The 71567-nt window shown below is 40.8% G+C and overlaps 4 protein-coding genes and 1 pseudogene across 4 annotated transcripts in view; 4 read left to right on the forward strand and 1 right to left on the reverse strand.

The window, feature by feature from the left end:
- Positions 1 to 26389: 26389 nt before the first annotated feature.
- Positions 26390 to 50100, reverse strand: LOC145486433 (putative ATP-dependent RNA helicase DDX46). Its single transcript, XM_081465103.1, has 40 exons — positions 49964 to 50100; positions 48287 to 48350; positions 47188 to 47664; positions 46297 to 46366; positions 45592 to 45648; positions 45227 to 45276; positions 44624 to 44783; positions 43581 to 43623; positions 42801 to 42850; positions 42129 to 42185; positions 41756 to 41851; positions 41282 to 41329; positions 40717 to 40791; positions 40450 to 40546; positions 40226 to 40346; positions 39340 to 39413; positions 38532 to 38633; positions 37955 to 38076; positions 37513 to 37591; positions 37035 to 37117; positions 35962 to 36075; positions 35578 to 35628; positions 35168 to 35234; positions 34673 to 34768; positions 33743 to 33807; positions 33462 to 33565; positions 33094 to 33156; positions 32479 to 32500; positions 32191 to 32268; positions 31859 to 31901; positions 31128 to 31189; positions 30692 to 30751; positions 30413 to 30509; positions 30119 to 30183; positions 29897 to 29962; positions 29332 to 29505; positions 28645 to 28714; positions 28293 to 28343; positions 27904 to 27977; positions 26390 to 27068 (listed from the first exon to the last, which is right to left on the reverse strand). The coding sequence occupies exons 2-40, from the start codon at positions 48301 to 48303 to the stop codon at positions 27021 to 27023; spliced, it is 3348 nt and encodes a 1115-aa protein (XP_081321229.1). The 5' UTR covers positions 48304 to 48350; positions 49964 to 50100; the 3' UTR covers positions 26390 to 27020.
- Positions 50101 to 50207: 107 nt separating this feature from the next.
- LOC145486456 (heme transporter HRG1-like) lies at positions 50208 to 54071 on the forward strand. The gene is made up of 2 exons (XM_081465130.1): positions 50208 to 50958; positions 52897 to 54071. Exons 1-2 carry the CDS (start codon positions 50622 to 50624, stop codon positions 53043 to 53045), a joined length of 486 nt encoding a protein of 161 aa, XP_081321256.1. The 5' UTR covers positions 50208 to 50621; the 3' UTR covers positions 53046 to 54071.
- Positions 54072 to 58261: 4190 nt separating this feature from the next.
- LOC145486455 (uncharacterized) lies at positions 58262 to 61914 on the forward strand. The gene is made up of 2 exons (XM_081465129.1): positions 58262 to 58952; positions 60057 to 61914. The coding sequence occupies exons 1-2, from the start codon at positions 58616 to 58618 to the stop codon at positions 60203 to 60205; spliced, it is 486 nt and encodes a 161-aa protein (XP_081321255.1). The 5' UTR covers positions 58262 to 58615; the 3' UTR covers positions 60206 to 61914.
- Positions 61915 to 62136: 222 nt separating this feature from the next.
- LOC145486954 (uncharacterized) lies at positions 62137 to 63942 on the forward strand (annotated as a pseudogene).
- A 4125-nt stretch (positions 63943 to 68067) lies between these two features.
- Positions 68068 to 71567, forward strand: part of LOC145486450 (juxtaposed with another zinc finger protein 1-like) — a 4193-nt gene continuing 693 nt past the window's right edge. Inside the window, exons 1-2 of the mRNA XM_081465124.1 lie at positions 68068 to 70638; positions 70745 to 71567. The exon at positions 70745 to 71567 is cut by the window's right edge and continues 693 nt beyond it. Coding sequence (XP_081321250.1) covers positions 68708 to 69385 — 678 coding nt within the window. The 5' untranslated portion in view covers positions 68068 to 68707 and the 3' untranslated portion in view covers positions 69386 to 70638; positions 70745 to 71567. The remainder of the gene's footprint in view (positions 70639 to 70744) is intronic.

Raw genomic sequence — 71567 nt, forward strand, 5'->3', positions numbered from 1 at the left:
GGGTTAAGTTGTAGTAAGTAAGTTGTAGCATGTTACCGTAACTTGCAACACGGTTGGTAATTTCAGCGAAACAGCACTTTTCAACATGAAATGCGACATTTTTGCGCCCTAACAATTGCAAGACAATGTTGTTCTCATCAGTTCCACTTAACTTACGTAAGTTATTACTACAAAGGCAAAAAGGCTGTTACCCTACCTACCTGTTACCCTGCCAAAGTTACAGAGCACTTCACTTTTTAACTCGTCCCATCTTTCGCTGCGCATCAGATGAACGGGAAGTTCGTGTGGTTTCCTCAAATTGTATCTGCCTTTAGACAATATCAGAGGCTGTCCTGAAATACTCGCCAAGCGCACGTGTTAGCCATAAATGAGAGTCGACTCCTTCGCGTTCTTCGCTGCACAAAAGGGAAACAAAATTGTGCTAGACCTGCTAATTCTGTACCATGATCGCTTTTTCCACTTTTTCTAACAAAATTAAGCCTTTTCGCGACCTGCTTTACAAAAGTTACATTTGATAGTCGATGCTCCACCTAGCACGATAACAATAAGCACTTAATGACTGGCCCAAGAGTTTTGGTTCCCCGAGACCCTCAAACATTGAGGGTCTCGGTGAGTATTGTATTAATTCTGCCTACCTTAAATCTTAGTTTTGAGAATTTGGTGATTGATCAAGGCAAATTGTACCCCTAGCTGACGAATTCCTTTATTATCAACACCTCCAGCCCACCAATGTAATGATATAACGAGAAATTAGATGTTGAACAATCTCGCTCTTACCAACAAAATTTCTTCCCAAGAATCAACATTGCACTGTGCAAGCGTTTTCTCTCGGATGAATCTGACAGGTATCTGGCTTAGGCGGCTTGAACAAACTGACGGTGATATCAGTAAGTGACCTGGGCACCATCTGCTCCTCTCTGTCCCCCAAGTATGAGGCAAGATCCGCCTTTATTCTGAGTCACAACCGGAGGGAAAGACTTCTGATGGGTGGGGTCCAGTACTGGAACACATCACAGAGGGCCTCATCACACGACAAGATGTCCTCGAGCTCGTATGTGGTCAGACCGTGAGAAGCTGGCAGAACACAACAAAAGCAAAAAAAATTGTGAACCTTCTGTTGATTAAACATTAGGTACGCCGTTTGAATGAAAGCTATAACGAGCGCGTTCATTGCCTTTTACAAAGTGGTTCCAACCTTTTAGTCTGTTTGCATATCCTGACGAAACAACGTCTCTCGTGTTTGGTATATTACATCAGTAATGAATGAAAAACTTTCTCTGTAATGAATATCAAGTTACAAACTAATCTTTTAACGCTGGCATACCTGAAGGTTAGGAATACGCTTGTACTCTTCATCAGGCAAAGTGGACACAATAAACTTCACATAAAGTGGAAGTTTATTGTGTCAACTTTGCCCAGTCAAGAGGGGACCGCTAGTCGAGAGAGTCGAGAAGGATCACTAAGGGTTGTTTCTTTGTAGCACTCGACAAAAACACGGGAAACTGATCAAACACACCGTTAATTGACTGAAAAAAGCAAAATGAAATCAACACAGTGTGAGAAACCTTTGCTTTTAATCTGTGCGTGCATTAGGGTTTAATTCAATGAAACCTGTCCGTGGGTAAATTGTTGGAAATGCGGCAAACAAAGCGCAAATGAGTTTGTATGAGAATTTCAGGGATTTCGATGTCAAACAACTTTAAATTTATAAAATATATTTCCCTTTTGTGTTATTTTAGAGATCAGGTAATTATGAACTCACATGTGGAACTCAAGCAGTCAACTTGTACACGTGTTTGATCTGCCACATGATTGATTTGAGCAATCGACGAATTATTGACCTTCTTGCTGTTGTACCAAGAAACTTTTAAAGGCTATAAAGGACACAAGTTAGCGCATTATTTTTGACAGTTTTTTTTAATTCTTGGAATTAATCCCAATGTAAATACTATTTCCATTAATTAGATTCTGTCTGCCCCGTCCGTCCTCCGGCCGTCTGTCTCTCGGTTAGTCCATCCGTCTGTCTGTCTCTCCGTCCGCCCGTCTGTCTGTCCGTCCGTCTGTCTGTCTGTCCGTCTGTTTGTCTGCCTGTCTTTTTGTCTGTCTGTCTTTCTGTATGTCTGTCCGTCTGTCTGTCTGTCCGTCTGTTTGTATGCCTGTCTTTTTATCTGTCTGTCTGTCTGTCCGTCTCTCCGTCCGTCTGTCTGTCTGTCCGTCTGTCTGTCCGTCCGTCTGTCTGTCTGTCTATCTGTCTGTGTCTGCTGTTCTTGGGCTTGCCAGTCAGTTAGCTGGTTGCTTTTATGTTGCTCTTTATGTGTCTACCTGTAAATCTCTCAAACAGTCAGCATATCACACTGTATGCCTATTTTTCCGGTTGTCTCACAGTATATCTGTCTGTCTTTCTGTTTGTCCGTCTGTCTGTCTGTCTGTCTGTTTGTCTCCATTTGTCTATCAGGAAATATCCAACCACGAGAGAACCAACCATTTATGCACACATACCAGAGACAATCACAACACTTTTTATCCATGCATTAACTTACTGCTTTGGCCGCCAGGGCAATAACACCTGTTTTGCCGCACCCAGACTTCCCATGGATCACCAGAGGATATTGACTTGGGCCTCTAACGTACTCTTCAATATCCTGAGAACAAAGAACAACATTTTGTTTCTTAAAGCCAAGCGTTTTCCTACCCGAAAAAAAAGCCGCAACCACTGACCCCCTTGAAAAAAACAATCGGAGACGTAAAAAAATATAATCCCTAAACATATTATATATGCCCATGGGGTTATATCGAGATTAAGCGCTTTCAAAGATGCAATTTATTCTAACAAGAGGCAGCCATTGTCAAGTTTGAAATGCTTCCTTTTCGTTATATAACAGTATTTTCAGAGTCAGCGTTGTTCAAGAGCTTTTTTCAATGCAATCCGCTTATACGAATGTAAAATGTTTCAGATGTAAAAATAAGCTCAATGCATATTTATGCAGAATGCAAATCCCACCATGAAAACACCAGGTCCCTTCAATGCATTGTTACTAAATCAGGCCAACAGCATTAAGTAACTTAAGTACGTCACTTGCAGTATTTACTCGATTAAAGGGCCACCTCCAGTTAAGCGCCGCATATGAGAGCAAAATTATTAGAGCGTTGCATGTCCTCGAATAAGCGCCGCATTCATTCACAACAATGCGGCGCTTAATTGCAACATATTGAGAGAGAATCGTTCGAGAAGTTCATCTTAAAAGACAAGTACGCTACAACTCAATCCAAACCAAGCTCGGAAATTTATTCTTCTGGATAACAATGTTTTTCAGTTTGAAGTGGCTATATTTTGTTGCAAACATTTAATGTTTCTCATCATTTACAAATGTTATGCATGAATTTCTTAAGTGTGCCATCCCTGAATGAAAACGCTAAAAACATAAAGCGTGTTCAATCGAGTAAACTAAGGTGCGCTTGTCCGCCAACTGGCCAGAACAACGATGTAATGTGTAAGTTTAAGTATATCAACATGCTAGCTGGTATCAAAGTACTGTGCACTTTTTTACGCAAGCTAATTTGAGCTGAGTACCTCGAGTGTTGGTTCTCTTCCGTAAACAACTTCAATTCTCTTCTTACAAAACAATGCATGCTGCAACAGTTCATCGTACAGAAAATTATCTGTTTCCGCCGTTTTATGCTCTGTAATGCTCTCTGTTGTCATATCCTTCAATTTGTTTTCAAAGTCCTCGTATTTGTGCATGCCAACACTTGGATCAATACCTAGAAATATAAATGTTCAAAAAAATTGACTTTAATCTCGCTCTTTCATTGAAGAATACGTGTTTTACTTGACAAGGTTTCCATTAGGAACTGATGGCATGAGGCAACCAGGAGTATTTCTACTTTCTCCTAGATGGGATGCCAGTCCATTACAAGGTTCCCTGAGCAATGACTTAGAGTAAAACCATACATTGAGAGTAAAACATTGGCCGTTTAATTTAGAGACCTAGGGCCCGTTTCTCGAAGGTCCCGAAAGGTTTTATCGCCCGGAAAGCTGTAACAACATCTCAAACCTTATGATTACAGAGCTGTTTTATTCACATATTCTTAAGAGAGGTTCTCTTAATACAAAAAGTTTCAGGCGTTTGCACCTGTTTTTAGATAGAGATTAGTTAAAAATGGCTTTGCGGGCCCGAAAAGTTTCCAGGACGTTCGAGAAACAGGCCCCAGGCCCGGGTTGTTCGAAAGGTGGATAAAGCTATCCACCGTGTAAACCACTATCCAGCAGATAGCGCGGTTTGTTTTGTTAACACTTATCCACTGGATAGCGATTTATCCGCTGATTAGCGTTATCCAGTCTTCGGACAACTGCGGCCTGCACGGTAAGCATTAAGTTACTGCACCTCGTTACTTAGGCCGCGTTCACACTACGCCGTAGAAATTTGAAAACGCATGCACAGCGTTATTTTTACGGATAGGCCTACCGTCCACACTAATCCGTCAAGAAACGGAGCTTTTCGGAAACGCGCCTCAAACCGGAGGAATTTGAAAATGCTGGCGTTTCAGCTTTTCGAAAACGATGGCGTCAAGATAATCATGTGATTTCCCTGACCGAAGTTTCCTTAGCCGGTGTACAGCTGATACCCCCCCTCTCCCCCCCCCCCCCGTCAAAATAATCGGAGAGAGAGACTCTCCCTCTCCCCGAATTTTTTCGAGGGGAAGGGGCGGCCGTACACGGGCTAAGTTTTCCTCAAACAAAAATCCAAAGTGGCCAGTGATTGTTGTGTTTTAATTAAATTCTTACGGCGTAGTGTGGACGGAAAACATTTCATGTGTTTTTCAGGGGAATAGATTTTCTACTGGTCAGGAATAAGTCTTCAAGATAACTATATCTCACCTCTAAATATCCAAGGGGTATCATAAGTGAGAATATTTTCTATGTGCATGACTTCCTCCATTTTCTTGGTTTTTTTTTTGTTTTTTTTCTTTACTTAAAAGTGAAAACGTAAAAGTGCTTGTGGATGAACATCAACTCTGTGACACAATAATCACGAAACTTTAAAACTCAAGATTTTTAGCGTGTGTGCTTGTGGCACCATCTCTAACGCCCCGTCGCATGTCCACGACCTGAAAACAGCCAGAATCAGTTATTAGGGGCAAATACTACATTATAACAGCCAGTATATTGGGTGAATATCACATAGATGGGAACTCAGTGACCTTCTCAGACAGTACTGTTGTAGGACTCTGCCTTGCCGCCACCTTGTTATAATGGTCACTTTTACTCACTCACCCCCATCCCCCCAAAATACATCGCCTGCTCGGTTGTTTCATTATTTTACGAAGTCTCTATTAAAAATAAAATTAAAATGCCTCCAACAATGACCACAATTTTATAGCGTTAAAGGTGGTTGTCAAAGAAAAAAGGCCGACATTAGGATATGCTTTCAATGCGGTTCCGAGCAAATTTGGTTAATGATATCCATGTTTATTATCAGAAGCATATATGTCTTTACGGGGTTCTCTGAAAAAGGAGAAAGACAACCCCATGTGTTCCGATGGTAAACTCAGAAGTGCAATTCAAATGTCTAAGAAAATATGTTGGTCAAAACATAGGAAACTAGGAATAAAATGAGACATTTGATGATATTGTTTGCTGTAAAAAATACTTTTTGTCTGCTCTTGGCAGTCAAAACAATAATAAAATGCTTGACATTTCTCAACTCGATGTCCAAAAAAAATTTGTGTTAAACGTGTACCATTAAAGCTCAATGCCTAGAACTTGGGAGGGTCTCACCTGTATCGGTTACCCGTTGGAATAAAATTAAACAAAAATCTCTTGTTGAGGAAGTATAAAATTACATGAACTTTATGCAACACCGCCACGGCTAGCAATAAAACATCTCTCTATTCCATGAGTATTTTAAGTTTTATCGACTTCTTTTAAAACCCCAAGAGAAGCTAGTTAATATAATGGAGTACTGTCTAAAATACTGCTATAGCTAGCTACTTATCACCACCCCTACCTGAAAAACGCACCCGTCATATCACGATGTGAATCCGTACTATCCTCGCGCTTGTGGTCGCCTGCTCCCCCTGGGACGTCTGTTCCCCCTGGGAGGTCTGGTCCCCCAGGGAGGTCTCGTCCGGATACTCATTAGGGGAGGTATTTCGCTGGGTGCGGGCACACCTCGTCCGTTGCCATTGTTCCCCAAAGGCCTGATGCCATTGTAGGGTGGCGGTGAGGTCTGAATGATCATGAGAGCGGGAATCGGTGTTGGTGGTGTTGTTTGAGGCGTTAGTTGTCTAACAGGAGGACCTCTATGTGTGGACGATGTGTTTCTGTGAGGTCGCGACGCACCAATATCCCTGGGCATGGGATATCTACGATGCGTCGGAAACCTCGGGCCAAACGTGTATTCGTTCCAAAATGGTGGGGGCGTGACCACAATACTCATTAGCGGCCTAATAGCAGCACTTCCAGATACACAAGTTGGCGCCGACGTTGTGGCTTCACATGCATAAGACCCTGAAGGTGGAATTGGATCGGAAGGCGGGGATTCCGTGATAGTCTTGACTACACAACTGCCTTCAACGTTGGTACCGCTGTCACAAATGGCATCAGCCAATGTGGTGGGAGTGATTTCAATAGTCGCACTGTCAGGTGCAACGTTGCATGATGCTGTTGACTGGCTTAGTTGAATAGGTGATGACGTTGGCGGTCTACTGTGACACTCCGAACGCCCTGAAGGGATTGCAGAGGATAGGCCTGGAATACAGGACCCCAAATCACTCACGGTTTTCACACTTGAATTGGACTGGGCGTCCAACGGTGACGCTGACGAAGAGTTTTCCTGTATTGCTGGGCTGTTCTGTTCGGCAGATGAAGGAGTAGCAGGCGATGTCTTTTCAGAAGATTGTAAGATAGCTGAATTGACAGGAGAAAGCAGAGTTAAATTGTCGGCAGATTGCGGAAGAGTCCTCTGGTCAATAGACGAGGAAGGTGTTGTCAGGTTAGCAGGTGTGTTGTTGCCCGATATGGTCTCACAGGCATAAGACCCTGAAGGTGGGCTTGGATCGGAAGGCGGGTATTCCGCGATAGTATTAACTACACAGCTGCCTTCAACGTTGGTACCGCTGTCACAAATGGCATCAGCCAATGTGGTGGGAGTGATTTCAATAGTCTCACTGCCAGGTGCAGCCTTGCATGATGTTGTTGACTGGCTTAGTTGAATAGGTGATGACGTTGGCGGTCTACTGTGACACTCCGAAGGCCCTGAAGGGATTGCAGAGGATGGACCTGGAATACAAGACCGCAAATCATTCGCGGTTTTCACACTTGAATTGGATTGGGCGTCCAACAGTGAAGCTGAGGAGGAGTTTTCCTGTCTGTCTGTGCTGTTCTGTTCGGCAGATGAAGAAGGTATAGGAGGCGATGTCTCTTCAGCAGATTGTAAGATAGATGAGTTTTCTGGAGAGAGCAGAGTTAAGTTGTCGGCGGATTGCGGAAGAGTCCTCTGGTCAATAGACGAGGAAGGTGTTGTCAGGTTGGCAGATGTGTTGTTGCCCGATATGGGCTCACATGCATAAGACCCTGAAGCTGGGCTTGGATCGGAAAGCGGGAATTCCGTTATAGTCTTAACTACACAGCTGCCTTCAACGTTGATACTGCTGTCACAAATGGCATCAGCCAATGTGGCGGGAGTGATATTAGTAGTCTCACTGTCAGGTGCAGCGTTGCATGACGTTGTTGACTGGCTTAGTTGAATAGGTGATGACGTTGGCGGTCTACTGTGACACTCCGAAGGCCCTGAAGGGATGGCAGACGATGGACCTGGAATACAGGACCGCAAATCATGCACGGTTTTCACACTTGAATTGGACTGGGCGTCCAACGGTGACGCTGACGAACAGGTTAAATGTCTGGCTGTGCTGTTCTGTTCGGCAGATGAAGAAGGAGTAGCAGGCGATGTCTTTTCAGCAGATTGCAAGATAGATGAATTTTCAGGAGAGAGCAGAGTTGACATGTCGGCAGACTGCGGAAAAGTCCTGTGATCAATAGACGAGGAAGGTGTTGTCAGGTTAGCAGGTGTGTTGTTGCCCAATATGTTTTCACAGGTGTAAGACCCTAAAGGTGGGGTTGGATCGGGAGGTGGGGATTCCGTGATAGTATTAACTACACAGCTGCCTTTAACGTTGGTACTGCTGTCACAAATGGCATTAGCCAAGGTTGTGGGAGTGATTTCAATAGTCGCAGTGTCTGGTGCAGCGTTGCATGATGCTGTTGCCTGGCTTAGTTGAACAGGCGGATATCCGGTGGGAAACATGGCGTCATTAGGTGATGACGTTGGCGGTCTACTGTGACACTCCGAAGGCCCTGAAGGGATGGCAGACGATGGACCTGGAATACAGGACCGCAAATCATTCACGGTTTTCACACTTGAATTGGACTGGGCGTCCAACGGTAACGCTGACGAACAGGTTTCCTGTCTGGCTGTGCTGTTCTGTTCGGCAGATGAAGAAGGAGTAGCAGGCGATGTCTTTTCAGCAGATTGCAAGATAGATGAATTTTCAGGAGAGAGCAGAGTTGACATGTCGGCAGATTGCGGAAAAGTCCTCTGATCAATAGACGAGGAAGGTGTTGTCAGGTTAGCAGGTGTGTTGTTGCCCAATATGTTTTCACAGGTGTAAGACCCTAAAGGTGGGGTTGAATCGGGAGGTGGGGATTCCGTGATAGTATTAACTACACAGCTGCCTTTAACGTTGGTACTGCTGTCACAAATGGCATTAGCCAAGGTTGTGGGAGTGATTTCAATAGTCGCAGTGTCTGGTGCAGCGTTGCATGATGCTGTTGCCTGGCTTAGTTGAACAGGCGGACATCCGGTGGGAAACATGGCGTCATTAGGTGATGACGTTGGCGGTCTACTGTGACACTCCGAAGGCCCTGAAGGGATGGCAGACGATGGACATGGAATACAGGACCGCAAATCATTCACGGTTTTCACACTTGAATTGGACTGGGCGTCCAACGGTGACGCTGACGAACAGGTTAAATGTCTGGCTGTGCTGTTCTGTTCGGCAGATGGAGAAGGAGTAGTAGGCGATGTCTTTTCAGCAGATTGCAAGATAGATGAATTTTCAGGAGAGAGCAGAGTTGACATGTCGGCAGATTGCGGAAAAGTCCTCTGATCAATAGACGAGGAAGGTGTTGTCAGGTTAGCAGGTGTGTTGTTGCCCAATATGTTTTCACAGGTGTAAGACCCTGAAGGTGGGGTTGGATCGGGAGGTGGGGATTCCGTGATAGTATTAACTACACAGCTGCCTTCAACGTTGGTACTGCTGTCACAAATGGCATTAGCCAAGGTTGTGGGAGTGATTTCAATAGTCGCAGTGTCTGGTGCAGCGTTGCATGATGCTGTTGCCTGGCTTACTTGAATAGGTGGACATCCGGTGGGAAACATGGCGTCATTAGGTGATGGCGTTGGCGGTCTACCTTGACACTTCGAAGGCCCTGAAGGGATGGCAGACGATGGACATGGAATACAGGACCGCAAATCATTCACGGTTTTCACACTTGAATTGGACTGGGCGTCCAACGGTGACGCTGACGAACAGGTTTCCTGTCTGGCTGTGCTGTTCTGTTCGGCAGATGGAGAAGGAGTAGTAGGCGATGTCTTTTCAGCGGATTGCAAGATAGATGAATTTTCAGGAGAGAGCAGAGTTGACATGTCGGCAGATTGCGGAAGAGTCCTCTGATCAATAGACGAGGAAGGTGTTGTCAGGTTAGCAGGTGTGTTGTTGCCCAATATGTTTTCACAGGTGTAAGACCCTGAAGGTGGGGTTGGATCGGGAGGTGGGGATTCCGTGATAGTATTAACTACACAGCTGCCTTCAACGTTGGTACTGCTGTCACAAATGGCATTAGCCAAGGTTGTGGGAGTGATTTCAATAGTCGCACTGTCAGGTGCAGCGTTGCATGATGTTGTTGTCTGGCTTAGTTGAATAGGTGGACATCCGGTGGGAAACATGGCGTTATTAGGCGATGGCGTTGGCGGTCTACCTTGACACTCCGAAGGACCTGAAGGGATTGCAGAAGATGGACCTGGAATATAGGACTGCAAATCATTCACGGTTTTCACACTTGAATTGGATTGGGGGTCCAACGGCAAGGCTGACAAAGAGTTCTCCTGTTTGGCTGTGTTATTCTGTTCGGCAGATGAAGGAGTTAACTTTTCCGGAGATTGCGGAAGAGTCATCTGGTCAATAGACGAGGAAATTGTTGTCAGGTTGGCAGGTGTGTTGTCACCAGATGACGAAATTGACGACGATTGTTTGCCAGTTGACAAAGAGCATTTCTGACAAATGAGAAATGACAGGCTTTGAATTAGTTTCCTTCATGCAGTGTCTGGTTGACAGAAGAGGAAGGAGGACATTTCTTTGGCGCGATAACAGAGTGAAGATTGGTTTGATCATTCCTCGGCAGATGAGGAAGGGGAAATGCCTGGTTGGCAGTTGGCGAACGGGAGATGCTCGTCATCTCGCTTTAGGGTATAAATCAAGTATTCTGGTCTCACTTAGGGTGTTATTGACGTAATGCCACTATTTTAGCTGTCAAAGTATCTCTTAGGGTGCACTTATTTCCGTTTTTGGCCTCGATTTCCGCCGGTCTTCCGAGTACCGAGTTCCAAACTAATAAAAGCTTATGGCATTTCGCTATCGTCAAGTGAATGGATAAACATGCAGTGGAATTAACGCACGTGCGAATTTTTGAAATGATTAGTGTTACTGATTTGATTTTAAGGTAATTCCACTGGAATAAAAGTGCACATAGATTTTTGTTTAAACTTTGTCCAATGATTATTTATCATATGAGAACTTTAATTGTAAAATAAAAAAGGGGGTGCCCATGCTCCTTAAGGAGCAGTGAGGCATTGAAAATGTCCCATTTTATCGTCATTTAATGCTTATTACAAGAACACATTCCAATTTAGTTACTGTAAACTCTCTGTGAGCCCAGACTCATGAAAACACGCCTCAAACTACAGTCAATACTTGTGTCGGACACAAATAAACTTTTTAAGTTTGATTTTGACAGACAGCTGAATCCTTTTTAAAATATTGGAACCAAATTGTTTGCCACGGCTATCAAACTGCAAAATAGAAAAGACTACAGTGCGGCTGCTATTTTCCTTATTTATTTTCAACAAGTTTCAACAATAGAAATCAGATCAGTCTTTTCATACGCAAAGCTAATGATTAGTTGATTAAAATGACTGGAAAACAATTTGGGGGGCGGGCCCGAGCTCGTTAGTGAGCTATGGCCATTTTTCAACTGACAGAATTCAATATCAAGGCAAATCCGCCATGTTTTCAATGTGCGCGTGCACGAACGCGCGCTAATGACGCCATAAATTATGCGCAGTAAGGATGCGCAATGCAATACTGGGGAATGACCTTAAATCTACTGTTCGGTTTTAGAATCTTTTTTATGTATTGGAAATCAGTCAAAACTTGCATTCAAGAGATCAGTTACTACTAATCAGCTGAAGGCTTGTTTTCGCAAGCAAGGGAGCCGGAATCGTAATCACAAGCACAGAGCAATGCGATCAAGTCAATGAAAATCAGGCCAGCGGAATCGAGAGCAGAATACCGATTTCACTTATGCCTCCGTCGCAAACTAGCTAGTGAGAACTACATTCCCGGAGCCGCGAGCAAAATCCGAAGAATTTAACCTATCACAATGATTGATTCCAGGCATTGTAGTTGGTTGGTTCTTGTACTCCTAAATGTAGTTTCATAGGATCATAAGCGACGGAGTCATAGGTAGCATGGCAAGAAAATAGAAAAGTTGTCCTGATTCTTCCGACTTCGATTCCGTCAAGTTTATATGAGTCCGTCGCTATTGAAAACTAGCCTTTGATGAGTAAAATCGATTTCTAGTTGACAAGCAACGTATATTAAACCAACCCTCTGCTTAAGTAATTTTTTCAATGTTCTTTAAATTTCCGCTTATCAGCCTTACATGTGAAATAATTTCTTTCCACAAGAAATTTCACTCATGTTTTTTACGCAAAAGCTTATCGTCGGTTGTAGCTTTGAATGGGTTCCGCGATAAAATTTGAAATCCGCTTTGGTTTTCCGGTCGGTCGCTTTCCTGTAAAATTTCCTTTCTCCATGTCTGTTCTGTACAGCTCTATTTCACACGGCAGGCTTCTTTAATCAAATAAGTTTAAAAAATTCCATTACATTACTTGTTTGTTTGCCGCTTTTCATGTTACGTCATTTACACGAGCGCTTGCTTCAGCTTATACTGAGCATACCTTGCATTCCAGATAAAAAAACTCTCCTATTTAAAAAAACAAAGCTAATTGAATACGAGCGACTTACCTTTACAGTTTTAAAGCTTCCTTTCTTCTTTTTTGATGACTTTGCGCTGTAAAAAAAAAACCGCACATTTGTCAAATTGGTTTGGTTTTGGTTCGTGGTTGATTTTTATGGTTCCAAGCGTGAGGCTTTATTTTCATGTATTTTGCCTAGTTTTCCTCTTTCGTTGCACGATTCACTTTTCTTACGTTCATTGCCATCTGATCGTCAGTTAGTGTCCTCTAGCATGATTAATTTAAAATTCGTTTAACTGAAGACTCGACAATCTTTCACCTTTCAGTATAAAAGTTTTCTTTCGTCACTCCTTGTATTTTAGCACACGAGCGAACCTCTGTTTTTATGGCTAGAGATCAAATTTTCAAAGTTTGACCTACCTTTGCCTTCCAGATACGCAGGTTGTCTGGCAGGCAGAAGACCCTAAAGGTGGGCTTGGATCGGAAGGCGGGGATTCCGTGATAGTATTCACTACACAGCTGCCTTCAACGTTGGTACCGCTGTCACAAATGGTATCAGCCAATGTGGTGGGAGTAATTTCAATAGTCGCAGTGTCTGGTGCAGCGTTGCATGATGTTGTGGACTGGCTTAGCTGAATAGGTGATGACGTTGGCGGTCTACTGTGACATTCCAAAGGCCCTGAAGGGATGACAGAGGATGGGCCTGGAATACAGGACCGCAAATCATTCACGGTTTTCACACTTGAATTGGACTGGGCGTCCAACGGTGACGCTGACGAAGAGTTTTCCTTTCTGCCTGTGCTGTTCTGTTCGACGGATGAAGATGGCGTTGCAGGAGAAGTCTTCTCAGCAGATCGTAAGATAGATGAATTTTCAGCAGATAGCAGAATTGAATCGTCGGGAGATTGCGGAAGAGTCCTTTGGTCAATAGACGAGGAAGGTGTTGTCAGGTTTTCAGGTGTGTTGTTACCAGATGACGAAATTGACGACGATTGTTTGGCAGTTGACAAAGAGCATTTCTGAGAAAAGCGGAGAAATGACAGGCTTAGAATTAGTTTCCTTCATGCGGCGTCTTGTTGACAGAAGAGGAAGGAGGATATTTCTTTGGCGCGATAACAGAGTAAAGATTGGTGTCATCATTCTTTGGCAGATGAGGAAGGGGAAATGCCTGGTTGGCAGCTGCGGAAGGGAGGATGCTCGTCATCTCGCTTTAGGGTATAAATCAAGGATTCTAGTCTCACTTAGGCGGGTGTTCATGAAGTAATGCCAGTATTTTAAGGTGTTAAAGTATCTATTAAGGCGCAGATATTGGTGGTTTTCAGTGTCACGCCATAAAAAATAGATTAAAATAAAATTCAAAACCGCTGAACAGATAAAGTCCAGAATCTGAGAAAAGAAAGAAGGTAAATATGCCAAGACTCTCGCCAAGATTCGGGTCACAACAATTTTTCTTATGCAAGATATGCGAAAAAACGTTTTACCTAAATTTACAGAGATTTGTATGGAGACGCCATGTTGGTGCCCATCCGGATGGGCACCAACATGGCGGCCGGAAACCAACAGAAACATCTGTCACTGAGTTTTGCTACAAAAGCGTGCATTTATCCCTCGAGGAACTCAAAAACATTAAAATAACACTTTTTCTTATACAAGAATTGTTCAGATAGCCAAATTCCCCGCAATAAGTCCCTTTTTTAACCAACATGACAGCTCTCTTCGCGTCATGTAAATGCCGCGTCACGCAAAAGCTTAGAAATTCAAGCGCAGTCTATCACAAAACCAAGAACCCGTTCGGAGCAAAACCTTCTATGAATATTAGTTTTCAGCTGCTCTTATACATCATTAAAGTAAAATCTCAGGAAGATCAATAGTTTTGTCGTTTGAATTTTAGTGAAGTCATGTGAAAACCGGCAATTTCCCTTTTCCGCCTAGATTTCCGCTGGTCTTCCGAGGTGGGTGCGAGTTCGAGTTCCAAACTAATAAAAGCTGCATTTCCCTATTGTTAAGTGAGTGGATAAACGTGCAGTGAAATTAACAGACGCGAAAATTTTTGAGAAGGTTAGGGTTAATTTGATTTTAAATCTACTGTTCGTTTCAGAATCTTTTTTATGTTGTTTGGAAATCAGTCAAAACTTTCATTCAAGGGGTCAATTACTACTAATCAGCTGAAGGCTTGTTTTCGCAAGCAACGGAGCCGGAATCGTAATCACAAGCACAGAGCGATACGATCAAGTCAATGAAAATCAAACCAGCGGAATCGAGAGCAGAATACCGATTCCGCTTATGACTCCGTCGCATACTATCTAGTAAGAACTACAGTTCGGGAGCCGCAAGCAAATTCCGAAGAATTTAACCGATCACAATGCTCGATTCTAACCATCGTAGGTGGTTAGTTCTTGTACCTCTAGATGTAGTTTCATAGGATCATAAGCGACGGAGTCGAAGGCAGAATGGCAAGAAAATGGAAAAGTTGTCCTGATTCTTCCGGCTTGGATTCCGTCGAGCTTATATGAGTCCGTCGCTAGTGAAGACTAGCCTTTGATGAGTAAAATCGATTTCTAGTTGACAAGCAACGTATATTAAACCAACCTTCTGCTTAAGTAATTTTCTTCAAGGTTCTTGAACTTTCCGCTTATCGGCCTTACATGTGAAATAATTTCTTTCCACAATAAATTTCACTCATGTTTTTTACGCAAAAGCTTATTGTCGGTTGTAGCTTTGAATGGGTTCCACGATAAAATTTGAAATCAGCTTTGGTTTTCCAGTCAGTCGCTTTCCTGTAAAATTTCCTTTCTCCATGTCTGTTCTGTACAGCTCTATTTCGCACAGTAGGTTTATTTAACCAAATAAGTTGGAAAAAATCGATTACATTGCTTGTTTGTTTCCCGGTTTTCATGTTACGTCATTTGCACGAGCGCTTGCTTCAGCTTATACTGAGCGTACCTTGCATTCCTGATAAAAAACTCTCCTATTAAAAAAAAAAAACTAATTTAATACGAGCGACTTACCTTTACAGTTTTAAAGCTTCCTTTCTTCTTTTTTGATGACTTTACGCTGTAAAAAAGAAAACGCCCGTTTGTCAAAGTGGTTTGGTTTTGGTTGGTGCTTGATTTTTATGGTTCCAAGCGCGAGGCTTTATTTTCATGTATTTTGCCTAGTTTTCCTCTTTCGTTGCGCGATTCAGCTTTCTTGCGTTCATTGCCATCTCATCATCTGTTAGTGTCCTCTAACATGATTAATTTAAAATTCGTTTAACTGAAGACTCGACAATCTTTCACCTTTCAGTACAAAACGTTTTTTTTCGTCTGTCTTTGTGTTCTAGAACACGAGCGAAGCTCTGTTTTTATGGTTAGAGATCACATTTTCAAAGTTCGACTTACCTTGATCTTCCAGATACGCAGGTTGTCTGGCAGGCAGAAGACCCTAAAGGTGGGCTTAGATCGGAAGGCATGGATTCCGTGATAGTCTTAACTACACAGCTGCCTTCAACGTTGGTACCGCTGTCACAAATGGCATCAGCCAATGTGGTGGGAGTGATTTCAATAGTTGCACTGTCAGGTGCAGCGTTGCATGATGTTGTTGACTGGCTTAGTTGAATAGGTGATGACGTTGGCGGTCTAATGTGACACTCCGAAGGCCCTGAAGGGATGGCAGAGCATAGGCCTGGAAGACAGAACCGCAAATCATTTACGGTTTTAACACTTGAATTGGACTGGGAGTCCAAGGGTGAAGCTGACAAAGAGTTTTCCTGTCTGGCTGTGCTGTTCTGTTCGACAGATGAAGAAGGAGTAGCAGGCGATGTCTTTTCAGCAGAGTGTAAGATAGATGAATTTTCAGCAGATAGCAGAATTGAATCGTCGGGAGATTTCGGAAGAGTCCTTTGGTCAATAGACGAGGAAGGTGTTGTCACGATGGCAGGTGTGTTGTTGCTCGATATTTTCTCACAGGCATAAGACCCTGAAGGTAGGCTTGGATCGGAAGGCATGGATTCCGTGATAGTCTTAACTACACAGCTGCCTTCAACGTTGGTACTGCTGTCACAAATGGCATCAGCCAAGGCCGTGGGAGTGATTTCAACAGTCGCACTGTCAGGTGCGGCGTCGCATGATGCTGTTGCCTGGCTTAGTTGAATAGGTGGACATTTGGTGGGAGCCATGGCTTCATTAGGTGATGGCGTTGGTGGCCTACCGTGACACTCCGAAGGCCCTGAAATAATGGCAGAGGATGGGCCTGGAATACAGGACCGCAAATCATTTACGGTTTTCACACTTGAATTGGATTGGGCGTCCAACGGTGACGCTGACGAAGAGCTTTCCTGTTTGGCTGTGCTGTTCTCTTCGGCAGATGAAGATGGAGTTGCAGGACAAGTCTTTTCAGCAGATCGTAAGATAGATGAGTTTTCAGCAGATAGCAGAGTTAACTTGTGGGCAGATTGCGGAAGAGTCCTCTGGTCAATAGACGAGGAAGGTGTTGTCAGGTTTTCAGGTGTGTTGTTACCAGATGACGAAATTGACGACGATTGTTTGGCAGTTGACAAAGAGCATTTCTGAGAAAAGCGGAGAAATGACAGGCTTAGAATTAGTTTCCTTCATGTGGCGTCTGGTTGACAGAAGAGGAAGGTGGACATTTCTTTGGCGCGATAACAGAGTAAAGATTGGCTTCATCATTCTTCGGCAGATGAGGAAGGGAAAATGCCCGGTTGGCAGCTGGCGAAGGGAGGATGCTCGTCATCTCGCTTTAGGGTATAAATCAAGGATTCTGGTCTCACTTAGGGTGTTATTGACGTAATGCCACTATTTTAACTGTCAAAGTATCTCTTAAGGTGCACTTATTTCCCTTTTTCGCCTCGACTTTCGCTGGTCTTCCGTGTTGGGTCCGAGTTCGAGTTCCAGAGTAATAAAACTTATTGACTTCTCTATTGTGAAGTGAATGGATAAACGTGCAGTGAAATTAAGGACGCGTAAATTTTTGAGAAGGTCAGTGTTAATTTGATTTTTAAATCTACTGTTCGTTTGAGAATCTTTTTATGTTGTTTGGAAATCAGTCAAAACTTTCATTCAAGAGGTCAGTTACTACTAATCAGCTGAAGGCTTGTATTCGCAAGCAACGGAGCCGGAATCGTAATCACAAGCAAAGAGCGATACGATCAAGTCAATGAAAATCAAACCAGCGGAATCGAGAGCAGAATACTGATTCCGCTTATGACTCCGTCGCATACTATCTAGTGAGAACTACATTCCCAGAGCCGCCAGTAAAATCCGAAGAATTTAACCGATCACAATGCTCGATTCCAGGCATCGTAGTTGGTTGGTTCTTGTACCCCTAAATGTAGTTTCATAGGATCATAAGCGACGGAGTCGAAGGCAGCGTGGCAAGAAAATGGAAAAATTGTCCTGATTCTTCCGACTTCGATTCCGTCGAACTTATATAAATCCGTCGCTAGTGAAAATTAGTTTTTCATGGGTAAAATCGATATCTAGTTGACAAACAACGTATATTAAGCTAGCCTTCTTCTTAAGTAATTTTTTCAAGGTTCTTTAAATTTCCGCTTATCGGCCTTATATGTGAAATAATTTTTTTCCACAAGAAATTTCACTCATGTTTTTTGCGTAAAAGTATATTGTCGGTTGTAGCTTTGGATGGGTTCCGCGATAAAATTGGAAATCAGCTTTGGTTTTCCAGTCAGTCGCTTTCCTGTAAAATTTCCTTTCTCCATGTCTGTTCTGTACAGCTCTATTTCAGACGGCGGGTTTCTTTACCAAATAAGTTGGAAAAATCATGTCGACTACATTACTTGTTTGTTTGCCGGTTTTCATGTTACGTCATTTGCACGAGCGCTTGCTTCAGCTTATACTGAGCATACCTTGCATTCCTGATAAAAAACTCTCCTATTTAAAAAAAAACAAAGCTAATTGAATACGAGCGACTTACCTTTACAGTTTTAAAGCTTCCTTTCTTCTTTTTTGATGACTTTACGCTGTAAAAAAAAAAACGCGCGTTTGTCAAATTGGTTTGGTTTTGGTTCGTGGTTGATTTTTATGGTTCCGAGCGTGAGGCTTTATTTTCTTGTATTTTGTCTAGTTTTTCTCTTTCGTTGCACGATTCACTTTTCTTACGTTCATTGCCACCTGATCGTCCGTTAGTGTCCTCTAACATGATTAATTTAAAATTCGTTCAACTGAAGACGCGACAATCTTTCACCTTTCAAGACAAAAGATTTTTTGTGTGTGTCCTTGTATTCTAGGACACGAGCGAACCTATGTTATTACCGATATTATGGCTAAAGATCAAATTTTCAAAGTTTGACTTACCTTTGTTTTCCAGATACGCAGGTTGGCTGGAAGGCATAAGACCCTAAAGGTGGGCTTGGATTGGAAGGCGGGGATTCGGTGATAGTCTTAACTACACAGCTGCCTTCAACTTTGGTACCGCTGTCACAAATGGCATCAGCCAATGTGGTGGGAGTGATTTCAATAGTTGCATTCTCAGCTGCAGCGTTGCATGATGTTGTTGATTGGCTTAGTTGAATAGGTGATGACGTTGGCGGTCTACCGTGACACTCCGAAGGCCCTGAAATAATGGCAGAGGATGGGCCTGAAATACAGGACCGCAAATTATTCCCGGTTTTCACACTTGAATTGCACTGGGAGTCCAACGGTGAAGCTGACGAAGAGTTTTCCTGTCTGGCTGTGCTGTTCTGTTCGGCAGATGAAGGAGTAGCAGGAGAAGTCTTTTCAGCAGATTGTAAGACAGATGAATTTTCAGCAGATAGCTGAGTTAACTTCTCGGTAGATTGCGGAAGAGTCCCCTGGTCAATAGACGAGGAAGGTGTCGTCAGGTTTTCAGGTGTGTTGTCACCTGATGACGAAAGTGACGACGATTGTTTGGCAGTTGACAAAGAGCATTTCTGAGAAAAGAGAAATGACAGGCTTAGAATTAGTTTCCTTCGTGCGGCGTCCGGTTGACAGAAGAGGAAGGAGGACATTTCTTTGGCGCGATAACAGAGTAAAGATTGGCTTCATCATTCTTCGGCAGCTGAGGAAGGGGACTGAAATATCTGGTTGGCAGCTGCGGAAGGGGAATGCTCGTCATCTCGCTTTAGGGTATAAATCAAGGATTCTGGTCCTACTGAGGGTGTTATTGACGTAATGCCACTATTTTAGCTGTCAAAGTATCTCTTAAAGTGCACTTATTTCCGTTTTTCGCCTCGATTTCCCTTGGTCTTCCTTGTTGGGTCCGAGTTCGAGTTCCAAACTAATAAAAGCTTATTGAATTTCCCTATTGTCAAGTGAATGGATAAACGTGCAGTGAAATTAACAGACGCGTAAATGTTTGAGGTTAGTGTTAATTTGATTTTAAATCTACTGTTCGTTTCAGAATCGTTTTTATGTTGTTTGGAAATCAGTCAAAACTTTCATTCAAGAGGTCAGTTACTAGTAATCAGCTGAAGGCTTGTTTTCGTAAGCAACGGAGCCGGAATTGTAATCCCAAGAACAGAGCGATACGATCAAGTCAATGAAAATCAGGCCAACGGAATCGAGAGCAGAATACCGATTTCACTTATGACTCCGTCGCATACTATCTAGTGAGAACTACATTCCCGGAGCCGCGAGTAAAATCCGAAGAATTTAACCGATCACAATGCTCGATTCGAGGCATCGTAGTTGGTTGGTTCTTGTACCCCTAAATTTAGTTTCATAGGATCATAAGCGACGGAGTCGAAGGCAGATTGGCAACAAAATAGAAAAGTTGTCTTGATTCTTCCGCCTTCGATTCCGTTAAGCTTATATGAGTCCGTCGCTATTGAAAACTAGCCTTTGATGAGTAAAATCGATTTCTAGTTGACAAACAACGTATATTAAACTAACCTTCAGCGTAAGTAATTTTTTCAATGTTCTTTAAATTTCCGCTTATCGGCCTTACATGTAAAATAATTTTTTTACACAAGAAATTTCACTCATGTTTTTTACGCAAAAGTTTATTGTCCGTTGTAGCTTTGAATGGGTTCCGGGAAAAAATTTGAAATCAGCTTTAGTTTTCCAGTCAGTCGCTTTCCTGTAAAATTTCCTTTCTCCATGTCTATTCTGTACAGCTCCATTTCACACGGCAGGTTTCTTTAACCAAATAAGTTGGAAAAATTCCATTGCATTACTTGTTTGTTTGCCGGTTTTCATGTTACGTCATTTGCACGAGCGCTTGCTTCAGCTTATACTGAGCGTACTTTGCATTCCTGATAAAAAACTCTCCTATTTGAAAAAAAAAGCTAATTTAATACGAGCGACTTACCTTTACAGTATTAAAGCTTCCTTTGTTCTTTTTTGATGACTTTACGCTGTAAAAACAACGCACGTTTGTCAAATTGGTTTGGTTTTGGTTCGTGGTTGATTTTTATGGTTCCGATCGCGAGGCTTTATTTTCATGTATTTTGCCTAGTTTTTCTCTTTCGTTGCACGATTCACTTTTTTTACGTTCATTGCCATCTGCGGATCATCTGTTAGTGTCCTCTAAAATGATTAATTTAAAATTCGTTTAACTGAAGACTCGACAATCTTTCACCTTTCAGTACAAAAGTTTTTTTCCGTCTGTCCTTGTGTTCTAGCACAACAGCCAACCTCTGTTTCTATGGCTAGAGATCAAACTTTTAAAGTTCGACTTACCTTGATCTTCCTGATACGCAGGTTGGCTGGCAGGCATAAGACCCTGAAGGTGGGCTTGGATCGGAAGGCGGGGATTCCGTGATAGTCTTAACTACACAGCTGCCTTCAGTGTTGGTACCGCTGTCACAAATGGCATCAGCCAATGTGGTGGGAGTGATTTCAATAGTCGCACTGTCAGGTGCAGCGTTGCATGATGTTGTTGACTGGCTTAGTTGAATAGATGATGACGTTGGCGCTCTACTGTGACACTCCGAAGGCCCTGAAGGGATTGCAGAGGATGGACCTGGAATACAGGACCGCAAATCATTTACGGTTTTCACACTTGATTTGGACTGGGCGTCAAACGGTGAAGCTGACGAAGAGTTCTCTTGTCTGGCTGTGCTGTTCTGTTCGGCACATGAAGAAGGAGTAGCAGGCGATGTCTTTTCAGCAGATTGTAAGATAGATGAATTTTCAGCAGAGAACAGAGTTGACTTGCCGGCAGATTGCGGAAGAGTCCTCTGGTCAATAGACGAGGAAGGTGTTGTCAGGTTGGCAGGTGTGTTGTTGCCCGATATTTTCTCACAGGCATAAGACCCTGAAGGTAGGCTTGGATCGGAAGGCATGGATTCCGTGATAGTCTTAACTACACAGCTGCCTTCAACGTTGGTACTGCTGTCACAAATGGCATCAGCCAAGGCTGTGGGAGTGATTTCAATAGTCGCACTGTCAGGTGCGGCGTCGCATGATGCTGTTGCCTGGCTTAGTTGAATAGATAGACGTCCGGTGGGAACCATGGCGTCATCAGGTGATGGCGTTGGCGGTCTACTGTGACACTCCGAAGGCCCTGAAATAATGGCAGAGGATGGGCCTGGAATACAGGACCGCAAATCATTCACGGTTTTCACACTTGAATTGGACTGGGCGTCCAACGGTGACGCTGACGAAGAGCTTTCCTGTTTGGCTGTGCTGTTCTGTTCGACAGATGAAGATGATGTCGTAGGAGAAGTCTTTTCAGCAGATCGTAAGATAGACGAATTTTCAGCAGATAGCTGAGTTAACTTGTCGGCAGATTGCGCAACAGTCCTCTGGTCAATAGACGAGGAAGGTGTTGTCAGGTTTTCAGGTGTGTTGTTACCAGATGACGAAATTGACGACGATTGTTTGGCAGTTGACAAAGAGCATTTCTGAGAAAAGAGAAATGACAGGCTTAGAATTAGTTTCCTTCATGCGGCGTCTGGTCGACAGAAGAGGAAGGAGGACATTTCTTTGGCGCGATAACAGAGTAAAGATTGATTTCATCATTCTTCGGCAGATGAGGAGGGGAAAATGCCTGGTTGGCAGCTGCGGAAGGGAGGATGCTCGTCATCTCGCTTTAGGGTATAAATCAAGGATTCTGGTCTCACTTAGGATGTTACTGACGTAATGCAACTTATTGCATTTCCCTATTGTCAAGTTAGTGGATAAACGTGCAGTGAAATTAACAGACGCGAAAATTTTTGAGAAGGTTAGTGTTAATTTGATTTTAAATCTACTGTTCGTTTCAGAATCTTTTTTATGTTGTTTGGAAATCAGTCAAAACTTTCATTCAAGAGGTCAGTTACTACTAATCAGCTGAGGGCTTGTTTTCGCAAGCAACGGAGCCGGAATCGTAATCACAAGCAAAGAGCGAGAGCAAGTCAATGAAAATCAAGCCAGCGGAATCGAGAGCAGAATACCGATTCCGCTTATGACTCCGTCGCATACTATCTAGTAAGAACTGCAGTTCCGGAGCCGCGAGCAAAATCCGAAGAATTTAACCAATCACAATGCTCGATTCCAAGCATCATAGTTGGTTGGTTCTTGTACTCCTAAATTTAGTTTCATAGGATCATAAGCGACGGAGTCGAAGGTAGAATGGCAAAAAAAGGAAACGTTGTCCTGAATTTCCGACTTCGATTCCGTCGAGCGTATATGAGTCCGTCGCTAGTGAAAACTAGTTTTTCATGAGTAAAATCGATATCTAGTTGACAAACAACGTATATTAAACTAACCTTCTGCTTTAAGTGCCCATAATGTCGAAACTTTTTTTGGTCATCTAATTCTACAATTCACCTAATGAGCCTCTGCGAAAAAAATTTTTCGATTTGGATAAAACGCGATTTTTTTACGAATCTTTACAAAGTTCAAAAGTCTATTTTCTTGCGGTCGACCCCTGCCGCTGATCACAAGAATAACGTGCTCAAAATGGCCACCTGACTGATGCCTGTGACGTAGATTCAGGAACCTACGATGAAGACTGATGTTGTTTTCTTTTCATTCTTTTTGGTCATCTAATTCTACATTTCACCTAATGAGCTTCTGCGAAAAAATTTTTCGATTTGTATAAAACGCTATTTTTTTGTTACGAATCTTTATAAAGTTCAAAAGTCTATTTTCTTGCGGTCGACCGCTGCCGCTAATCACAAGAATAACGTGCTCAAAATGGCCACCTGACTGATGCCTGTGACGTAGGTTCAGGAACCTACGATGAAGACTGATGTTTTTTCTAGATCATTAACGTTGTTACAAAGAGCGGCAACGCACCTTTCCGCCATTTTCAACTAAATTTAGACAACTCTGAAGCAAAATTTCCACTTGTTTTCAAGTCAGATAAGTCATGACCCAAATCACGTGTTCCTGAACCTACGTCACGAGTCACTTCAAACCGAGGAAGACTGGTGCGAATGGTGGACCAAAATGGCGGCAAATTTGAACGTCTTTAAAAACTTATAAAAAAATTGCATTTTATCCAAATCGAAAAATTTTTTCGCAGAAGTTCATTAGGTGAAATGTAGAATTAGATGAGCGAAAAATTTTTTTGACATTATGGGCACTTTAAGTAACTTTTTCAAGGTTCTTTAAATTTCCGCTTATCGGCCTTACATGTGAAATAATTTTTTTCCACAAGAAATTTCATTCTTGTTTTTTACGCAAAAGTTTATTGTCGGTTGTTGCTTTGATTGGGTTCCGCGATAAAATTTGAAATCAGCTTTGGTTTTCCAGTCAGTCGCTTTCCTGTAAAATTTCCTTTCTCCATGTCTGTGCTGTACAGCTCTATTTCACATGGCAGGATTCTTTAACCAGATAAGTTGGGAAATTCGATTACATCCTGACTTGTTTGTTTGCCGGTTTTCATGTCATTTGCACGAGCACTTGCTTCAGCTTATACTGAGCGCACTTTACATTCCCGATAAAAAACTCTCCTATTTAAAAAAAAAAAACTAATTTAATACGAGTTACTTACCTTTACAGTTTTAAAGCTTGATTTGTTCTTTTTTGATGACTTTACACTGTGGAAGGAAACGCACGTTTGTCAAATTGGTTTGGGTTTGGTTCTTGGTTGATTTTTATGGTTCCGAGCGCGAGGCTTTATTTTCATGTATTTTACCTAGGTTTCCTCTTTCGTTGCACGATTGACTTTTCTTGCGTTCATTGCCATCTGATCACCTGTTAGTGTATCTCTAACATGATTAACTTAAAATTCGTTTAACCGAAGACTCGAGAATCTTTCACCTTTCAGTACAAAAGTTCTTTTCGTCCGCCCTTGTGTTCTAACACACGAGCGAACCTCTGTTTTTATGGCTAGAAATCAAATTTTCAAAGTTCGACTTACCTTGATTTTACATTTGTTTTGTTTTTATTCAAATCACTTGGGAAAAAATAGCGACTAAGCGCCTGTGCAGCGAGGACGCCACAATATGTAACGGTAAACATTTTCACTTCTTTTCGGAGAAGATCCAACTTTCCTTTGTTTCGTCACAAAACCTCATTATCATATTAAGCATGATGACGAGATTTAATAAGTCGCGCGCGCAGTGATCAGATCTATCCATCCTCAATCAAGGTTATAAGAAACAAGAAAAATAATAATAAATATAATTTAAAATGTCTAATTAAGGGGCCAAATGCTTCTTCTCTCTAGATATCCTTGAAGACCTACTGATGTCTCGCCTCGTCTCCAGGATCTGTGGATTCTTGGAAATTTTCTCGGGAAAACGGGAGTTATTGAAAGGTAGACCAAAAACGGAATTTCCGAATAGCAAATGTGCGTTCCAATTTGCTAGTTTTTACTAGTTCCAGGCTCGTTCTGTAATTTCCTATCTTCCGGGAAAAAGTCGTGGAGATGAAACGAGCGCATCCCCGTGAAAATTACCATTCGGGATTTGACGCGTCCCATTTACTTCAACTGTCGACCAACCGGTTTTTCCGAGTAAATGGTAAACAACCATAAAGCCTTTAGCTGCCTTTTTGCCGCCCTTTGCCAAGAGGCAAGGTAGGAAAACGTCCATGTTAACTTTATATTGAACGGCCGAACGATCAGGGGTGCTGACAAGTATCACTCCATATAAGGTAGTGTTACGACCGTCATGCAACGCTAGCTTGAGAACACTAGTGGAGAACATTATTGGTACCACACCAGAATTCGGCCTAGTTCCCTCGGCCAGGTATAAGAGACCCTGTACTCGGCCACTAGATGTAGATGGTGCTTGGGTACTTGGGATCCCAGTGTGTGAATACAACACTATTTTGTGCCGGTGCCAGAGCGTGTGAAAAAGAGCGTGTAAATTGAGCTCCTTGTCTCCACCAATTTCCTCCCCAATCCCTTAATAACCGCAGCGATGGTGATGCGCTGTAAGGAAGCCCTTTCACTGCGCTTCCCAGCAGCTTCAAAGGGTATCATTTCTAAGGCTCCGTTTACATGAAGGCAGGGTGCCCCGGCTAATAGGGCTACCAAGCTAGGAGGGTTAAAACAGAACCCGCCTTTGCATGCAACTCACCTATAAGCGGGATAGTTTTGAGCGCCACTGAGCACAACCACCAAGATGGCAGAGATAAGAAACGTTTTGGCTTTTTTTTATCGCTTGTTCCGCTAGCACCCTCTTTTCAGAGTCTTTGGCTATTATTTTGCACTCTACTAATTGAGCGTAGCCACCAGAGTCAGTTAACGTTAAACGCTGCCTTGGAATATAAGAGGGTCTCAATGGGAGCTAGCTTTAAGGCTAACGGATGGCACTTTAGCTTTCTCATGGCTAACGATGAATTCATTTTCTTCAGTTACGGTTAACAGAAATCTCAGAAATTACTGCTGGTCTTAGGACCATTTGGGATGAAAAGAAATACTGTTATGAGAATTGCTACCGAATCTTAAGTCCCTGGGCTTTTCTCTCTACTACCATGCCACAAGAGAGGACACACAAAAAAATTTCGCCTGACAAGAGATCTTGATACTTTCACTTTCGCCAAACCGCTCTCGCTTATCCCGCTAACCCACCTGTCATGCATGCTAAATTTCTGAGTTTCTGGATTAGGTTCAAACCCGACATTCCAAATAGGGTCTGCCAAACATTCCAAATTGAAGGAAAAAAATTTCACGGAAAATAAAGTATGGGTAAAACACAAGTTATAACACAGTTCTTAGGACCTAAAATAATTTATTGTATTTTCGACTAGAAACGGTATACTCGCAGGCGTTACAAAGAGCGGAAAGTCATTTTTGTTGGCAAGTCGAACAGCTTTTCTTTCCTGTTTACTCTGGTCCCAATAGCTTCGCCCCAATAGCTTCTTCTTTCCTTTACTGAAGAGAGGACGCAAATTTAACTCAATCAAGAAAAGTAAGAAAACCTCTGCGATCAGTTTAACGGGAAGATGTGATATTCGAAATAGGCATGCCATTAACATAAGATCCAGTTCAACACACTTCAAACACATACGAAGGGAACTATAATTTGAAAACAAATTTTAAAAAAGTTGTTGGTTCATTTTAAAAAAGCGGTACAGGGCACCGCACGCATGCGTCTTTTGCTACTTTTCTTGGCCAGTTTTAAAATGGGACTATTTTTTCTGCTTAAAGACTGTGCTGTATCTAAGAAACACTAAAAGAAACCGTAGAAACGTCCAAAGGCGATAGATTGTGGCTGATAATTGTCTTGCTCAACCATAGACTGGTAGACCACGTATTCTGCTGTCGTTGTTGCTCTAAAAGCGCGAATCGCGAAGAACGGCATAATGTGGTGAACGGATGGTTGCCTGGGGAAGATTTCGTTCACAACACTTTGTACCTGCCAGTAGACTGCGGACCACGGAAGGACCCCTGATGAGACAGAAAAACAAGAATTAATAAAGCAATTTCTGTTTTAAGGTTGTCGGCTACCACGATAACTACGCCCAACTTAAAATCGTCTCTGGATCACAGAACAACCACTTATCCAAAACATCCTCAATTTAGAGATATCGATAAACCCGGTTAGTGAGAGCTCATTTATGCTAATTCAAGCTGAAAAGCTAATCCAGGCAGAAAATTTTCTCGTTTAAAGTGTTTCACTATTGCTGTTTTGGAGCATAGTTTGAGATAATTAAAATCATAACAGAAAAGGAAAGCAACAGGAAAAGAAACGTTTAGTTACTAAATTTTGCAAAAAGTGAAATGATAATTCCCTCTTATCCTGGATCAGGTTTATTATGCTTTGAACGTTCCTTAGTTGCGGATAGTATGAAATGAAGGAGTACGTGCAGTTGTGGTACTGGCGTCTTGACAGCTGTTATTACAGGAGCAAGAGATAAGGAGTTCTAACGATTTCGTTTTGTGGGAAAGCGCAGGAAATATTTTCTCCCCTTCCAACTATCATGGTAACGCCGTTTCCATGGTTTAATGTTCCCAGACCAAGAAAAGTTACTACGCACCAACTCCCTAGCTCTGATCTTAGCCTTCCGTGCCTGGACTCACAGAAGGCTTTTCAAGAGGCAAATGTTTTGGAGGCTCGTCACCCGGTCTTTTCACTAGTTGGAAGGACAGATAGCGTGACAAGTAAACACAACCTTTGGTATGGCGCTGACCTTAATCCGTCCCCTCCCTCCCCTCTCCTCTCTTCCGTTCACACCCTCCCCCCCACCTGAGTAGAGGGGGTAAGTATCCTAAAATTCCTTACCAGTCTTATCATCTCTTCTTTGACGACACGTTTTATTTCCACTTTAGCGAGATGAATGGAACGTTCAGAAGGACCTGGAAACGAATCAAACAACAGCTTAAGGTAGAGTCTGGAATCCAGTCACTGAGCTTAGCTCCTTTGCTCATGCGCAGGCTTACTAATCGAAAGATAACTTCTCTTGACAGGAAACAAGGATAACAAAAATCATTAATTAAAGAATAGTTTCTTGATGTACTATTAAATTCTCGAGCTAACGCTGAACGAGATGTGTGGAAATAAGGAAAATTTTCTATTCCAAGGGTTATTCAGCAGTGAGATTCACGAAAACATTTATCATGACAGTAAAGAAGTAAAGATTCTAGTCAGTCTCATAATATTACCTTACTTACCTTCAATATATAAATAGATTTTCCTCTCGCCTTCTGCCTTGGGTTCTTTTCCTAAAGAAAAGGAAACAACAAAAATGATCACTTGCATGGGACGTTATGCCGTTTCTTTCGGAGCCGTTATTGCGTCGTCACGCAACGCGTTTGTGTGGAGAAACGTTGCGTGATCACCCAAATAACGCCTGGACTATTTGAGGCTGCATCCGTTAATAATCTTGAGGAAATTCATTAACTGCGTGCTTTATCTTTGTATTATACTTACAAGTGGGTCCGTTCGAAATTGTTTTAGTCTAATTCAGTTATCTCTGAGGTAGAAAGATTCTCTGTCGAGGAAAAAGTAAAATTTTATCTTTACCTGGAGGAAAGAACGTTCCACGGACTGTTATGGCGGCCTCGGACACTTCAGTTATGTTCATAATTGTTTCCTAAAAAAAGAAATCGAATGTTTTGAGTAGGGGCATTCCACATTGTTACCTGAACAAACATGCCACACTCGTCCACTTCTCGACTTTATAAAACATACTGAATATCGCTTCATCGTCTTAAAACTCAATACGAGCGATAGCCAATCACGGAACGTGAGCCAAGCCAAAAACATTAAAACCACGTTTACACAGCCTTAAGAAAGCCATGGTTTAAGCCGAGCTCAACGTAAAGACTCCCTTGTTCCACCGCGTCTAAACGCAGTCTACACGAACTATAGATTATCTACATTGTAATAGAACAGCTAAGCCTCCGCAAGTCGTGGTAAGAAAATACAATTACGGACAGTTGGACCCCGCTAATAAAACTCCGTTATTTGGAATTCCCCGTTACTTCGAACTCAAAGCCATCTTCCTTCAGTCATTTACTATCGGCTACTTCGAAATCTCGCTATTTCAAACTATTTTTCTTTTCCCCTGAGAGTTCGAAATGGCGGTATTTACCTGTAATTTTTTTCCCTCTTTTCCTCTGAGAGCTCTGTATTTCCAAAGCAATGAATGTTGCCTTGGTACTTTTAAATAATTTGCCTCCATGATTGGTGAAAGCACTCTACACATACCTTAGAAGTAACTTTCCACCTGGCAGTCTGTGGGAAGTCATTGATTTCTACCTCATCCTCGTATCGCTGTTCATTCTCAGTCTGTTTCTCGTCCTGCTTTGTCTCCTCCACTGGAGCTTCATAACCGATCTTCCCATGAATCTTCTCGGCTAGCTGCTTGGCTAGCCCAAGACCCTATGCGAGACAACACAACAGATGTAATGCGAACCAACCAAGAGACAGGAAGAAATATTAAACTTCCCCCTCAACCAGTTTGCCAACCCAACCTTTTTGTTCCATTCAAATTGAAAACCCAACGTTTAATTTTCTCCTCCTATGATTGAAGAAGAGAATAAATTCCGTGACCAGGAGGCGTCACGTAATATAGTTCGTCTCAGCTATCAGTTACTGAGGTCAGCGGCTTAAAACCAAAACGAAGCAACAGCTTCATTTCAGGATTGAATTGATCCACTGACCTCGCTTGCATGCATGTGAAGCCGAACGAATATTTGATTCTAACTTTTACAGATGCAGTTTGTTGTCACGTAACGCTGAGAGGCATTGCGTGACAAAACTTGATACTCACGGTAAGAGCAGTGACAGTTCCTCCTTTGATAATCTGACTGGCAGCTTGCTGAGTCGGGTCCATGTTCTGTGATAAACAAATCAAATCATTTATTCAGATGACTCACTAAAACCAAATAAACGCCTTCGATTTCCAGCCTCGCCACTTCTATATGAGTCACGACCCTCCTCTTCCCGAAAGAGCTCATTCAAAATAAACGAATTGATTGTTCTTTGTACTCACATTTGTTCCGGCGATGATCTTCTGGTTGATTTTGGCTGCGATGCTTGTGGCCAAGTTAAGTTTAGCTGAAACACGAGCAAGAACAGCATTGCCATCAAATATTCACCCACAACTGTATTACACTATGGTCAGTCCTTTCGGTGCTCAACTTTTGTAACATAACGTTGCTAAGGCTGTGGCTATCCCCACCCCTGGATGGGATGCTAGGAATGCTAGTCTATCGTAGAGTTACCTCCACCAGCACTTTATCAGGTTGCCATAACAACTTGCCGAAGATTAACCGTCGATTCCTACCTTGTTGTTCGCCTTTGATCTGTTCGCCTCCTACTGGCGCCGCTTTCTTGATGTGCGGTTTTCCTTTACTGAACACAGCATCCAATTGTTTGTCAATCTGATGTAAAAATAAGAAAAAGCAAAACAAAAGCAACAACACGTTAAGAAACAAGAAAATTGGACCCCTTTAATTCAAACTGGGTTATTTCGAATTCCCCATTATTTCGAACTATTTTCTTTTCCCCCCGGGAGCTCAAAATAGGTTCAACTGTACTGGCGACAAAGAAATTCCAGACTCACTTCCTCCACAGCCTTCTCTTCAGCTTCAGCCTCATCATCAGAGTCTTGAAGACCAAGAGCCTGTAAAGAAAAGGAAAAAAAATTGGATTTGATTTAGTTGTACGAGGATATGCGACCTGCAGAAAACTGACATATTCTTTGAGATTCTGTTCACAATTGGTGGCCTAGCACTGCACGGTGTTTGGGCAGGATTTTTGCTGGGCACTAATGTGAATACACTTTTTTTTTTCCAAGTACTCACCCCAGAATTCAGGCACAGTGTCCATGCCCAGGTACAAGGTCTCGACCTTTTACTTAGCCACTTAATGGCACTTGAGCTTGACTTGGGCACTTGAACGCAACACTATTTTGTGTCAGTGCCCAGACACCAGTAGTTGGGCGCCAAGTGTTTACACAGCCTTAGAAAGCGTGCATTAAAAGAGCACCATGTACCTACCCATTTCTGAATCTTTTTCGCCTCGTTAACTTTAGCCGCCTCTTCGTCGTTAAACTTGAATCCTGTAAAAAAGATTTTGTTATTGCCTATTGCACTCAGTTATACATAAACATGTCAAAGACTTTTGCGACAGTATTGAAATAAATGAATGGTGTTTCACTGAGAATTACTTCGAGAAAGTCGTCTCCAAAAGGTTGAAAGCGATGTTTTGCTGTCACAAGCAGCGAAAATGACATGAAAGTTTGTTATCGGCAAGTGACGCAAGAGTTGCGACATAAACCGGAAGATCTTCTAAAACTGGCTCAGTGTTGCTGTGAGTATTTTCTTGGTATGTTATTAAAAGAGCTCAGTCAAGGTAGTTTAAGTTGTATTGGCCACGTACAAAATTACCTTCAAATTGAGTACTAAGTTTACTAAGATAGAAAAACACCAAAGAGATGACGATAAATCAAAAAGGAACAAAGATGGTTAAGGGTGGCGAGGATTACCACAGATTACAAACCGCAAACTAAGATAGAAAAACACCAAAGAGATGATAATAAATCAAAAAGGAACAAAGATGTTAAGGGTGGCGAAGATTAACACAGATTGCAAACCGCAAACTGTGACATAGCTCCTTTAAGTTGAGCATGAGCGGAACATGAACCATTGCACATCTTAGGTTCACGACACATGCTATATAAATTTCTCATTGTTCCTCTTTTTCTCCTGAACTCATTAAAAGCACAAACCTTTTCCAGTGAAGCCACTGTTTTTGACAACGTTCTTTCCTTCCTACGAGGGAATCAAGAAACAAGTCAATAAAAAACGACTTTTACAAGTACAGGCTCAAAGCTTCTCAACCAATCAGAGAGCCGACAAACAATTCATTGTCACGTGACTACTTTGACTTCTCTGCCCACATCTTAAACTGCCTTGCTTTTTGTTAACCAAGCAATGACAAACAATCCAGAATTGTCAACACTTTCCAAGACCCTCACTTAAAATTCCATGACTTTCCAGGTTTCTCATGACCTGTACGAACCCTGTTTACACTGAAGCAAAGACGGCAATGGAATCTTACCGCTTTCCTCTCCTCTGTATAATCATGCCATAATTTCCGTAGGTCATCTGGAACTTCGGCCGCGGACGATTCCAATGCCTAGACATTGTACACAGAAAAAAAAAATATTGAACTGTCACATGTTGGAAAGAACAGAGAAATCTCCATGACAAGATATCCCTCTCTGCAATAGCACTCTTTTTCAAACTGCCCTATTGGCTAACAATTCCCCAGAAATCCAAAAAATCTCCAGTCGGAGAAAAAAAAAACGAGAAACACAAGACAAAAATAAACTTGCAAAATTCTTACCTTAATGATATCACCTGCGTGCCTGTCATGAGAGTAAAAGCAAGAACATAATCAGCGACAGACCTCAATTCAACTTAACAACTTTTCCTTATGTAAACAGACTGACTCTTTTCTCGAGCTCAGTTCTTCTCCCGCTCAAGAGAAACGTAAGATTCGACCCCAAATATGACATAGTACTACAGAGATCCGTATTTCTGTATTTGGGTAGCTGCACTATTGTAAACAACGCATTGTATATTCTTTAGGTATAATTAGGCTACGATTAGTAATTATAATTTGTTGTATGTAATCTATTGTAGTTATGACGTATTGTAAGTATTGTAACTAGTGTTATGTCTTGTGTTGTATTGTATGTATTATAACCCAAAATGTTGAAAAAAAATAAAAATTACAAAAAAAAAAAAAAAAAAACAGAGATCCGTGTAATTGGTTATTTGCGCGCGAACATTCAGAAACAAGAAACAACCAATCACCACACGACACGGATCTCTGTATCTCATCAGTATCAAATTGTCGTCTCTCGAACAAGGGAAGATTATGGTGCATTGTCTACTTTGATTAGTAACTTTTCAGCGATTTCGTAAAACAAGACAACATCTACAGCGCTGGCTTTACCTTCCCTGTTCTGAAGTAACAAAAGTGTATGAAGTTCCTTTCCTTCCCGCTCGACCAGTTCGCCTGGATAAAAACAACAAAACCATGTTATTTTTTCATCACACACGACAGATTTGCCCGCATGTTCGATCCAAACTCTGCGGGGAAAGTTAACAAAACGATGAATAGAAACATGAGAACTCAAATTCATACTTCCCTGTGAAGAGCTATCTATCAAATTTGACTCCGTTGATTCTTTTGCGAGTAATTCGTTTCTACATCATGAATACTCAAGTATAAAAGCTAGTCTTTCTGTGGCGATTTTTCCGCTTCTCGTTCGAGTTTCTGTAAGGATAGTAACGCATGCTCAAAGTCTCTACAGTACTCACCCGCATCTATGTACATAGTCTTCATAGTGATTTGGACAGTCATAGTTCACCACTAGGATCAGCTGTTTCACATCCAGACCTCTCGCGGCAACTGAAGTTGCAATCTAAAGAATCGTGAAAAATTATGGTGTCAAAGTTGAAGAGGCACCTCATCTAGACACTACTGGGAGGTTCTCAGTTTCTAGTTTAATTTCAATGATGCCACAATTGTAGCTGAGACCCTAGAACAAGGCTACTTAGTCTCTTGAGAAGCAGGCTCTAATTATCGGTTATGATCTTACCATTAAGTTTGTCACTCCATTCTTGAAGTCGGCTATTGTGCTATCACGATCAAACTGGTCCATACCTGAAACGACACACAAAAGTGGAGCAGCAGGTTTACCAAAAATTCCCAACAAAGTATGGCTCTTACGTCTCTAACGAGCTCGCCTGCGAGCAGGCTCTAGTCTTTGGGTTCTGCACACAAGCTCTGTCGATGACTTTTGGCTTTGGCGCACGAGCGAGTTTACGAACGACAGACACGTCTTTTGCAGGTAACTTCCCCTCACCCCGCCCCAGCATTTTGCCAGGCTTCTGTCACAGTTTGCCAGTACCCATTTATACTACTCGATGGAGAGGAAGACACTGTGAGAATTAAGTGTCATGCCCAAGAACACAACACAATGACCTCAGCCAGGGTTGAAATCCGGACCGCTCGATCAGGAGTCCACCGCGCTGACCATTAGGCCACCGTTGTAAAAGAAAGGATACGGGCGCTTATATAGAACTTCTACAGCCCGTAACGTTAATTTTCTTCTCCAAGGGTGATATTGGGGTCATCACTGACGTGTGTCGGGTGACGATCAAACTGAAGACTGAGGCCCCATCAACAGTACGCGGGAGGAATTTAAAAATGCAGCAATCATCGGTTATTTAGGATTTGTGCTTGAGGAAAACTCAGGCAGAGAAGTCACACGATTATCGTGACGCCATTGTTTTCAAAAATATCCGTTTTCAATATGTTTTCGGTCCACGCGAAAACGAAAAGCCGGCGTTTTCAAATTCCTCTGGTTTGAAGAGCGTTTTCGAAAAGTTCCTTTTTCGTGACGGATTAGTGTGGACGGTAGGCCTAACCGAACTGAGAAATAAAGCTCCGTTTTCAAATTTTTCCGGCGTAGTGTGCACGGGACCCGAGAAGAAAACTATGTAAGGGTGTGAACATCGAATCTTACCTCCATGGAGAGATAGACAAGGATAAGAGGTTTTCAGGAGATCTTTAAACAACATGTCAGCTTTTTCTTGCTTTTCGACGAATACCAAAGCGCTACCTAAAAGAGAACAACAACAAAAAACAAATCAAGCTACGAACTCATATAGATTCATAATAACTCATAGATTCATATAGACTCATAAACGTCAGTAGTCCATTCAGCAATGTCAATGGCTGAAAGAAACGTTTTACGAAAAGTATAATTAAAATTTCTTGCGGCTACTTACGATTTGTATATTAATTATATAGCTGCATCAAAATCTAACATTGCCAACAGATCTATTTTTTATTAATTTTTGCCAACTGTCCAAATTTGAAATAAATTGGATAGTTTTTGCTCGAACGTTTAGTTTAGCTTTGAACAAACTGTCCAATTTGAGAAAAATCTGGATACTCTCCATCAGCCAATCAAATGTCAAGATTCCGCAGCGTTTCCAGCTGAAAGCCCAATGTTTACCTTGTTCCTGGTAAATACCAAGTAACTCAAGTAGCTTCAAGAACTTGTCATCTTCTTCAATAACAATCTAAGAAAGCAAAACAATGATGCACATAAAACAAAGGTAAGTGACTACGAAATATTTACAAACCCTGCCTTCTTGCAGCTTCTGGTTCAGTGAATTTCACGGTACAAAGTTTGAAATTTTCACCGAAGCTAGCTGCCATGAATACTGAAATCTAGGCTCAGAGCAGTCAGTGTTATAAAAATAAAACTGAAACTATCGAATGGCATGAACTTATTCTACTTGGCTCCGTTTTTCCGTTGAAAAAACGTTGCACTGGACGAAAAACTCTATGCAGTACAAATGGTAAGCGTTTATAATAAATTAACAAAACTGAAAACAAAACTTATCAGATTCCAATACATACCAAATTTTGTTGTACATCTGAGCAAACAATACTTCGACCCCCAACTTGTATCTGGAACAACAGAATAAAACCCCAATGAAAAAACATTCAATGCATAATAAAATAAACATTATCTCTGAATGAAGACAAACGGAGGGAAACATGCAACCGGTCACGAGCGCGGGAAAACATGCAACCGGTACTAAGCGCGGAAAAACATGCGACCCCTGCCAAGCGCGGGAAAATATGCGACAAGCGCCCAGCGCTGCCTAGCGCAGGAAACCTTAGTAAGTCACGATTAGTCACGATTGGTTCCCACTTTCACAAAAACCGAACCTCAGTACTTGGTTTAAACGGCGTATTTTTTAATTATGTTCATGAACTCGTGAGATGAAAACACCTCACCTCAATTGGTTTAGTGAGGATCTTTCTGGCCAGGGCTTCCATCTGACGCGGGAAAGTAGCTGAGAACATGACTGTCTGCTTGTCCGGTCTGATGCAGTCGATAATTCTCATCACCTAAATAGAGAACAAAAAGGTGTCATAATGTCCATGAACCGTGACAATCACCGGTGCAACCTGTAAGGAAAAGATATTGGCCTCTCGGCTTTAGAACAAATACAAGGTGGCTTTCAATAATACTTAAAACCATCCACACATTTACTCAGAACCTTCCAAACACCGTCTGATCGTTATTTCGAAGGCCATGATTTTTCACTTCAAATCTTGAGACACGTCGATGAAAAAGAGGAAACGCACTTCAGTTACAACAATGTTTCACTTCCTCAGTGTAGCTTATAACGGTATTGATAGTACAAGATTCCACTCAAGTTCATTCTAAGCTTTATCAGTGCGCCAAAGACAGTGTAGCCATAGCAACTGAGGGCCTCCTCATTTGGTTACTTCATTTGAAAAGCACCCTCTCCTCAAACAGGGAAAGCAACCGTCATTGGTAAAAAGACGGCATTAAAAAAGTTGTGTGGCGATAAACATTGTAGCAGCTTGCAACTGAGTTTAACTAAGTTCTTACCTTCCACTGTTCTTCATACACAAGACTACGCTGACCTCAAGGCCAATGGAAATAACTTTCTATTCTTATGAAGCAGAAAAAAACACACAAGACCGCCTAGATGCAAACGAAAAGCTCCTAATCATAAATAGTTAGCAACGCATCTTGATAAAAATCTCACATTTAGGTGATAGTAGTTGTTTACCATTTACAGAAAAATACGGAAATTTAGGTTGGGATGTAATTGGTTTTCCCAAACGGAAAATTTCCAAAATAAACGGAATGTCTTGAAAGGTAGTCCAAAATTCTCAACCGGAAAATCCAAACGGAAAACGTGCGTACCATTTGCTTTTATCCCCTATACGCGGCTGCTTTTGCCGAAACTGTGAACCACCCGGTTTCCTCGTGTAAAGGGTCTGTAAATGGTAAACAACCTATAAGAATTTGGCAGTGAAGATGTTAAACTTGCCTGAGGTTCAAACCCCATATCAAACATCCTGTCCGCTTCATCCAGGACTAAATATGTACAACGGCGACAATTCGTCACCCGACCTGAAACATGTTTGAATAACGAGATATGTAAGAAGAAAACTATTTTCTAATCAGTTCATTGAAAAAAAAACTACATACAACAAATAAAATACCCCATAAGGCATAATAAAATTTAATTCACAAGAAGTGGGATTTTAATACGAAATGGTTCATGTGTTTGCAAAATCTGACGGAAAGTTTAGGAGAATTCACTTGAGCCGCAGGTTAGGGTTTACCTATATACTTTTGAATTCTCCCAAACTTCTTAACTGGTTCCATCAGGCTATACAACTGTGTGGTTACAAAGCATCACAACAAATCAAAGCGTGCGTTGTATGATGAACACTTCACAAAATGTAACACAACAAAACATTAACTGCTTAAGAATAACATGAGCTAACAGTAACATCTTTTACCATTATTGGCTGTCAGCATGTCGATCATTCTACCAGGAGTGCAAACAATAATTTCTGCTCCACGCTTTAGTTCTGCAATCTGGATGAAAAATGTAAGAAAAAAAAGAGTTGAAACGGGAAAAACAGAACTACATGTAGTACTCAGGACCTTGGGCGCTTTTCATTCAACCAACAATTCCGAAATTTTCGAAACGGTGGCAAATGGTACAGAAATATTTCCTGGAAAAGTTTCCAGAAAACCCGGAAATTGTTGAATTTCAGAAAAGTGAACCATTCAACCGAAAATTCTGGAAAATCGCTCATTTTTGCAGTTGGAATTAACGGAATACGGAAAGTTGTTTACGCCAAAAACTAACGGGATATTGGATACTCAGACCCGCCCACCACTAATGGGGCCTTAGAAACATTGAGAAACATTTTCTGATGCAAGATCACCACTCACCTGCTCACTGATTCCTGTGCCACCATAAACACAGACAACTCGCAGATTAAGCGGCTTGCAAAACTTCTTACATTCGCGGTAGATTTGAAGAGCAAGCTCTCTTGTTGGTGTCATTATAATGCCTGCAAGTTCAATGAACAGGTAGCAAAAGTCAAAGGGGCTAAGTTGCGGTAATTTAGGTACTTCTGTTTAGTTTTGATAGTAATGAGCTCTAAATTTCAAACTGGCAGAGAAACAGGCCCGTTGGGGTAAAATCAGATTTCTGAGCATTACAAATTCATACATCCATGCAAGTTGAGATCAACTTGAAAAATGTTCGCCCAACGTTTATCACGTTTGCCCAAATGCAATCGGTTTTGAACTTCTTATCTTCCCCACATTTGCCCATTCCCTGCCTCTTTTGGCTTCTCTGGCTTTCTGTTGATACTTTCTTAAGTTTTTAAGCCGTTATTGTGATGAAATTTTATGACCAGTTCATCTGCTCTGAAATTGTTTAAAATCGCATGGCCTAGCCTCCTCAATTACTGCAATATGTAAGATAAATCCCTTAATTTCAAGACGGAAAAGACTTTGTTACCTATTGGTCCATCCTCCCTGTCAAGATCAGGCTGATCCAGAACATGGCGGTACATGGGAAGAAGAAATGCTAATGTCTTGCCGCTGCCTGTCTTGGCAATTCCTGCAAAAGGCGACACATTTTAATGCTTTAAGATGTTTACAAATTGAGACTGTTGTTCCCAGAATAATTAAACCTAAACTACTTAATATGTTATACAAAGCTCTTTCTGTAAATTGAGGGTCCTTTAGTCTTTTTCAACCTGGCATCCCGCCACTAATTTTGACTCAATCCTGCCCCAGTCAGAATGTTTATCTCGATCCCCCCTGGTTAGAGTCGCAGTTCTCAGCGTAACGTCTGTAACCTGTGATTTTCTGTTTTTCATCCTGTATCCCACTGTCAATTTTAAACCTATGCCGCATCCCGCCTGTCAAAATGAGCAAATCTTGTTCCTGCTGAAGTATTTTTCTTCCGCATCCCACTGTTAAAATTTCTGTCATCCCGCATCCATTTTTACTCTTTTCCTACATCCAGCCAAACCTATGTTGGACCCTCTAAATTCCCCAAAAAATACCATCTTGCAGCTTTTTTCTTAAAAAAGCTTTCCTGATTTCCTCATATTCAAAAAGGAAGGGGGCTTGTTATTGGAATCTTATGGCAATAATTTTCATTCTTAGAACAGGTTTTGTACAAATGTTTGGACACAAAATTCCAGAGCTTTTCAGCCACACGTTTTCAAACCATTTGGATCTTTTTGCACAGAATAAAAAAAATCGAATGAAATAATTCATGTTGATAGACACCTTTATTTTCGAGATTAAAATCTTACCTATCATATCTCTGCCACTCATAATAGTTGGTATCGCCTGAGCTTGAATCGGTGTGGGTTTCTCATAACCATTCCTGTAAATAACAGAAATAAGAGCACGTGCCATGCTGTAAGTACTTAACTCCCTAAACTGAAAAGGCCAACCAACAGTCTGCATTAAGTGGGTTGTCAATTACAGTTCCTTTGTGGAAGTGCAAAGGCCTCGTGGTTAGTGCATTTGACTCTAGATCAAGCAGTCTGGGTTCGAGCCCTCGCTGGGGACATTGTGTTGTGTTCTTGGGCAAGACACTTTACTCTCACAGTGCCTCTCTCCACCCAGGTGTATAAATGGGTGCTGGCAAATTTAATGCTGGGGGGTAACCCTGTGATGGACTAGCATCCCATCCAGGGGGAGTAGAAATATTCCTAGTCGCTTCATGCTACCGAAACTGGGATAAGTTCCTGTGAAAAAGAAAAGATAAAATCTGGCACAGACAGAAAAAGTGGGCCACACAAGTGGCCACTCAGTGTTTCTGTGATATGAAGTGATTGAATGTAGCGTCTCCCTCTGAATGGAATGCCACTCCATCACATGTTACCTTATCATTATTTTTGTTAACCTAAAGGGGTGATGATCCTTGTTTGAAAATCCGGGACTGAGACACAAACAAGAGAGGCAGAAAGAACCTAGCAAAAATGAGACTTTGTGACTTATCCGATCATTCCCAGAAATTCGAGACCAGATCAAAAGTTTCCAAGACCCATAATTTTCTACCTTAGTACCATTCACAACCCCTAACTTAGTGTTCACATAAGCTTAATGATTATTATTTCTCTTGGTAAATAGAGAAAGGAGAACATATGAAAAAACACAGTGAAAACAACATTTTAAGTAACACAAACTCACTTTTTGAGGACATCTAGAATTTTTAAGCTGACTCCTGTCTGGGCCCATGTTTTTACAGGTTTTGGACAATCTTTCCCACGAACTCGAATGTTCTCTAGTTTTCCTCGCAATTCCTCAACCTCTGGAAACAGGAAAGGCACTTTCTGTGAAGACTGTGTTCAGAAATCTTAATGGAATAACAAATAAAATGTATAACATTTTACCAAATTAATAACTAAAAGTACCTTCTGGGGTCATTCTAGCCAGTTCTGGGACTTCAACATAGAAATCCTTTCTGAATGTAGAATAGTACACTTTCTCATGGTCAACTGCTTGAAGATCCTAATAAAATAAAAGAACAATAAAAGCAATGGATACAAAATCCAGCAGAACTGTTCTTTTTTGCTAGTCCTAGCCATTACATTCTTGGGACTCTTCAATAAGATGTTCATCACACTCTTTAGTTATTAGTTTGAGAATTATTACTTAAAACAGCAACACTAAATTTCCACCTTCTTCTTCTTGGTTTTAAAGTGTGCATAAGTTGACTCGATTGTCTCCTCTTCCACATCTTCCTCTGATGAATACTAACAGAAAAAGAAAAAAATAAACTTGTCAAACATCTCTGTACTTGGTTTCTGGGGAACAATACTTTTGTAGCAAGGTGATGCATGGGTTGAAAGTAATATAACTTGCACAATCTTGAGTACTGCTGAAAGGAAGCAAAGCTGGGTGATATTAGGTGTGGGTAAACACCAGCCTCTAATGTTAACCCTCTTGCAGCTTTGCAAGGCATTTACAAGAAACATATTTAATTGGAACGCCAGTAATTTCTGGCCTATAACTGTTGTAAGTTTTAGACTCAGGTTTTGGACCTCTTAAATGTCAGAAATGTCTAAGAAAAAGGGTTTCCTGAAAGTAATCTGCCCCTTTTTTGTCCTGAACTATTCACAATTCACTCTTTTTGACCTGCATGTCCAGTTATTAACTGAGAACACTTTTCAATCAAACAATCAATTCTTGATTATGCAAAAATACATCTATTCATTATAAATGTTGGTCACTTGTGGTGCTGACCTCCATTGCATCTTGATCATTTTCCATCAATTCACCTTTGGTTGGATCCTGAAAAAATATTAAGAAGACTCAATGAATTAACCCAAAGGTTCCTACCCATGAATTCCTGGGTGCCCAGAATTTAAGCTTATATGAAAAGAGTGCTAAGTTTTACCAGTCACCCAAAGGTAAAAGTTAGTCCCCGATGGCACCTGGGTGCTTCTAGAGCACAGCCTTGTTCCTATTTTTAAATCTGTGTACCACAGAAACCTAAAGTGTGTGCATGGCCTTTCAATACGTAACCTACTTAGCAGTACTTTAATTATTACACTGAACAAGGTGGTCAATCTTTCTGTTCACTGAATTAGACCCTGGTTTGTGACGATCCTCATGAAAGCTTTAAGTAGTAATTTCATATGGCAATCTTTACTCTGTTCTTCAAGGTGGAACTTCTAAATTTTAAGTCTACAGATGAAACTAAAGTTTGTATCTTACCCTCTTTTTGGTTTTGGTGACGACATGATGTATCACTGTTGCCTTCCCAGCTTTACCGACTCTCTTCTTCTGATCCAGAGCATTTACTTTCTTCACCTGTTGAATGATATTAAAAGGTAACCAATCTGGTTTTTTTTATTTTCAATGAAAAAATGCTGATCAAACAAAAGCTTTAATGTACAGTTGAACCCCTTTATTTCAAACTCTCAGGAGAATCAAAAAATAGTTTGAAATAGCAGGAGTTTGAAATAGCTGATAGTAAATGACTGAAGGGTAAATCCAAGGAAAATGGTTCTGAGTTAGAAATAATAGGGAATTCAAAATAACCAAGATAGAATTGGCGGAGTCTAACATATTCATTTAGATATTTTACCTCTTTGTTCACATCAGCCATAAAAGCATCCAGTGGGTCAGTATCATCATCTTCCTGCTGCACAAAAGAGCACTAAGCACCATTCATACTTAACTCATTTTACAAATACAATGTTTGACTTAGCTGTGACCATTGAGTTCAAGAACTGTAAAATTTAAATTTTCAATGATTGGCTATGGCTTAGAAGTTAGTGTGCTGGACCTCCAAATAAGCAAGTTGAGTGTTTCAGGCTGCCAGTATCAAATGTTACTCTTGACTTGTAATTCAATCTTATAGAAAAGGCTTTCCTTTAAAGTGTTCATGTAAGACTGTGGTCATCAGGTCTCAATGCAACTACTGCTCAATATTTCTACTCAAATCATCCATCTTAGACATGAACATTTTGAAAGAGCAAGTTAATTATTCCTTATGTTACTAGTAACATATGTTTAACCAACAAAAGGAAAAAAAGACCATGGGGAAAAAAACCTAGGAGGATGCTAGTTTCAAACTCGGGTCCCAAACACAAAATGACAAAATGTCACTACGGGTAGCCTAAATAGCACTCAGGTTAGCCAAAATATCACTGACTTGACAGTGGTCAGCTCTCAGTAATTGTATGACTTAAGTGTATCCCACTTCTCAATGACAAAAAAGAAATAAGTGAATTAAAATACAAATTTACACACATACCGGCTCCTCTTTAACTTTTCCATTAGCAACACTTGTATTATCTTTTTTATCTGCAACAGAAGTTCAGAAATTAAACCAAGTAACACCCCGTCAGTGGCTTGCCCATTCTCGTCCCCAGAGGCCGCGCTCCTTTTGGTCAGCACCAAGAAATGCAACCTCTGCCCGGACATCGACTTCTGGTGTTGGACCAGCCCCAGAGGTCGCGATTCTTGGTGCTAACCAAAAGGAGTATGGTCTTCGGGGATGAGAATGTGACTTGCTAGGATAGTGTGCTAAAAGTGATAATCCCTGCCATTAAGCCTAAGACAGTTTCAGGAAAAAAGAAAAGCGTATCTCTTGTTACATAAAGACACAAGGTGCAACTGTATTGAGACACTATCCAATTTTCCCTCTCAATATCTTGCTTTTGAAGGTTTTCCATTTTCATTTGTTTACTTGTTTTGTTTTGCTTTTTTTTTCCTGGAAATGGTGTGGTCTACAGACATATCAATCTTTTAAAGGAAGGAAAAGTTGTCACTTTCCCAAACAATCTCTCAGTCACATACAGTGGCCTTTTTTATTGCAGCTGAAGGAAGCCACAGCACAAAACAAACATGCACATGAATCACTGATACTTTAAATATAAGAGGCACCCGCTATTTCAGACATAAAGTGACTGAGGTAACAATGCTGATGTTTTTCTCCAAATACTGCTACTGTTGTCAGTACCACTACAATTATAGACATTTGCCCAGTTTTGAGGATATCTGTTGTAATAGAAATACATCAACCCTTACTTACTATTTATGGCTTTCTTAAGTTTTGGCTCATCCTCAGCATCCTGCTGTATGTAAAGATTAAAATATCAATAAATTACTTTGTAAAGATCAATAACAATCCAAGCTCCAAGTTTTGTCAGAAGATGGCCATTTAACAATTATTCCATGAAACCGCGTTGGATATGAAGTGATAAATAACCAACGAGCGCGTAGCGCGAGTTGGTTATGATCACTTCATATCCAACAAGGTCGAATGGAATAATTGTTTTAGTATATTCTTAATCGGGTTTTTGCCGCCGATTTTTATTTCAACAATTTTACAGAGCGGAAAATTTTTAAACTTGGCGCACTGTTTTCCATATAAGGTAAAACTCCGACTAATGGCTCATAGTCGGAGTTTTTGAGCCAATCAGAGAGCTAGAAATGCAATAGTCGGAGCTGAGAATATACTAAAATGATTTATCACACGATTAACGATCTAATCATAACAATTACAATTTCCTCAAATGTGATTGGTGCATAAACTGCTGTATTTTGCTCTAATTAATCTTCAAAGTTGTAATCGGACAGTGTAATTGGACTGTTGGCAGTAATCTGACACCTGTAATCGGACAGTTACATGAACCAATCATTTTAAGTCCTCTCCACTAAATCCACCAATCACAGCATTGATTACAATCACTATAGTAATCAATTCAAGAGACTGACTTTGTAAAACTCTGGAGGTTTAGTCTCTGGTGACTGTTTTGAAAGAAACTTAACTGCTATTTTGCAAGCTATTCTTCACAAGGCATATTTTTAATTATGATATTTAAAAATGACTATTAAAAGCGCTTATTCAAATGAAACTTTTACTTTTGTTGGAAATTGTAATGGTTATGATTAATTGGTAACAGGACAACGTGTCGTCCAATTCAGTCTGTAATCACACTCGTGATTAACAAATTGGACTCCCGCTTCGTGGTCGTCCAATTTGGTTAATCACTCATTTGATTACAGACCGAATTGGACTCCACTCAGTCCTATTACCATTATTAACTAGACATTATTTTTTGTTAACAACACCTCTTCCTTGACCCCTTGTACTTCATCTTCCTCGTCATCATCATCATCATCCTCCAGACTCCAGGCCTTCTTCTTCTTTTGCTGGTCCTCGCTTACAGTTTCTTCACTCTTTTGTTTCTCTTCCTGTTCTTTTTTACGTTGGGCTCTCCATGCCTCTATTCTAATATGTTACAAACAAAAGAAATTTCACAGTTGTACAAAAAATGGAGTAAAAAATGTGGATTGACATCAGTCGACAGGATTTATAAATTTCCCTTGATGATGAGAATCATGTTCCAAATAATTTCATCATCATTATTATTATTTTATTTGCCACTTCACAAAATAAATAAAAAAACATATACAATAACCAACAAACAGGCAGTGCTCAAGGAGACCTCCAAAAAACCACCAAGCTTGTAGTGGAGGCCACCTCAGTTGCTAAATATATATGTGGTTTAAATTTTAAATTTTAAGTTTTGTGTGTGTGGCATGGATAAGAATTTTGGATTTGTAACAAAGAAATTTATCATTTCATACTAAATATATTTAATAAATAAACTAAAAATGCCATAATGTGTATACCTATATTGAGAAAATAAAGATTTTGTTGTTGTATCATACCTTTCTCTTCTCTTCTGCATCTCTTCTTCCAATCGTTTTTGTTCCGCATCCTACAGCAAAATACTACTTATCAGCATTTTCTAAACTAGCCAGCTTTGTTTTGCACAGCAGGTTTTGTAACATGCAAAATCAGAAAAAAGTGTAATATCAATCAGCTACACAAACACAGGTCCATTAATTAAAGTGGCTGGAAACAAGTGAACATACCCCCTAAAATTGCAACATGCTGCATTTTTCACACCTGTTGCTAGCCTAAATGACAACAAATATTGGCCAAAATAAAACAGCTGCTCTTCAAGATTAGTAGACTTTATGATTCAATAAATGAACCACAATAATGACAGCCGTCAATCCTTGCAATATACCTTGTCATCCTCATTAGGTTTTACATCGACACTTGAACTTGTCACATCTTTCTTTGACTGAAAAAGGAAAATGAACAGTGACGGTGAAGAAAACATTGACCAAAATCCTGAATTTTGGACATGCAAAAAAAATCTTATGTACAGCAAAAATATTAACCTCTTACTAACCAAATGTGAGGCCGTACTGGGGAATATAGGCACAAAGTCTGGATGGTATGGACTGAAAGCAGCTAGGTCCATACAATAACGACCAAGGACCAATATTCCCCAGTATGGCTTGAGCAAGCTAGGTTAGTAAGTAGTTTATTATATGGCATTAAATTATGAATTTTTCTGCTTTTTGAAAAATCCTGACCAACAAAGAAACAATCAGAACACTCGAAATAACCTTAAGACTACCTTGCCATTATATACAGACAAAGATTTCTCTAAAGAGCTCACGCAGCACAAAATGACTTGGCACAACAAGTACATTCTACGCATTTCATCAGTGAGATGATGTTTCTTGGCCCTGATTTAATTATTTGGCATTTTTTAAAGTTAAATGAATTTTACTTTATGTTGTATGTTAAATAACATGGACAGCCGGTTGGCAATGTTTGAAGAACTGCTCCATGGTTTCTTATGCATCAATCTGTAGTCCTGAACATTTGCTGGTGAATAGAGAAACACAAGTTAGGCTAGTGAGAGTAATAAACTCAGCACCTCCTTGGATTTCTTGCTTTCCTTGGTCCGATCTGAGCTGTCACCTTCATCTCGCTTCCTCTTGTCTCGGCTTACACAACATATAAAAAAACAACAATGTAAAACCACTAAGAATATAAGTCCTGGGCTATCATTAAATTTTGAGTGACCTGCTGCATAGTTGATCTCCACACACTCGTAACAAACTTGTTACTTTGTGGGGGAATTGTATCAACAAAAGACAATTTCAACCGTAACATTAAGGACCCATCAAACATACTCAGCCGTAACAAGTGTTACAGGTTACCGCCCTAAATGACAGCCCTGAAGACCAAGAACAATTATAGTTATCCAAACAAAATAATGATAGTCTGTCTTTATCATAACGAACAGTGGTCTTAAGGTTACTGCTTGTGATTTTGGTTGGAGTCATTGTACATGTCATATTCTTGGACAATAACTCAGCTTCACTGTCAAATTAGCATTCTTGAAAACCTCTCGCAAACCAGAAGAATGCTATCACTTCAAAAGGTATTAGTTACATTTATTTACAACTACCCTATATAAAAACTGAAATATTTTCCCTGGTATTTGAAGTATTTTCTGGTAAATTCAGGTTGCTGCCTTATAGAAGCTCAGTCAGGGTTTTTTGAGTTATTCTGGCCATGTACAAAAGTACCTTTTCAGTGAGGGAAACCTGAAAATAATAGTTAACTACTTAAGATAGAAAAACACTAAAGAGGTAATAATAAACCAAAAAGGAACAAGGTTGGTTGAGGATGGAGAAGATTAACATGAATTACAAAAGACGAATTTGAAAAATTTAGGCAAAACTTTTCAACCGCAGTGATGTAGCTCCTTTAACCTGGATTGTATACTGGTTTAATCTGGTAGCGTTTCTCTTTCACTAACCTGCTTTTGGATTTCTTTTGCTCCTTATCTGGACTTTTACTTTTTGATCGTGAACCAGGAGAACTTGATCGATTGCAGCTTTTTGATCGTCTTTTTCTATCTTTGTCACGATCTTTGTCTCTTTCCTTACTGCGAGGTCTCTCTTTCTTTGTCTTCTTTTCATTGCTTCTGCTACGAGATCGACGCTTTCGCTGAGTGTCTTTATCCTTCTTTTTTTGACCAGGGCTACGACTCCGACTCTTACTTGACGATACACTGTGAGATGAACTACTCTCTGATCTCTTTCGCTTTTTTTCTCGTTCTCGATCTCGTTCTCGCTCTCGTTCTCGTTCTCTTGGTTTGCGAGTTGTTTTATCTCTCATCTTTTCCTGGCTCTTGCTCCGAGATCTCTTTCGCTCTTTATATCTTTCACGACTTCTAGAGCGCCGGGTCCTGTCTCGACTTCCTGATCTGGACCGAGATCTCTTCTTACGTGACCTTTTTAAAGAAATCATAAACTTTATTTAACCTAATAAACATTCATGAATATTGTTTAACCTTATATATAGAAATTTTATATTAGTTCATGCAATATTAAAAAATACCTTTATTTGTTATCTAATCACTCTGCAGTGAAATGAAAATAAAATAATTTCTAACTTAGTACAAGTAAGAAAACACCAGCTGTATAAGAAGAGGGATCTCGTTTATTGATCAGACATAAATGCCCCTAACATAGTTTGTTAGAACAAACATAACAACAAACATCAACAGCCCTAGGATAGTCATTAATGTAACAAATGTACTAAACCAAACACGGAAATTTTACTAAAACAATGTTTCCAGAATGAAGGGATCAAAAACAGAGATGCCATAGAGTGGTGACTCTCCTTAAATATTCAGTTCTTAGCATTATAACGTAACCTACGTACCAACGAATCTACATTCCGACACACAACTACATATCTTATGATAACAACATGAAAAATTATACTCATTGACTAATATAAATGTAAGTTTTCTTGGGTGCTATGAGATTTTGTTAGAATTTTTTTTTAGCAGGACCCTGGACATTAACATTAACAGTTTAAATCTCATGTAGCACGTATGTTTCACTCACTTGGTGTCTCTACCCATCGTCACAAAGTGTCTGACCAAGTATGGTTCTCCTTTTCTGAGTTTCCCTGCAAAAAAAAAGGTTTCAGCCATGACAAATTTGATTTTGCTCAAATAATAAAGGTCGGAACAAATGAGGAGACAAGTCCTGGGGACAAGTCTCTGTACCTTGTCCCATGAACATTTCACACAAAGAGTTTGAGGTACAAGTCACAAGAAATTGTCCCTTCAGTTCAAACAAGTTTGAGTTTGTGGGACAAGTCACAGGGACCAAATTTTAGTCCCATTCAGAACGTTAACACCTCGTTTATCCTGATAATATTAGTATACTGCTAGGCAGACTGTCACCTAACAAATAGCCTCCAGAATAGGCAAATTAGCGGGTTAAAGTGATACATGAGCGTGGCGCTTTCCCGCTGATCCGCCTGTTCTGTAGGCTACCTAAAACAAACTGATAGTGATTTACATACCAAGCTAAACAAAGATGAAATATTTTTCAGTCATACAGTACCACCAGACTGAGTATAAAACTTTTCTCATGAGATTCACCAGTTTGGAGTCTGAATCATGCTGTCTAAATACTTCCCAACATGGTCTGATGATCTCACCCCACAGAAAATCTTTCCAGGGCTCAAAAAAAGTGTTGTCCAGTCATCTGGGACAAATAGACTCTCCAGCCAGGCAAGTTATTTTCCATTCTCACTTGTCCAATGGGCGAGGGCCCAGGCAAGACGTCTGCCAACTAAATCAATAAGAGCAAACTAAGACTTGCCCCAGGACAAGGAAAATTTGAGAGCTGCTTGTCCAGAGGTCAAGCTGGAATTCAAGGTTTGTTCAAGCCCTGAATTTCATGTCATTTTTACTTCATCCACTTATGTTATAACTACAGTCAAACCCCTATTAAACGGCCAACCCTTTTAGGCGGCCAACAATCAAAGTTCCAAGGATAGCTTTTCTATTGTTTCTAACCCTATTAAGCAGCCAACCCCTTTTAAGCGGCCACAGTCTATTTCCCTGAGGGTGACCGTTTAATAGGGGTCCAACTTACAACCAACTTCTTGACAAGTGATTTATGTGTATGCTGTTATCAGACAAATGACTAACTATCAGATACCAGCTGGTAAAAGATAATGAGAAATAGACTCAGAATGTTGAAAATATCACTTCTAGGAACCATGACGTGGGATATTTTTCCTCGAGGGTATGCCACAGGTCCCCAAGGAAGCTCTCATCTCTGGTGTTAGGGAAATCAGTACATATGACCCTCAAGCCAAACCGACTGAAGAACTATGCATCTTTGTGAGACTTGCACATGAGAACCACTACTGCATTACCTCAAGGGGGAACAACTCTCTCATATCAACAGAAGCACGTGCGATAATGATATTTGAAGTAAGCTGACTGTAATACTTTTAATTTGGGAATATTCAGTTTCTTTGACGTGTCTAGCCTATTCTGTCGAACAGTTAGAGCTTCGAGAGTCCATTAGGACAGAGAAGACTGCGTTTGTTTTCATTGTAAACTGACTCAACACTCACAACATAATTTCAATCGTGAAGCAGCAGATCAAGACCTTCAACGTGACAGCAGAGATCGTGTACATTTCAATCAATGGTTGTTGAAGGTAGTTTAAACAATTCATATCATAATCTTACAGCTGTAAACAAAAGAAAACACTTACCTACAGGAAGAAGGCCTATTGCAGTGGCTGAGGATTTCAAAGCATGATTATTTCTCAAAGTAATCAACGAACAGAAAAAATTTTGGACGACGAAGAGAAGACGAAAATCAATCGACTCATCCCCAGTCCCTTAGCGGAAACTTCTGGTCAGCGGCAAATTGGTCATTCCCAGTCCTTACCAGACGAGTGTTTGAAGATATTTCTGCCATCCCCACCGACTCCATCCCACTAGTAACAGGCCAGGTTTTTCGGCATTCTATATCAGATTTGGTCTGGTCAGGAGTTATAATCGATTATGGCCCTATTCTGATCAATTTTCACATTCCGAGTTTTGCATTCATTTTTAACCTACGAAGAGACACCCCAAAAATTAAATAGCAAAATATACAGCCAATCTTCTCACCAGACCAGATAATCTATAAAGTAACGCCATTTTACGCCACCAAAGTTTTACTTCGAGTTTTGGGCTTCCGTGAAATTGAGACTGAAATGTGCGTACAATGTAGCGTGACTGCTGCGGTCAATCTTGCGTGCTTGCGTGATCGCGTGACTAATCTTGCAAAGCTCAACTTGTCGTACCAGACGCAAGGAGTCACGACGCAAGCGTTTCACCTCTCGGTGTAATTTGGGGTTGTTTTTTTTTGACCCTCGTGTAACAATGGGGGAAGGTCTCAAGCGAGCACTGGTAGCCTTTCAAAAGTACAGGTTGGTAAAGAGGATAATCGCGGCGATTGCCGGCGCTGTGGCAGGGATTGCTGGCTGCATCACATTTGCCAAAGTCTATCACAACTACAATGCTGCTGTGTGGGCAGGCTTGTCGGCAGCGTTTGCTATAGTGTTCTTGCGTTTGAATTTCTCCGTTCGTCGCGATTATGAAAGAGTCATTACAAGGGAAACGTTCAAAGCCTATTTGTTGATTGGTGTTCTGGGTACAGTTGCGGGATTCGTTGCACTGATCACTTATATTGTCCTGGGTGCAACACATCACGAAAAAGGTAATTAGGCTGTCTGATGCATGCCTTGTTGCAGAATATCGCAAACCTTATCAACCGGCCAAAACATGTTATAATTCAAGGTAACTATGGTGCTTTTACATCAATAATTTTTCCCAATACTAATAAATTCCTGAAGCGTTACGAAGCCGTTTCCAGAATGTAAACAAAACGCCGCAGTTTAATTACACCGAGTGTTCAACAGGTTACGAAATCTTTGAACTAACCATTGTTTTATAGGGAGACTTGTAGTAGAGACGTTTTGAAACTGATTGCTTTCGATGTTTATTCAAATTCACCTTGCTTTGCTGTCTTGAGCTTCTTGAATTTAATTAGGTAATGTTTGACATTGCCATCTTGCGATAAATATTATGACATTATTGTAAATGCAAGATTCTCAGCTAACGTTTTTGAAAACGAATGAAAATTTACACGGCAAACAGAACGCCGCGAATCATTAATAAGTTTCAGATCAGGAAAATTTTGAAAGACCTATGGCAGCGTAAGAAAGTAAAAAGATGGCATTAAGATGATAAGAGCGACAGGTAAAAAGCTACGGTGCAGAAAATGGAAGGATTTCAGGCGGGTGTCTACCTGAATTCAAGTGAAATTTTAGGAGGGGGATTAAAAGGAAAAAAAAGGTTATGGAACACCACCAGACAGTTGAACGCCCCCGAAAGGGCACCCCAGGTTGGTGGACAACTGTTTGGTGTACGTCTACCAATTTTTAACTTCAAATTCTAATTTTAAAACAACACCAAATCTTCAAAATTTCCTATTTCCATAAATTTTACTAATCCTTTGAGAAAAATTCTTCATCTCCAAATATACTCAAAAAGCACCAAAAAATTTACAAAACAGCCCAAAACATAGATATGTGGGATGAGCAGAGAGATTCTTGACTGCTTGTAACGTGAACGAGATATTTGCATTAAAACCATAATACCCAGCCAAACTACGGCCCTCAGTGTAGACCCCCACCTTAATGAACTTTAGGTTACAGCTGATGTCGATTTAAGGTAACAAAGGCCAAGGGGAGACAGCAGAAAGTACCAATCTTTCTTTGTTTTCAAATTTTCAAATATGAGCGTAGCTAAGAGACTTCAATAAGCTAGAAATGTTAAAATGATGATGATGATGATGACGATGAAGACGACGACGACGACGATGATGATGATGGTAGTGGTGGTGGTTGTGGTGGTTGCGGCAATATATAGATTTAGGCCAGCCTAAAAGCGTAGCTCCTGGACCGGGTTGTTCAGAGCCCGACAAAGCTAACCCAGGATATATAATGTAGAATTTTGATTTGAGTTTTGTAACTTTGTGGTGAGGTTTTCTGTATATTGGCGGTCTGTTTTGAGTTTTAACACAAAACAAAAGCAGTGAAAACGGTTAACTTCAAGTCCTGGGTTAGCGTTAACCGGCTCCCAAACAACCCAGCCCTGTTTTGAACAAGTTAGCCTGACATGAGCCCGCGATCCACTCGAAAAACAGCACTTGGTCAGCGGTAAACTTCCAAAAAACACGTGAACTCGATGAGCTCTAAACTTGAGCCCGCGATATAATCACGTGATGCTGGTCAGTGGATACCTTGTTTTGAGAGTTGTCAGTTGGTCATAACATGTATGTCTAATATCAAAGAACACGGTAAACCAAGTCTGCATGTCCCTGTCTACCTACTATTTGAAGTATGGCCACCATGTTGCGCGACTCCGTCGTCGTCGTCGTCGTCGTCGTCGTCGTCGTGCGTACGCGCCCACGAGCAATACCGCTAGCCATGATAACCATGAGAAAATCCATTCACGGGTTTCCTTTTCTTTCCTATATGGGTATGGGGCTCCGCTTGGCGGCCCTCCGGGCCGCCGGAGCTCCGCTATTACTGGTATTATGATGCTTGGGAATCGCATTTACTATTTTAAACTCCTTGTTTTGTTTCAACAGGCTTACCAGCCGAAGGCTATTTTGTAGTGTGTTTCTGGTCCGCGAAGACCGTGATGTGGGGAGTGTGTACCATGGGGTCTGCAAGAAGTTTCACCAAGAAATATTTTGAATCTTCTCCTGGTCTCGTGCAAAATAATTCAATATATTGACTTCAAGACAAATTAAGAACTGTGTTGTCTCTGTTAGTATCTTGTAGTTGTGCATTGTATTTGTCCTTTGTCCAAGGGTATCTAGTCAGGATTACATCACCTTGTAGACTCCTAGTTCAGTGTAAATAATCCAATGTAGTGACCTCAAGATAAAGAACTGTGATGCCTCTGTTACGTGGTACATTGTAGTTGTGCATTGTATTTGTCCTTTTATTCAAGGATTCCATGGTCGACCTTGTAACTACCTTGCAGAGACTTCGTTCAGTGTTCAGCAGTTGTAGCTTTGCCAAGAAATCAAGCCTACAAATAATGAACAATGATGAGTCATAAAGTAAACCAAGAAACAATGAGTAAACTCATGGTTTTTCTTTTAATATTTTCAGACATGTGTATTGTTGAAAGGTTGACACAGATCTGTCTAATAGCTCGAATAAGAAAATCAATAGGACTGACATTATGAACAAGAATCTCTCAGTTTTAGAGCCTTTAGATCCAAGCCTTACTGTTAAAGGAGGAATAAGGCTACTATAAAATTCTTAAAAATACTGGATCTGCAGATACCCTATTAGTTACTTTCATTAGAGCTAAACCAAAACCAAAGTGGTTGAAATGGCAGAGGTCAGGTACGACGAGGAAGGTGGAACTGGTTGGGACACATACTAAGGAGAGAGGGTGCGAACGACTGCTTCACAGCATTGGGATGGACACCAGAAGGTCGAAGAGCGAGAGGGAGGCCAAAGACAACTTGGAGAAGGACGGTGGAGAAGGAAAGAAACAAGGCGGGATGGAAGAGCTGGGAAGTAGCCAAAGCGGTGGCACGGAACAGGGAGTGTTGGTCGGGAAGCGTGACGGCCTTATGCGCCTATTAGCGCGACGAGAAATGATGATGATGATGATGATGAAAACCAAAGTAATCACTCCAGCCAATCACAAAGGTCGCAGAAAATCCAGTGAACCAATCAAAACTCGAAGGAATAGGCGAATCTTTGCTGACGTCATTGTTTACATTTTTCCTCGTTAACATACGACTTTATTCTTAGCGATTTTTACTTTCTATTACTTTCTTAAATGCACATTTTTAATTATTAAGATTAGTACAGATCATTTTGGCGAATTGTACAGCGCCTAGAGCAGGCATGGATAGGCGCTATATAAATATTTATTTATTATTTATTATTTATTATTATTTGCGCATAGAAGGCATCATGCTAGACACGATTTTACTAGAAAAACTTAAAGAGCATCTGAAACTTAGTAAGTGGTGAAATTTTTGGCGCTTTGGGTGTAATATTCGAGTAGAAATTGGCTTTCAAAAACATCAAAATTTCTGTGTGGCAAAAGCGCTAATGAGCTCATACAGTCTTTGTAAACTTTTGAGCTTTTAAACCTTCGTCGCATAAAAAGTATTCAATACATCGAGCTCAAATTCCTTGGGACAGTTAATCGTGCTGTGCCCTTTCAATATTCAGTATTAATCTCTTTGTAACTCCATCAGAAACTGTATCACTTATAGTAACGAGGCAAATATTGTAGACAAAGATTACCCTATAACATGCATGTAGCTGACGTGAAGCGCGGAAAAACGAGTGCGACAAAGTCACGATTGGTTTTGCTTTTACTTCTGATCGTGACTGGATGAAAAAGAGGCGCGAGTATGTTAAGCCAATCGTGCATCGTAGTAATGCAAAACCGATTACTCTTTTACGATAACTGCAGAAATTCTCGCGCGCTCTTTGGTTAATTTTCATTGTCAACACGCGGCGCGTCAACGGGCGAGAGCGGACAATTTGACAATTTGTCATCGTAAAAAACGAATTGAATATCAGTTTTTCATGCGTCTGTCCAGTTATTGATCGTGAATTTCGTCATAACATTAAAGTCAAAGTAGTCCTCGGATCCACTCGGCTATCGCCTCGTGGATCCACAGCTACTTTGAGACTGTTATGACGAAATTCATGATCAATAACTGGACAGCCGCAAGAAAAACTGACGTCAATTTGTAAATTCGACGTTCAAATGTCTCAAATGAAAACCGCACTGAAAAGAATTCTAGTTTAGTTTCTAGTTTCGTTATTGACGTAAAAAGTCACTCTTTCTTTACTATGAAAAGATTGAGTACTACTCTATTAAATTTCATAACAATCTTTTGCGACTTAAAAAAAATATATTTCGCTATAAGATCTAAGTAGCTTGGAAATGCAACCCGTCTGATTTTTGAATCGAACTATTCAGAAATCCGTCTTCGTTCGCAGGCTAATTAAAAATGAATTTTTCATTGTATGGATTGTATAGTAGTTTTATTTCATTGGAAAGAACATGTAGGAAGCCTTCGTTTTTTCTGAGATCAGGCTATGGCCGCAGCGAATAATTTTTGCCACCGGGTCTCCATTTAGAGTACGTAGGGAAACAACGTTCTCTCTCTCCGATCGAGAAAGTTCTGGCATGTCTGGAGTAACCGATTAGCATGGTGACGAGCGAAATTAGAGGGTGGTAAAGGTGGGGTACCAATCACGCATCACGCTGAATTTTTCTATTAAATCACTCATCACGGAGATTTTTTTCACCAATCACGCGTAACGTAAAAAGAAGTAAATACATCGCCAATTTTACTTTCTTGACCCTAAAAGCGTCGTTAAAAGAAAAACTTTGTCGATTCAAACACAAAAATGCATCGGCAAATATGTGGCCTCTCACGCGAAAACGTTCCTTACGATATCCGTTCGAACGGTTGAAAACGCACGGTAACTGAACTAGCCTGCGAACAGGCTCCCAGCGAGGGTGGAAAAAAATCCGGCGCAGGCGGGGAAAACAAAATCCGGCGAGCGAAACGAGCCGTTAAGCGCGAAAAAAAGAATTCCGGGAATTGCGCTGCCCCTCGTCACCATTCCGCTCTCAGCCGCTCCCCGCTCGCCCAAGACTACACATGGCTAGTTCGCACTAAACCCATTAACCCAACCGGGAGCCTGTTCCCAGGCTACAAGTGAACGGATAATTTGAATAGCGATAGTCAATTTACTTGTTCCATGATATCTTGAGACCACTTGGTTCTACATGAGTTGATAAGCACTCCGATATAATGAGTAATGACTCTAGAAACGATTTAATGAAATGCAAACTGTGAGCGTAAATGTTAGAGATTCATGAGATGTGTGCTGTGTAGGTATATGTTGGGAATTAATACGATGAAAGCTATGTAGGTTTATGCGGGGGATTAATGAGATGTAGACTGTGTAGGTATATGTGGGGGATTAATGAGATGTATTGCTGTGTTAGGTATATGTTGGAAATTAATTCAGTGAAAGCTGTGTAGGTGTATGTGGGGGATAAATGAGATGTAGGCTGTGCTAGGTATATGTAGGGGATTAATGAGATGTATTGCTGTGTAGGGATATGTTGGGAATTAATACAATAAAAGCTGTGTAGGTATACGTGGGGGATAAATGAGATGTAGGCTGTGTAGATATATGTAGGGGATTAATGTATTGTTGTGTAGGGATATGTTGGGAATTAATTAATACAATGAAAGCTGTGTAGGTATATGTAGGGGATTAATGAGATGTAGGTTGTGTAGGTATATGTGGGGGATTAATGAGATGTATTGCTATGTAGGTATATGTGGGGGATTAATAAGATGTAGGCTGTGTAGGTATATGTGGGGGATTAATGAGATGTAGATGTAGGTTGTGTAGGTATATGTGGAAGATTACTGAGATTAATGAGATGTAGGCTGTGTAGGTATATGTTGAGGTTTAATGAGATGTAGTATGTGTAGGTATATGTAGGGGACTAATGAGATGTAGGCTGTGTAGGTATATGTGGGGGATTAATGAGATGTAGGATGTGTAGGTATATGTGGGGGATTAACGAGATGTAGGATGTGTAGGTATATGTGGGGGATTAATGAGATGTAGGAGGAGGTTTTATGTGGGGGATTAGTGAAATGTAGGCTGCGTAAGTATATGTAGTGGATTAATGAGATGTTGGATGTGTAGGTATATGTAGGGGTTAATGAGAGGTAGGATGTGTAGGCACATGTGGGGGATATTTAGGGGACGGTTGAGGAAGAATACTTGATTATATATCCAGGAGCTCGAGGTATTGTTTTAAGAGAGATTAAGTGAGATGTGTAAATTGCAGTTGAGTTAACTAGCCGCCCAACCATCCGGGTGGTGTCGCACTTATAAAGCGAAAGCACAAAAGGCTTGGCTGTGAGCCAGTGAGAAAGCAATGACGTCATAGCCAAACTGGACAAACGAGTTTCTTACACCGACTTGATTTGATTATTCAAAATGGCGCACATACCTTAATATAAGATTATAATATGCTAATTTGCGAAACATTCCTCATATGCACGCTTATGTTCTCTAACGGCTTTTCAATTTATGTTATACATACAGAAATATATCAAAATACGCGTTCACCTTGTGTATCTTGAGTTACAGTAGCCAGATTAATGATTGATGACGTTCGTTTAAGGTTCTCTCTGCAATCTAATATTACATATTGCAGCGAAAGGGTAGTTCAAATTCGTCGATAACGTCCACCGTCTACGAATGCCTACGAGCGAAAACTGACTTCCGGTGCCTCGCCGCCCAAAGCATCACAATTTTCAATGTTATTCCACCGGATATCATCGTCTCCGCAACATTCAGATTTGAGGTCAATTAAGTAGCGAGATCTCCGAGAACTGGAAGCTATGGAAAAAGAAATACTGTAATAATTACTTAGTGTGGAGCGGGAAAGCCCCGAGTATCAATTCGCCATGTTCAAGGACGTTATTGATGACGATGGCCTTAAAGTGTTCAAAGCCTTAAGCTATCCTAAACAAGAAGGTGCAAACGATTGCCGTGTAGCAATGGGGAAGATGAAAAGGTATTGCATCGGCGAAGTAACGTAAACGAGATTGTTTCAGCAGCAGCTTTCTACCGAAACGCTCGACAACTTAATCACTGAATTAAAAAGAACCTTGGTAAAGAGCTGCAATTTATGTGATTTTTTACATTTTTTACACGATACTCTCATCTGCGTTCGACTGTTCTCGGGAGAAAACATGAGCAAAGCACAAAGCAGCCACTTTGGATGACAGACCCCCGTCGTTAAAGTCAAATTAGGAAATAATTTCACGTGCGTTTTGTCAAAGCTCTTATAATTTCCCGAGCCTTTATATTTCCTAATTTCACGAGTATACTATTTGATTACCTTTTAATATCGCGGGTGGTAAATTAAGCTTACAATCGTGGGCTTTTGACTTGTTTGTAGTAGAAATTTCGCGCCAAACGTTGTCATGGCGATTTTGTAATTTCGCGCCAAAATTAAGGACTTATTTGTCACCCATGACACCACTGGTAAAATTATCGTTAAAAATAAGCGAAAATCGCTTACGGTATTTTTATAGTCAACTGTATTTCTTAATTTATTCTTATTAAAATCATCTTCAGCCTCAATAACCCCTGAACTTTTAGTAGGCAAACCACCCTCCCCTCCCGAGTGCAAAAAGTCACGTGCTTGATCTCGCAAACGTTTGAGTCCTCTTCGTTATACTGTCGTTTTCCAGGCTTTTATTTATCGCCATGGGAGAGCGTCTGAAACGGGCCTGGACAGGCTACAAGAGTTACAAGTTAGTACTGCGGATAATTGCGGCGTTTGTGGGAATCACTGTAGGGATTGCTGGCTGTATAGTTTTTGCCATGGTTTATCACAACTACAATGCTGCTAGCTGGGCTGGTGTGTCAGCAATTTTTGCCACTGTTTTCCTCCACTTGCATTTTGCTGTCCGCCGCGATCTTGACCGAGTCATTACAAGAAACAAATTCAATGTGATAATGTGGATTGGCTTCGGCGGTTTGTGGTCTGGAATTATTGGATTTATCATAAATATTGCCTTTGGAGTGAAAAATCACGAAAGTGGTGAGTACAAGTTTGTGTAGCTGACGTAACGGCTATTAGTTACGATGGGGAAGGGGCCCTGCAAATTAGGGTTGGGAATTTGATTGACATGGGCGTCCATCCGCATTACCTACTGGTACTTATTTCTAGGCCTATATCTCTCCACGCCATAAGATACATGGGTTATTTTACCAAGTGTGAGGTCAAGATGGCTGGATATTGACCAAGTTCTTTTTTTCTGTGTTTGTGCACGAAGAGGAGGTCCATAAAGAAACAATGAGGCCAATATCCAGCCATCTTAACAGAGCAAGCTTGGTCAATAACGGATTTATTGTACGGGTTTTGAGGAAATTTTTCTTGCAGGACACAGGAAGTAGTCCTGGGCAGACAAGTTAGCGCCATCTTCCCTGCGCAGTAGCCAATCACAACACACAATTTGTTTCAACTTGCCCACTCATGCAGTTAGCCATATAATTAAAGGCATTAAAATTTTCCATTCCACCTCAGAGACTGTTGTTTTTGGTCAACCTGATCTTCTCCTCCTGAGTGGACCTGAGTTTCTGGCCACCCATACTAAGCTGACTAAAGTAGCTAAAAGTGTTCTAGGCTCTACCCCAAAACACAGCAAATCTTGTCTCAGTCATATTTTAGTTGGGTAAACTCTGCTATATTTCAATCTTGTTGTCAAAAAAATTGGAGATCTCTCCTTCATTCACTTGCCAAGTTTCGCGATGTCATAAGTTATGCCGTAATAATAAAAAAGCCACGTCTTAAGACCGTTTTAGGGCTGTATGGCCCTGGCATGTAAAGAAACTGTGTAATGTGAGGGGGGGGGGGGGGGGGGCAGGGGCGGTACTGTACAAAGTTGTACAGAATTTGTTTTATGAAAGGACGCTTCAGGGCGCAGGTTTGCAATGAGGTAAAAGTCTGTATCAAACAAGTTTACGATAAACAAGGTGAAGCATCATGGTGAAGTAAATAAAATGAAATGCTGTGTCATGTTGTTCCCAACACTCACTGGGAGGTTCTTACAGTTAAATATTGTGTACAACATTATAATGTGGTTAATTATGTGTGTATGATAGGGAATTATATTAAAAATGTTTATGTGTATAAATTCCACAGGAGTAAATACCAATAGGAACTTCATTGTATGTGTTTGGAACTTTATGACTTTCAAATGGGGCTTGCTTACCTTCCTGGCAGCGAGAAAGTTCAGAAAGATTTATTACGAAGTAGATCCTCAAAGTCGTGGATTGGTGCAGAGTGCATAACTTAAGCAGACTACATCATTGCTAGCTCCTGACATATTGACATCAATCAACCCTAAGATGACCTTGGTGGGAATAATGAACTACTACTAACAGTAAATAATAAAATGTATGGCTAATTGCTAGGTCCCAAATGATAAATACAGGCTGGGTTATTTGCACCTTTTTCGTCGTTGAATTTGATAGGGAGAATTCAAGCCCTGGAAAGTCCTTGAAGAGTGAATTTCAGATGCATGAAATTCCTGGAATTTTCATAAGCTTTGCAAACTCCAAAATGAACACTGAAAATAAGTCTAGCTTTTATTGTGCAACTGTACTGATTTGTAGCGTATGAATAACAGTGACTTGAGTCACGAGTATGACAACTCCAAAGTGTTTGTGCTTGAAGAAACCTGTATTCGTAGTCCTCTTAGCTTCCTTGAGGGCACTTAACCAGTGGCAGGTCTAGGGGAACGGCCTGGAAGACCTGCCCCACCTTTATTTTTGGTAACAAAAGAAGAAATCACAGAAGGAAGAAAAGCCAGCAGGGCAAGCAAAACAAAACTGCCCCCACCACCCCCCCCCCCCTCCTTAGCTCAAGGTCTGGATCTGCCACTGATAACACAAAGCCCAGATCAAAGTTGGTTGAGCATTTCAGAGTGTAGCAATACTGTATATTTTTACTCGTCTTCCCTTGTACTTTGTATTTTGACTCGCCCTGCTGGTTCTTTGGGACTGCAGTGAAAACCTGTAAGAATATACCTTAATACTAAACTTCATCAACGTTGTTGTTTATTACAGTTTGCAGTCAACTTTTGACACACATCAATTTACTTTAGGCAGAAATCAAACCTCTGCCTCCTTCATTACTAATCAATTTATTAGTTTTTGTGATCACTACAAAGTCAATTTGTTCTTTAGGTGAGAATGATTTCAACCTAGATTAATTGTTTCAACCTACAATCTTGGACAAAATAAATGGAACACCTGGACCACCCCTCCCCCCCATTTCAATGATGCCAAAATGGTGCATTTTTGCTCCTTCGCGCCTTCATCATTGCTTTGGGGGGGGGAAGGGGGTTAATTGTTCCTTTTTATTCTGTCCAAGATTGTCCGAGATTCATACTGGCGTGACTAGGTGTGTTATTTATGGCAATGGCGGGACTATTGTAGCAGTTGCACGCTTAAAAGATTCACTGTTCATCAGAACGCAAACCTTACGGTGAAGGCATACCCAGTCAAGATTGAAAAAGTGATTTCTATGACACTTAATCAAGTGCTATTTTAAGCGTTTTACATACTTTAAACAAAAGATGCATAAATGCGTGCGATGTTCAGAGTGAAATTGTCAAGTTCATGCCTTAACTTAGTCGGCTTTCTATTCTGTTTGAAGAATGCTTTTGGAATCATTGCGCGAGAAATTAAAAGTAGCGTAATGGTTCCATATTTATGCTTATACTTGTCAAAGAAGTTCATCGGAACATAACGATGGAGTTACTCTCTCAGTATGTATCTAGTAGTTCACAGTCCGAAAGTTCCGATAACGAACTGCAGCCAGCCAAAGTGAGAAGCGTGTACTTAATAACCTACAGCCAAGCTGATCTCAGCATTTTCCCGGACAGACAGTCGTTCGCAGATGGCGTTTGTGAGGCGGTTTTGAATTGCGAGGGACCGAAATCGAAAGTAATTCAATGGACTTGTAGCCAGGAAAATCATAAAAAGCAAGGGAAGCATTATCACATGGTCATTATGTTAAAATAAACCAACCGAGCCACAACTATCCAGGACTTTTTAATCTAAACTGAACACACTACTTGTGTACATCGTCATGTAGGATCAAAAACCTAGTCGAACAACAACAACAACATGGCGGGAACTTAAAGCATGCATTAAAGAGAATCAACCAATCAGCTTCTATTGTAACGCATACATTATCATAAATATTTCAACACATTAAACTAAACAAGATTAAGAGGTGGCTGCCGATATGGCAATATTTAAAGAACAAGTGGAATGTTTATGTTCACTTTTCTAACCGGCACACCAACTACTATTTGGCATGGTTGTACACCACCAAAGAAGATGAAGATTTCATCCAGTCTGCTGGCCATCCAGATTTAAGCAACTCAGGTCCACCTAGAACAATGGCCGCAAGTCAAGCGCAGGCAAAGCGACGACGACCGACCGCGGATTTTCATGATTCAACGTCAGATACACAAGTGGCAGAGAAAGCGAAGGAAGTAAAGAAAGAGATCAAGAAGATGGCCGCTCTCGGATGACGGGGAGAAACGTCAGTAACATGTCAGTAAAGCGAAAGCGATTGAGACACTTAAGTTGTTATGAAGTGTCAAACATAATACTTGAAAAGAAAATTCAAAACCGAACTGAACTACTCGCGCTCGCGAACGCCCAAAAGGCTGAGGGGAAGACCGATCTAGCAGAGTTCGTGATGAACAGAGGAAACAGAGTTGTAGAGGAATGCATTTCAATGGCCTGGAAGATGGAGAAGGCGAGTGAAGTGCTAGAAAGAAGTAAGCTAACAAGACTTCAGATCTTGGAAAAATGTCTGCAAGACCCTTGCACCGCTGAGTGTTACGGCCGGTGGGCGGAATGCGCTCAACAGCTACTTATGTGGAACCACGTGCCAATTGAAGTTTTTACCGCGGCTGTGAAAGATCTCCTAGAACAGGGGAGGGGAAAATTTTGCAACATTTTAATCAAGGGCCCTGCCAATACAGGCAAGACATTTTTACTTAATCCATTAAACATTGTTTACAAGTCTTTCACTAATCCCGCCACATCCACTTTCGCCTGGGTAGGGGCAGAAAAGGCAGAGGTCATTTTCTTAAACGACTTCAGATGGAATACACAGATTATCCAGTGGCACGATTTACTATTAATGCTCGAGGGCCAGTCGGTGCATCTCCCAGCTCCAAAATCACATTTTTCTAAAGATCTGGAATTTCACAACGACACCCCGATTTTTTGCACCACAAAGCACGATTTCATATACGTCAAGGGAGGGGTCATCGACCAGATGGAGACAGAAATGATGGCAGTACGATGGAAGGCTTTTCAGTTTCAGAGGCAGATTCCGCAGAACGAACAATAATTGCCCATTCAACCGTGTGCTAGATGTTTTGCTGAATTTATTTTACGGCAATAAATGAATCAATGAATTTTTTCGATGAACTAGTCAGAAAGTAATCGCTTGCGATTTGTGTATTCATTTGTCAATTTCCCAACTGAATGTAAGTTATCAGTGGAGAAGTAATTTTACTATTGGATTGTAAAAGATATTCATATAGAATAGAATATTGAATGAAATAAAGTTGTTAAGTTATCAAGTCCAAGGTAAACTACATTACACCACTTCTTAACGAAAAGTCGCAGTAATAAAAGAGAATAGGAACAATAAAAAATAAGTTTGGCTTGAACAAACTGTTTAAGAGAACAAATTTCCCTAAATAAGATAACACGAACAGAAAAAGAAAAAGAAGAAAAAAAAAAAAGAAAGAAAAGATAAACCAGTGGAACTAGACAGGTGCGATAGATGAACCCTCGTTGCTCGTGACATTTCAACTATCATAGGTTTCACGCGCTACACTCGAGCGCCAGCAATGCAGAAGTACAGTAAACCGCGCTATTTTAAGGAAAATAAACATTTCATTGGCGATATTTGTCGGCTAATATTTTATTCTGTTCTTAAGATATTGTTGTGTTTGAAAATTGAAAACGATTTTTGTTTACAAATTTGTACATAGACACGATTTCCAAACAATTAACAGCGATTTTAAACGATTTTCGACGATTTCAACTTTTAAAAAATAAATAACAAACATTAATTCATATTTTATTTAAATTAGCCAGTAACCGTAATAAATCGTTAAAAAACTGTCACAAACAGGCTTAAATCGTGTGGAATATATCGTAAACCGTCGCAAAAACGTCCAAATGTCATTTAAACATAATAGGCCCTTTGCAGCTGGGGTCACGTGACCAAATTTTTCCTAAAAAATTTTTGTATTATGGGCTATAACTTAATGAATGCCAGAAATGGAAAGAGCGCATCGAAAATACCAAAGAAGCCAAGTTTGAGGCCCCAGGAAAAAACGAGTAAGTTTATACCATAGTTTGAATTTTCGGAAAATTTAGAGGATTCGTATGGAAAATGTTGCTGGAGAGCAAGGTCTTGCTCTCCAGCAACATTTTCCCATACAAATCTTCTTATTCTTTCAAAAATTCAGACCATCATAAAATCTCATTCTCTGATGATGGGGGCCTCAAACTTGGCCATTTTGATATTTTCGACATGCTTTTTCCATTTCTGGCATTCGTTAAGTTATAGCCCATAATTTTATGAAAAGTAGGTCACGTGATGGCTTAGCTGCAAAGGGCCTATTCAAGTACCCTACAGTCACATCTTAAAATTCAATATTTTAGTCTTTTGCCACTATTCCGTATTATGCCGGCCACACGAACACTCATAGACTGTATAGTTCTATCTATCAGTTGTTGTGAAATACCACGGATCATTCTTTGTACCCTTTCACAAAACTGTTCAAAACTCTCATGTTATGCCTCTTTCAAGCGCATCTTTTGCCAACTTCTTAGTGACAATGTGAAATATGTTCTCTATCGGATTCAAGTCTGGACTTTGCAGTGGGATTTTTAAAAGTTCACAATGGCAACAAACCATAGCCTCACGGGCTGCTTTGCTGTTTTGTGAAGGATCACCGTCTTGCAGCCAAAGTCGACTCAATCCTTTGCATGATCGTTCAAACATAGTGTTGAAATGCTGGTCAATAAAAGATGCGAAATAGTTTCCATCCATTTTCTCGTATCTTTCACAAACTAGCACTCCTTTGCCGTGACTTATTGCTACCATGAACTTGGCCACTTTTCCTCCCGTTCCGGATTTACTGCCTTTTGCCAAACACCCTCGTGTCAGGCCTTCAGATCTTTTCCTCCACACTCTTCCTTTTGGGGCGCGAGCTTGGTCCAGTGGATTAGTCTTGTACACGAATGAGACACCATCCAAATAGAAAGCGACAGAGTCTGTCCAAACACTCGGGGAGTATTCTGCTTGCATTTTTCGGGCAAACTCCACTCTATGGTCTTTGTCTGTCTGACTCATTAGCCCCTTTTTGCATGCCTGGAGGAAGAAGTAACCATTTCTATTTAGTAAACGCCTAACAGTTCGGTCGGTGACATGACGAATTCCTGTACGCTCCATCAGAGGTTGTGAGGAAAATGAGCCCTCTTCGTCCCTCAGTTCTAGTATACTTCTAAGAATTAATGCCTCTTGTTCTGGAGGGAGTTTTTTCTTCCTTCCACAAAACTGCCAACGGTTCTCTGGCACTTTGTCTTTTGCGCTTGCTATGCGTTGAACACTTGTTTTGGAAATTCTACATCATAGAGCAATTTCGTCTAGCGTGAGATATGTACTACTTTTAAGCACTCTAACTGTAGCTTTTGTTTCCTCGGGTATTCTTTTTCTCCCTGGCATGTTCTAAGATATTTCTTGGTGAGGACAATGTTCTTTCTCACCTCCTCTGCTATTTCCGAAAGTCGCATAACAATTTACCATTATATATTCTCCTTGTTGCCGAAAATATCCCTCGTGTAATGCCTTAACTTAGAGTACACACCATAAACAGATGACGCGCGTGACTGCGTCAGAGAGCTGTGTTCACTCGCGATAAACGAGTTGACTGATGACTTTCTAATTACCCGCTGCCACTGTTTCGTGACATTCACAGCCTGAATACAATCTTGGACAAAATAAATGGAACAGCTGGACCACCCCTTGCCCCCATTTCAATGATGCCAAAATGGCGCATTTTTGCTCCTTCGCGCCTTCATCATTGCTTTGGGGGGGAAGGGGGTTAATTGTTCCTTTTTATTCTGTCCAAGATTGTAGGTAAATTGTTTTCAAACCAGTTTATTTATTTTTTTGTATTTTGGGGGGGCTCTTAAAAGAATTACCGCTACCATATACTCCACCCACCCCCCTCAAACCCTACCCTACCCTACCCTGCCACGCATGATCCCATATCAAGCTCACTAACTGTAACCCTAACCCTAACCCCCCCATTCTTTTATTATTTTGTACTCTCCTAAATTTAAACACTGGACTGCTGACTTTGTAGTCCACCTTCATCTGCACTGGGCCACACTAGTTCTTGTGGCGAATTTGCTCATGTGTGTTGGTTTAATAAGTTATTGGTCTCAGACTCACTCTTCCCTTTTGACACAAATTAACGTAGGTTGAAACCATTCTGACCTAAAGAACAAAATAACCAGCTACAACATATGCTATCATGTTATCATGTACTGTATTTAAAACTTGTAGTTCATTCAACTGCAATGCAGAGATTTATTGTGCTGATGTAGCATGCTGCAAGAAGTGTAAGCTTTTTGTTGTTTTGTAATGTGTTAGCTACTGCATTGTAATTGGTTTACTTGTGTTAGTTTTTACAGAGTCTGTTTTGTTAATAAATAGAAAGAAATGTGGTGATATCTTCCCATAAACATAATTTACGTGTAAAATATTTTCTTGGTCTCACCTGCATTGAAAATGGAAAATAATGAGACCTTCCAATAGAATTGATTGAGATCAAATGAGAGAGAGTTTTAATACATGACAGTTTATTTTATAGCTAGAAAAGGTTACTTGTGAGTATTTCTGCATTGTTTCAAATAATGCCATTGATAGCTGCTGTATTAATTATAGTAATTGGACCGATTGGAGTACAATTTAGGGAGTAATCGGGCAAGTAATTTCAAAATCGGACAAGTGTAAAGCGTGAGGCCCATTTGAAACTAAGAGATTTCTCCCTGAATTCTGCTCCACTTGGTCCAATAATGAAGCGTGCAAAGTCTAAAAATAGAATGCAAATTGTTGGAAACCCGCAAGAGTCAGACAACGTAAGCGTGTTCTGAGAGAAACAAAAGGAAAATGAACGCTTGCTTATGCGCTTGAAAAAGTGTCAAATTTTCCACAATTCTGTTTTGTTTGTCTGAGTTTGAGTTATGACAGCACTTGCGTGCTTCACTATTACTAATTACTCATATCAATAACAAATTATGAGATTATTAAGAAAGTCTTTTGAGAACTTCTGAGGAAGAAAGTCAGTGGTGTTTTCCATACATTGTAGAAACTGTTGAGAACACTAAGAAAGAGCCCATCAAAGTGAATGTAATTGACGTGCAAATGGCCGAGGTATCTGATTACAGGTATCCAATTACAAAAGGTCAAAAATTGAATACCGTTTATTGGACACCCACATGATCATGTGCCAATAACATGACAAATAGTCATGCGGACAACCAATCATGATCAAGAATTTTGTTGTACTCACAATACCATTATTTATATAATGATGGACTAATGAGTTACTGCAGCAACGACTTGTGGTCAGATTTGACTGGTATGAATTAAGTAAACAGGATGGTTGTCGGGTTTTTCAGAGTTGATGATTTTACCATTTTGATGATGTCATGCAATATCATCAATTTTTCCATGTAATTTGTTTTTCTTTGAAACAAACTACTGCCTCCATAGATCGATAATTATTAATCATGTCAGTAAATATACAAAGTTTCATAAAAATCTGCTGCAAACTCATGAAAAATATGGGACCCCAAACCTGACAATTTTTTTACAAAGAAATGTATGCTTGGCGGCAATGCTTGCCATATTTTCATGATTTTGCAATTTATTCTTGTGAAACTTTGCTGTAATGAGGAGAAACAAGTTAAAGATGAGACCAAAGCTTCATTTGAAGCCAGACATGAAACCATTCAGGATCTGAGTTTTGTAGTTAGAAATGAAGTCGAATAGTATTTAACTAAGTGAAGAATGAAACAAATAACAAATGACAGAAGACTCAACGCCACTATGATATTTGTGAAAAGTTACTGTCGTCACACATATCCCTAAAAGTGGATCCACATTTAATATTTTCTTCCACTGCCTGGGCTTGCCTTTAGAGACCTTTAGAGTAAACTGCAGTGCACAGTTGACAATTTTTCATGAGTCTGTTTATACCTCACTGTGCATGTGCCTTGTTAATTATTCCTTACTGTGAGAAAAACAGCTGTCTGTGGCTGTTACACCCAGGTAATTGCCATGAGTGTGTTTTGCCAACAGGTTTCGTTGAAGCCATGAAGATTTATCAGATTTATTGCATATATGCTTTGGGATTTCCTAGAAAAAATGATTTCTGTTATATTTTCATATTTTACTCTTACATAATGTTGTTGTTTGAGGTTTGAAGTTTTGGCTTTGTTTACCCATCATGTATTTGAGATTGATCCTTTGTTATTTTTTATTACACCTGCTGTCAACTGCCCCTCAACACAAAACTTCACCACGTGCAGTCCACGTGTTGCGAGAAACATCTGGAGAGAACTTGATTGCGCAATGGCTGCTCTGACGTCAAAAGTTTGAAAAGCTTCGCGATGATGTAATGGCGCCACTGTCAGATCAGACTGGTGGAAACAGATGCGAGCAGAGAAAAGATGGCCGCATTTTACCGCTATTCCTGTTTATGGCACGGTTGTGGCAAGCAGTGTACTTCCTTATTAGAGCTAATCGACCATATCGAAGTGGTACATATCGAGAAAGACCCGAGAGTCCTCGAGAAACAAGAGGCAGCACAACCAGCCGCTCTGCCGCTTTCGTACATCAACTGTTTCTTCACCGATGCTGCACGCAATGCTAAACAGAAGGAGCCAGTTTTGACTGCTACCGAGCCAGCCACGCCAAGCCCTGACCACAGCGTTGTGAAAAAGAAGCGATCGACCCCTCCTAAGATAACTATACAGGCAATAAATAACCCAGATCCGCTGGACGGGGCAGACGAAGATGGTAATTTGAGTGATAATAGCGATGATTCTTGGACTTCTGATAGTTTCGCTAACGATCTGGTATTAAACGCTGTGGCAACAGATGATGGGGAGGGAAAAAGATATGTTTGTCCAGTTCCTGGATGCGGAAAGCGTTACAAGAATGTCAACGGGATTAAATACCATGCGAAATACGGCCACAGAAAGGACTCGAGTCGACCGAAGAAAGCTCATAAATGCCATTGTGGGAAAAGCTACAAGAGCCCAAGTGGCCTTCGGCACCATATAGTAACGCAACATTCTACAGGCCCGAAGCATTCAATGCCCCACGAACTTGAGAACGTAGCGTGAAAATAAGGATCAAAGATGTGTTTTGAAAATTGTGGGAGCGAAAGTAATGAAGGATATGTTTTCGTGTTTATGTACAAGTCTTTCCCCACTGGGAACATGGTTCTCTTCACGACACGGAACTGCTGTTTCGTTCGTTGCTGTCTGGCATAAGCTGCGCTTTATCCGATGTTTCATCGACATCTTTGATCTTACCAGATAGGATTGTTCAGTCCTATCTAGTGGTTTCTACAAGGAACATATCTTGGTTCTTGTCATCGAGTCTTGCCCTTTGGGAATACGTGGTTGGCAAGGCCGTAATCATTTCACGGTTGCTCTCTTGACCTGTGTTAATGATGAACTTCCTTTCATCTTCCACAGTTTGCCGCCGGTGAAAGTCTTTTTTCTTGTCTCATCGGATCAGTTATTAACATCAGATTCCGGATAATTCTATACGTCTTCACGAAATTACTGTGTAATATTTGCTCGAGGAGGAAACGTGTACTTTGTATAAACTTGAGATCGAAATGGTTACTTTTAGCTCGCTCTGTCTGCTTCGTGAGGATTTTACACCAGATAAATCGAGAATTTCTACCTTAAAACAGAGCAATTTCAGCTTTTAACTGGAAAGGATAAAGTTTAATTTATTTATGAGAAGGTCTTAAAATTATTGTAATATAGCAGAGTATTTAGAAATAGACACTGTCTAAAAGCGCGTTTTGAAAGGTTTTGAATCTACGTTGATTTCCTTTACTTGGCGTGTTGTATATAGAACTTTAACTTATGCCTGTGAATGTAAAGTGACAAAAGGATCCTAATATAATTTAATATCAGGAAATAAGTTATTAATTATGGTAGAATACCATATATTTCTTTTCAATATTTTTGGTCCAAACATCAAAATATTGAAGCCAATCTTTTATCAAACAAAACAGGGATAAATCTCCCGTTTCAATTGATCATTGCAATGTACATATTAGACTGTTTTAAGTCTAGTCTGTGATCAAGAAGATCATTAAAGAAACAAAAGTTTCACAATCTAGAGTGGGCTCTTTGGTCAAAGCTAAAGCGAACCAACCAGCATCAGTTTCACTTACCTAAGAGCAAGTTTTTGCAAGTGGAAGAGCATGAGGCTCAATTTCCACAGCGCTCTCCGATCCTCATGGTTAGTGCGCTCGTCTCCGGATCGAGCGGTCCGGGTTTGAGCCCTGGCCGGGGACATTGTGTTGTGTTCTTGGGCAAGACACTTAACTCTCACAGTGCCTCTCTCCACCCAGGTGTATAAATGGGCACCGGCAAATTTAATGCTGGGGGTAACCCTGTGATGGACTAGCATCCCATCCAGGGGGGAGTAGAAATACTCCTAGTCACTTCATGCTACAGAAACCAGGATAAGCTCCGGCCTGATGGGTCACTTGGCTCGTATGCAGACTTTACCTTACCTTTACCTCCAATCCAGCAGCGTTCCTCCCCAAGGGGTGAGTGGTGGGTCAGGAACACTGGATCATTTCCCAAAACAGTGGCTGGTAATGTGTGTCTTCAGAAAATACCCTTACCCTCTGCATAGAGAGTCTTGCTAAATTCCAATGCGAAAGAGGTTTCAAAGCCCAAGGTTTCTTATGACAATAATTTCAAGATTATGCGCTCTCAATTTCTATCGCGATTCACCCATGAGTTCCATATTGTTGTGTGCCCTCGTCAACTATCATGTGATAGAAATCGAGTGCGAATGAGCTAAGTTTTGGTATAAATCTACTAGTTGTTCAAAACACTGAAAGCAACCTCATCAGAGACACTTCAAAAATGCAAAGAAAGGTCTGCCATTTGGTTAACAACTGCACACTGCTAGGCTACTTACTATCTACATAGTATATATGAGTAGCATAGCCAACAAGAGAAGGGCATTCATGGTAGAGCATTAATAGATTCATATCATGCTTCTTACTAAACCTATGTTGCCACTGTTCAGATCGCTAACGCTGGCTTGTATTTCTACTTACTCTTGGTTCACAAGAGAACATTGCATGATTGATTTGGGGGGGGGGGGTAATCCCTTATAAATATGGGCTATACAGGTATGTGCGGCCCCAAAAGGTATGGTTTTTCAGTCGTTTTGGTCACAAATGGGGAACTGATTTTGGCCATTTTGGTGATAAATAGGGTATAGTTTTGCACAGTCTCTAGTCTTGAATTGGGAATGTTTTTG

This window comes from Orbicella franksi, chromosome 5 (genome assembly GCF_964199315.1).
Source record: "Orbicella franksi chromosome 5, jaOrbFran1.1, whole genome shotgun sequence".
NCBI lineage: Eukaryota > Metazoa > Cnidaria > Anthozoa > Scleractinia > Merulinidae > Orbicella > Orbicella franksi.

Bases quoted from the DNA above. Each gene is read 5' to 3' on its own strand.
- LOC145486433 (XM_081465103.1), bottom strand. The intron at 41,852-42,128 runs GTAAAATATCTA...ATCATTCAACAG, and splicing joins TGGCTGATGTGAACAAAGAG to GTGAAGAAAGTAAATGCTCT. The intron at 38,077-38,531 runs GTAACAAAGTCT...TTGAACTTGCAG, and splicing joins CAGGGAGGATGGACCAATAG to GCATTATAATGACACCAACA.
- LOC145486456 (XM_081465130.1), top strand. From the start codon at position 50,622: ATGGGGGAAGGTCTCAAGCGAGCACTGGTAGCCTTTCAAAAGTACAGG. The intron at 50,959-52,896 runs GTAATTAGGCTG...TTGTTTCAACAG, and splicing joins TGCAACACATCACGAAAAAG to GCTTACCAGCCGAAGGCTAT.
- LOC145486455 (XM_081465129.1), top strand. From the start codon at position 58,616: ATGGGAGAGCGTCTGAAACGGGCCTGGACAGGCTACAAGAGTTACAAG. The intron at 58,953-60,056 runs GTGAGTACAAGT...TAAATTCCACAG, and splicing joins AGTGAAAAATCACGAAAGTG to GAGTAAATACCAATAGGAAC.